Source organism: Malus sylvestris, chromosome 2, assembly GCF_916048215.2.
Source record: "Malus sylvestris chromosome 2, drMalSylv7.2, whole genome shotgun sequence".
Taxonomy (NCBI): Eukaryota; Viridiplantae; Streptophyta; class Magnoliopsida; order Rosales; family Rosaceae; genus Malus; species Malus sylvestris.
Genome location: NC_062261.1, coordinates 31,130,248 through 31,202,336, shown reverse-complemented (window position 1 = coordinate 31,202,336; position 72,089 = coordinate 31,130,248). Strand labels below are relative to the sequence as shown.

At 38.0% G+C, this 72,089-nt stretch overlaps 1 protein-coding gene and 2 pseudogenes across 1 annotated transcript in view; 2 read left to right on the top strand and 1 right to left on the bottom strand.

The window, feature by feature from the left end:
• The window catches only part of LOC126599861 (nuclear pore complex protein NUP1-like), an 8,712-nt gene extending 4,982 nt beyond the window's left edge, over positions 1 to 3,730 (bottom strand). The window contains exons 1-5 of the mRNA XM_050266317.1: positions 3,357 to 3,730; positions 2,232 to 2,278; positions 1,396 to 1,520; positions 908 to 1,109; positions 441 to 743 (exon numbers count right to left, since the gene is read on the bottom strand). Of these exons, the coding sequence (XP_050122274.1) occupies positions 441 to 743; positions 908 to 1,109; positions 1,396 to 1,520; positions 2,232 to 2,278; positions 3,357 to 3,627 (948 nt within the window). The 5' untranslated portion in view covers positions 3,628 to 3,730. The remainder of the gene's footprint in view (positions 1 to 440; positions 744 to 907; positions 1,110 to 1,395; positions 1,521 to 2,231; positions 2,279 to 3,356) is intronic.
• Positions 3,731 to 42,880: 39,150 nt separating this feature from the next.
• LOC126610141 (carnosic acid synthase-like) lies at positions 42,881 to 70,510 on the top strand (annotated as a pseudogene).
• Positions 43,403 to 54,179, top strand: LOC126603001 (flavonoid 3',5'-hydroxylase CYP75B138-like; annotated as a pseudogene).
• Positions 70,511 to 72,089: the final 1,579 nt, after the last annotated feature.

Here is a 72,089-nt window from a genome sequence, read left to right as displayed (position 1 = left end):
GGATAGCCGCCTTCTGGTCTTGCATAAGCACAAAGAGAGATTCCCTGAACTATGAGGAAAAGGAAGCTGGCAGAGAGGGTGAGAGATTCTTTTTTTTTTGTTTTTTTTTTTTTGGGTATACAAAGATCATTCTATTTCTCTCCATCCAAATGACCCAAATTGCTGCATGGAACATACAACCCACATGACCTTGGCTTCTTATCCTTCCAAAGCAAAGCATGACATTCAACAAGAGAGAATTTTTGGGATTACACAAGTGAATCCAAGTAAACATTCAAAAGGCCTTTGAACAATTGGGGTCTTTGGGAGGCAGGAAACTTTAGCAAATGGCTATAGGTACCTTGAACAATTTAATCTTACCCCACATTGGAACAAACCAAAGGCCTAATCACTCAACTAAACCGATATTATTGAAAACTATATTCTCAGATCAAACAAACCTTGAAAGTAGTTATCGTGTGAACTCGAGAGTATGGCGTTCGAGCCATGCTGTATATAGCAGACCTGCCTCGAGATCTAGGGGTCACAAAACCATTTGGTGGAGCTCCCTCACTGCCAGAATTCCTTGGCACAAGTGACATCATTGACGATTTTGAAGGAAATGGTACACTGCTCAAAATAGGTGAATCTTCATGGTGTGTTTGACTACGCAAACCTAACATTGATGGAGATACTTTTGAAGGCCTACTGCCCATGTAAGCTTTTGCGAGCTCTGCAGGAGAAGCAACATCTTCATCAAGGACCTGAAGACATTTTAACCACTAAATGTGAAAAAAGAGTTAAAAGTAAATATGACATCCAAACTACCGTTTCACAAATAGTTAAAATTAAAGAGTAGCAAGCACAAGACCACGGCCTTCACAACCTAATGAGTCAAAGTATATGAATGGAAAGTAAGTTATCATACACTTGGACTAACAACAGGGTTTGAAGCAAGGCGGCTATCAATCCCATTTTTGTCCAGCAATGGAGTTTTAGGAAATTCTTCCTTTCCGTCATGAGAAACTGCCGATTTTGAAGGTATTCCTTCAGACCTTTTCTCAAGATTCTCAATTGGCATGTCAACAGTTCTTGAATGCAACAGCGCTGTCAATCGATCAATTTCAGATCTGTAGAGGTAATTAACATTCAACACCAAGATAAGCACATGTTCCAAGAAAAGAAAAAAGTTCTAAGCCCCAGAAGTGCCATGGATGAAATCATAAATGCACAAGTCTTACACCAAACCCATTCATCAATTACATTCAAATCACACACACACACACACACACACACACTCCCCCTCTCTCTCTCTAAAACATCATTCCCATTCATCAATAGTACTTGAATGTAATACCACTAAGTATATAACAACTTGACTCGACCAAAATTGAATTATGTATAATATCAACTTGCCTGGTAAAGGTTTTCTGCTCTAAAATTTGCTGAAGATCAGTAAGCTTGCCTCCGTCATCAGTAGTACTTGGATGACTTGGATCGGAACATTGATCAATTGTGCCCTTTAGCACTCCAGAAAGATCCTTTACAGCATACATTTACATACAAGATATTGTCAAAATATGATATCAAAATCATAAAAATAAAATGATTAAAAATCTATGAAATGAATTTAACTGAAAATTGTTCTACTTGAAAATATATAATAACATCCCATCATAACTCAATCAAATTAATATTTACACGTCGGTGGTAAAATTACAAGGAATACTGAGCAACAAAAAATGTGGATGTATGAAACATGGACTACTACTCTTATACCAAAGAGTAAAAATGTGAATAAATGGTTTATTAAGGATACCAAGTTTTTAAGGGCCATTAGTTGTTCCTTAATAATGTCCTCTAACCTAACTTTGGCAGTGTATAAAGCCAAGAAGTGCACTTGCAGGAAACTTGAGATGTCCCCTTAACCCTAAAAATTATTCTAAGACGCACTCAACATAGAGGAAAATCAGGGTGCCAAATATTTCCCATTACCTAAATTTCGAGTCTAAACAATGGGAGGGAAAAAAAAGTTCACTATGCTCGTAAGTTATAATACTCAAACACAGGGACAAAGAAAGATCCAAGTATCATATACTGCTTAAAAATCATAGCTCCAAAAAGAAATGATGCAATCTCATCTAAAAACACGACGTTTAATAAAACAATTAGAATATAGCTTACTCCCAATCACTAAGGGCAATGCCCTATCAGTGAAAAAAAATACAATTATCCAACACACTTAAACTTACCATTGTAACTTCTTCTTTCTCCTTCATATTTGCTTCATGATTTACCCCTGATAAAGTAATAGAAGACTAAATTCGTGAGTAGCTAGTAAAGAAACCAATAAAACAGTCAGAGTCTTGAGCTCAGATGAGAAAGCAGATATGAAAGTTTTTTATTTTTTCAAAAAGGGCCAAGAAGAAATTTCTCAATGGCTAATCATAATTTTTTTTTTCTTTTATTAAAAATGAGGGCATCTATAACAAGTACCAAGGCATACAAGATAACATGGACATAAACGCAACAACTGTGAGAGTAAATTAGTTTGACAATTCCCTTGCATTCAAGAAACAAAGGAGCAACCAACCAACTGAAATGTAAAGTCCATTGACCACTGAAAAGGGTGCATCCTTCAAAGAAAAAGATACGAATTATTTTTTTTTTTTAATTTTGAAAAATTAATAAGGATGATACAGTACACAAATAAAGTGAAACAGTAATTAAGAAAAAGATCATCAGGGGATTTCAGAAAAGATATCAGAGACTGTATCAATGCAAAAGATGACCTACTATCAATCAAGCTCACTCTTACAAGTACTTCTTAATCCTACCAATTCACAAGCGAAAAAACAAAAACCAAAACCAGCAGTGAATACAAGGTGGAGCAAGGATTCTCTGTCTACCTCCTACCAAAAATAAAGGATCTAAATGTCTTCCTAATAGTGTAACTGTGCATGTATTATTTGGAATTCAGAAGACCAACTTGAATTTTGGATTCCTTCGATTGCAATTTCAAACATCTTTCATTAAACATAAATGAATTTCCAGTTTTTTCTTAAGGCACCACAATTATTGTAATAAAAACAATGAATTCGAAATCTTTATAAACCTAGCTCCAAATCAATAAAAAATTTCAAGGAAATTAACCTCATTTCATTCCGCAGAACAAAAACTGACCCCAAACTCAACCCCCACAAGCTGACCCATATGACAAATTGCTAAAAACAATGAAATAAAATAAGGAAAAACATAACAAAAGGCGTCCCAAGTAACGAAACGTCGAAACCCCAACTCCCCATTAAATGATTAAACCCAAACAAAATGCCCTGGAATAGTAAACAAAGGTAGTCACGAAAGCAGCAAAGACGAACCTGTAGAAGGCGACTGAGGCGGAGGAAGGCGTTTGCGAAAGACGGAGGAGAAGAGGCGGTGGGCGCTGGTAGAGATGAGACGCTGAGCCGGATCGACGAGTTTCAAGAGCCAGCCATCGTTGGCGGCGCTAGGGTTTCGTAAAGTTGTTGGTGGCCGATCATAGGGTGTCGCTTGGGTGGTCCGTCGAAACGGCGTCTTCCGGAACTTTCCACCCGCACCCAATCCTTCGTATGCCTGCTTCTGCTTCTCTTCCCGCGCGGGCGACGCCATGAGAGAGAGGAGAGAGAAAGAGCACTGGGGTTCAAAATTTTGTGGGGGGCTAGAGAGAGAAAGGGATGGGATAGCAAATTAGGGTTTTTAATTGCACCGCCCAAGAGTATGGAAATGAAAGGGGTCAATTTGATATTTAGCAAAATATGTTGGGGACAGGGAGAGAAGTGACAGAAATATGGGAGTGAGAATTTTTTTTTTATATTGGAATTTTTTTTTTTACCAGATGGAACGGTTTTTTTTTTTTTTTTTTTTTTTTTTTTTTTTTTTTTTTTTTTGAACAAGGAACGATAAATTATTTGACTGTATTATTCGAGAAGTAAATTCATATTAAATACCAAATTGAGTATAAGTTTTAGGAAGCTCTAATGAAAATGACTTAACCAAATTTTTCTTAACAAAAAAAAAAAAACCTAATAACTTTATTTAATGAAAAAGACTTAAAATTAATGAGAACCAACAACAACTAGGTTTTATCCTACTAAGCATCATTGCACTAGATTTTGCACCAAATCCTCTGTTAGCTTCAAGTACTTCATCTATTTAGTTATTAAAATTTAATGAAATGACTTGAAATTTGATGAAAATGACAAAATTTTAATATAATAAGAATAAAAAATGAAATGGGCTTACGCACACATACCCACCTTTCTCTCCCACACTCATTCACTATGTCCCTATATATGTCTATATCTGCACCTATTACCATCTTCTCTCTCTTCACCCATCAACCTCATACTTCTCTCATCTTTCACCCATCACCATCATCTCTCACTTTCACCCATCACCATCATCTCTCACTTTCACCCATCATCATCTTTCTCACATATCTCCCCCTTAGATCAACTCCAATGGTGGGCTAAAAATCAAATTACCCCTCAAACCCAATCCAACCCAAGGGGAAAATTTGGGCTAAATGTTAAACCAATGCTAGATTTCCCCCAAAATTTAGCCCAGAAATCGAAGTGGGCTCCACCGAACCTAGTGAAAAGGGGCATTTGTGCGCCAAACACAGCCCACCCACTCACCCAACTCGTGCGACGCGCGACGCCTCAAACAGCGAGGGCCCCACCCATGTGGGCATGTCGGCCACGTTCTGCAATGCCTCCAACAGCTACTTCCATCCAACGGTGACAATCTACAAGCCGTTGGTTAATCCAATGGCCTAGATTCAATTTTTTTATATTTATATATTATTGAATCCAACGGCTGAGATCGAATATAATCAAATCTAACGGTAAAAAAAAAAGATCCAACTGCCCAAATTTAAATCCAACGACTAAAATAATTAAAAAAATTTATTTAACTCAAAATTCACCCAGGGTTGAAAGATTGGTGAAAGTTGAAGGCTTGTTTTATGGAAAATTTAGTGATTTTTTAATATTTATTGGAATTTAAACTTTTTTAGATTAAAATGTTCTTAAAATTAATTTACAATAGTCTACATATATATTTTTTTTAATTTAATTTAACAAAAAAATTAGTCTAAGTTCATTCTTTAATAATCCTGGGCTAAAATTTTAGGCCGAAACGGTTGGAGCAGAAAAACTATTTCTGGGCTAAAAGCTAAATTTTCCGGGCTAAAATATTTGGCTTTTAGCCCAACCATTGGAGATGGTCTTATGTCACTCCTTCCTCCCTCTTTTTTCTTTTTTATACTTTGTTATGTATAAAATTTAAAAATTAGTCATATTTTTCAAGGCATAATAACATAAAATTTTATCACATGCCAAAATTCAAAAAAATTATTATCTTAAGACAATCTCCAACCCTTAGCCTAAAACCTAAAATTTTTAGCCCATAAAATTTAGGTTTTAACCCAAAAACAGCTTTTCTGCTCCAACCCTTCTGGCCTAAAATTTTAGCCCCAGATTATTAAAGAATGAATTTAGACTAATTTTTTTCTTAAAGTAACTTTTTTAAAATAAAAAAATTATGTAGACTATCCTAATTTAATTTTATGAACAGTTTAACCTAAAAATATTTAGATTCTGACAAATACTGAAAAATCACTAACCGAGACCATGAAACTCGTTAAACACTATGAAAAAAATATGAAACAAATGAAAGATTTTTTTTTAATTATTTTAACCATTAGATTTAAATTTGGACGGTTAATTTTTTTTTTTTACCATTGAATTTCATCAAATTAGATCTTAACTGTTGGATTCAATGAATTTATAAATATAAAACTAAATAAAATATATATATATATATGGTGGGCCAGCCCCACTAATCCTAGGCTAAATTTGGCTTCCATTTGAGTTTTAGGTTTTAGGCCATATTTTAGCCTTGGGTTGGGTTGAGTTTTGGGGGGCGGAGGGGGGGGGAATAGAAGTGGAAATTTGAGTTTTAGCCCAGGGTTAGTGAAGGCCTAATACAAAACAAAACACTTAAAAAGATTTTATTAATAAGAAATATTGTTTCATAAACATTATATTTTCTATAAACAATGGTCACTATTTTATAGAAACAGTGTCATTATTTCTAAAAACAATGGTCATTATTTCTAGATGGTGACACTATTTCTAAAGACGACCACACTATTCTTAGAAAATGGTCACCATTTCTAGATAGTGACAATATTTTTAGAAGTAACACTATTTCTAGAAACAACGACATTATTTCTAGAAATTGTCACTATTTCTAAAACCAATGGTCACAATTTCTAGATAGTGATACTATTTCTAAAAGTGGTGGCACTATTTTAGAAAATTAACTTACGAAATTGTATTATTTTAAAAATGTTAACAAACAGTTAAGTGTTCTTCATGGCTAAAATGTCCCATTATTTTTTGGTGAAGTTTGTGACCCCAATGGGGGCTGCCGGATTTATATGTAGATAATTATATTATTTTAAATGTGTAAATGACATATTTAATTATATTGCAGTCATTGTTTTAGAGAACATAGAGTAGAGTTTAAAATATGGACCTCAAGGTTTATTGATGGAGGTGTTGCTTTTTGTACTAAGTTAGAGTTTTTTTGTAAGAAGAACAAAAAGAGCCAAAGAGAGGGGAAAGAGAGAGGAATGTGGGGTTTTCTTGTAAAAAGGACTAATAATTTGGAAATTTTTTTTTTAAAAAAAATGTACAGGGAAGAAAGACATGTGGGTCCGTAACCTTTTTGTTAGATTAAGACAATTGTTTGTACCATACTTGACTAATCCCGAAACTACGGAGCACCGGTTGATGCGAAAATTAACTTAACACACAAATTAAATCCTCTTTTGACAATTATAGTATATATGTAAGTAGGGATCGTTCTTAAACCGGAGATTATGAGAGATTGCTAAAACACTTTAAACTGACTCAAATAGATAAAACTAAGCTTTAAAACACTTAACTAGACTTAAAAGACTCAAAACAAGTTCACAAGACTCAAAATAAGCTCAAAACACTCAAAACTGCCTAAAACACACAAACTGGGCAGTTTCTGACTCTAAACACAAATTTGGACGAATTTTAGTTTTTCCTTGACTTAAAACACTTAAAAACACAATCTAAAACAGATCCTAACTAGTTAGACACTCTAAAGTAAATGGGGATTTGGTTTTGGATGAAAATAAAGTAAACAAAACAAGAACTAAAACTTGGCAGATTTGCATGAATTTGGTGGAATTAGATGGATGATGGGCTAGCTAGGAGGTATTTCTCCACACATGACACACTTGCATACAAAACAAGTTCCAGTTGCTTTTTCAATGAACCATGAACCTCAACACCCCAAGTTAATTAGGTACGCTTAAATTAACTCTCAGATTTTCCTTAAGTCATTGAATTGAATTGAATTAGCGCATTGCATTCAAATTATTCCTCAAAAGTTCCCTACATGAAAGCGCATAATAGAGAAACAATCAAAGATCATTAAGTTCTATGAAAATCATAAGTGTTGACAAGGCATTCGTAACTATGAAAGCGCATGATACTTATGCCAGGAATTTACTTAACATGATTGTGACTAACAACCTTCACTACTTATGAATATAAGTTCATAACGATTAGGTGAAACTCCCTTATATCCTAGCATCAGATTTATACATGCAAATTAAGTGTGCACTCTCAACTCACATACATAAACAAGTTTTAATTCAAACAGATAAGTAAATTGAATTCACAATTCATAAAATCACAACTAGATGTAATCAAATCATATTGCAAATATAGCCATGGTTTCGAAATTCCCTCTAGCTAAGAGGGGTTTAGTTCCTCATACTCACAAAACAAAGATTATTGAATTTAAACATTGAAAACAAAAGAAAGATTACACCTAAACGTTCCAACAACTCCAACTCGAATGGCAAGCACGTCCAAGGGCTCTCCTCCTTCTTCCTTGCTGCGGCACAAGGTGTGGTTGGTGGATTTGGGGGTGATGGATGGTGTATTCTTGTTTAGGATGATGAATGATGGCTGATGAGGGTGAAAGGTTGCGGCTGAATGTGTATGGAATTGTATGAATCGCAAGAATGGTGAAGGAAGGGTGCAGCAAGATGTGTTTCTGATGGTAAGGGAATGGTGTATTCGGCCAACTCTTAAAACACATATATATAGGTATGCAAAACCCTTAGAATTAGGTCTAGGGTTTAAAAGGTGTGGCACAATGTGTAAATCCACCAAGAAAAAGGTTTTTGGCCCACTTAGTTTCTGCAAAGGATTTGTATAACCCAAATCCACAAGGAAAATGCCTAATAAATCAGAATCCAAAAGGGAAAAGGGATAGAGGAGTGCGACAGGTATTGGAAGGAAATGAGAGTGGATTGCAAGGCAAGGCAAGGCAAGGCCTTCTAGAAGGGAATAGACGCCACTTTTGTAGGGTTTCTAGAACAATGTGTTTTGTGGCTGATTTGGGACTTCTAGAAGGGAATGCTTCTAGAAATAGCTTCTAGAAATAGATATTTAGGTCCCCTTGCAGCTAGATTTAAGGCATGATAAGATTAGGATAGGATAGGATAAGATAAGATTGGTTTGGATAAGATAAGGTTGGATAAGGTTTTGGATAATGTTTCTTCTTTTGAGCTGATTCCTTATCTTCTTTGTTTTGAATTTAATTTCTTTATCTCCTTATCAGATTCCTAGCCATCTTTGGTCTTCAAATTCGTCCATCTATGTTGCTCCAAGCATGCGACATCCATTTTATGCCCAAAACTGCTCCAAAATGCACTTTCTTGCTACTTTAACCTTTTGGACCTATAAACACACGAAAATAGCTTGAAATACTACATTAACTAAGAAATAACAACACAAATGCACAAGAACAAGCTAACTAAGTCGCATAAATATGCTCCTATCATCGGTCAACGTTATACCGTCAAGGACCCAGAAGAGTTTCCCTCCAACCAAGAGGCTATTCACAGCACGACACATGTCGACATCAGAAGCCAATCACAACACGACACGTGTCAATGTCAGAACAAAGCTAGAAACTCTCTTCTATAAAAGGAGATCATTCTCCCACAATATTTCCTAATGTTATTTGTACTAAATCATTCACTAGTACTCACTAAAGGAGAGCTTGAACCTATGTACTCGAAACCCTTCACAATTAATGAGAACTCTTCTACCCCGTAAATGTAGCCAATCTAGGTGAACCACATACATCTTGTGTTTGCTTCCCTGTCTCTATCTATTTACGTATCCACACTAGTGATCGGAGCAATCTAGCGAAGGTTACAAACTTAACATTTTCTGTTGTACTAACGTCCTTACTGATTTTGTGCATCAACATTCGGCGCCGTCTGTGGGAACGACACTTATTCCCAATCTTTTCAGCTTTGTTAAGCTGGTTTCCACCATTCGTACACTCTCTTTTGACCAGGCATCCCTTTCCAACATGAGGAGCAAATAGAGCCACAACACACAGAATGACACCCCTCTTGCACCTAGTGCGAAACAACGAAAGAAGGAAGGAAAGAGGGTTGCTCTTCAAGCTAAAGTCGATAAGCTAGAAACTTAGAACAACAAGATAGCAATGAAGAATGAGGTCCTCTAGGAGCAATATGAGAAGCTCTTTAAGACACTTCACGAAATTAGGCGTACTTAAACACGCAAGCTCGTTACCCCAGTGGACATCAACCATCGTCTGGGTGCCCCCCAACACGGAGGGTCACATTCCTTCGACATGGGTATCCCTGAAAATGAGCGAGCTAATCATCAAAACATTGATCAACATGAGACTTTTCTCAACCCAGCTGCTTCGACCCGAAGCAGGAGAAGTGGAGGAAGACACCTCATTGCAAAAGGGTTGGAAGGATCGAAAGTCGTTTATTGTGACTGCTGAGACTTCCTAAAGCAACGTCAAAAGAATCCCCTCCACATATGCTAAAAGATCAATGACCCAAAGGTTTCTGAAAGACTCGGTCCCCTCCCAAGACCCAGGCCAGCTGCCAATCTAGGGAAAGAATGACAGGTCCCAGAGGAACATGAAGGTATAGGGGACTCGGAGGTATTCCGACAGACTCGCCCTAGAAGTCAGTACGGCGAGTCCAAGGAAAAACCACACGCTCTTACTCAAACTTTCCTACTTTAAAGAGGCGATGGAAACTTACAAAAGAAAATTCTAGTGGTACATGAGTCCACTCCCTACAGCTCATTGAGGAAGTAAACAAGTTGAAGGCCGAACGTCAGGCCGAAATACCTAACTGGAACCAACCCAGCCCTGACCTTCTCATAAGGAGAATCCTCGACACCCCCCTTTAACCGAAGACAAAACAAAAGCTTGGTTTACAACTCTATATTGGAAGGTAGGACCCGATTGAACACCTTAACCTCTTTAAGTCCACCATGGTATATCGGATGCACACCGACGAAGAGCGATGTCTTCTCTTCCCCTCCACCCTCTCTAGTGAAGCTCTAAACTGGTATTGCCGTCTTCCACCTGAGACAGTAGACTCATTTGAGGAACTGAGAAAACTATTTGTCTTTTAACACATCTTCCAGACCGATCGCTTGCATTCTGTAGATGACTTGTACACTATTCGCCAGAAGTCGGACGAGTCATTACGAGAGTATGCCTACGTGATTGTTTCTTCAAGTACATGATCAATGCCAATACTTGGAAGACTTACTCTGAGGTGATGGCACAGGCTTACAACCACGTATCCGCCGAAGCAAGGATATATCAAGGGAACCCCCCATAACCACCCTTTATCAGCAAGTAGGGAATGGAAGCCATATCCAACCAAATGAGAAGACCTCGACCTTCCAAACGGCAGCGATGCCTCCCCCTTCCTTACTTAATACTTCGCCAAGTTAATAGACATATCAATCTCAGGGCAAAAGGAAAGATTTTCATCCTCACCAGCTCATTTTAGTAAAAAGAGTAAGGGACACTATCGTGATAACCAAGCGTATCGCCACGATAATGCTCGCCGCCAGGCAGTCAACACAGTGGGCCAAGCATATGTCAGGACAGGCCCTACCCCGAGGTATGAGACATACATACCTTTGAACACCACATGCGTGGCCATTTACCCCAGCATAGCACACCTGATATCGAAGTTAATGCCGAGGCTGTCGGGTTACAAGCCCACGAAGGACATGGGCACATTTTGCTACTACCACGAGTATAACAGCCATGACGGTGAGAAGTGTATCACCCTTCGTGATCATATTAAAGCTTTGGCGCGTGAAGGAAAAATTGATCAATTCCTTCTTCACATTTCAAGAGATAACCGTAACCAACGTCAAGTGAATGTGATATATTCCATAAGCGGCGGCATACCCATATCTGAATCTTCCAACAGAGCCATGAAAACCAGCGAACGGGCTTTAAGGCCTGGTCACTAAGTGTTTCACATGGAAAACATCAGGGAGGGCAAGTATCAAAAGCCTAACTGGGATCCAATATGTTTCTACCCCGAGGAAGAAAGAGGTATCATCTACCCTCACAACGACCCACTGATCGTGGAAGCTCACATAGCCAACTTTGAAGTACGACGAATCATGGAGGGGCTTTAGTCAATATCATGTTTACTGAAGCTTTCAGGGCACTTAATGTAGTTGAACACTTGCTCGATCGCTCGGTTTCTCCTCTGATAAGCTTCTCCGGTGATATCGTGCAACCTTTAGGGAGCATACACTTACCTTTCACCATTGGTACAAGCCCTTACATAGCTACCATTACCACTAACTTCCTGGTGGTTGATTGCCCAACGGCATACAATGTCATTTTTGGATGCACAAGCATCAATGATCTCAAGGCTATGGTATCCACACAAATTTTGTTGATGAAATTTCCAACCCCATATGGTAATTGTTACATCAGAGGAGATCAACTTAGTGCATGGTCATGTTACAACACTTCGGTCAAGCAACAACATATGCCTGTGCCCAAAGAAACCCTTTCTATACATGACCAAGTCATAAAGACCAGCCTGGACGAAGCCAACTTGGATTTTCACGGTGGCAACCGTCAACCCGACGATCCTCGAGATGACTCTTTCACCCAGCAAACATAACCCACTGAAGAGTTGGAGAAGGTTTCTATCTTAAAAGATTATCCAGCTCGCATAATGAAGATTGGCATCACTTTGTCACCACCCATTCGGTTGTCATTGATCTCTTTTTTGCAAGAGAACACTGAGGTCTTCGCCTGGTCATACGAGGACATGCCAGACATCTCTCTCGATATCATCTCTCATCACTTGAGTATTGACCCCAAGACCAAGCCGGTAAGATAAAAGCAAAGATCTTATGACGCTGAATGATACGAAGCAATGAAGGCAGAAGTTGAAAAACTCAAAGGCATAGGCTTCGTTCGCAAAGTCAATTACCCAACATGGGTAGCAAATGTGGTCCTTGTTAAGAAAAATCCGACCAAAGAAAGTCTCCTGCTCCAAAAGTTCTTATGGAGAACGTGTGTCGACTACACCGACCTAAACAAAGGATGCCAGAATGATAGCTTTCCTTTTCCTCTCATTCACAGACTTATAGACTCTATAGCAGGGTGTGAACTCCTGAGCTTCATGGATGCTTACTCAAGATACAACCAAATCCTCATGAACCCTCCGGACCAAGAACACACAACCTTCACTACTGACAGATGACTATATTACTATAAAGTTATGCCTTTCGGCCTAAAGAATGCAGGGGCGACTTATCAGAGACTAGTCAATTCAATGTTCGCTGAACATATTGGGAAGATCATGGAAGTTTACATTGATGATATGCTAGTCAAGAGCAAACATGCTGACCAACACATCACCAACCTATCTGAAACTTCCACCATTTTGAAGAGGTATCGAATGAGGTTAAACCCCAACAAATGTGCCTTTGGCGTAGGCTCTGGCAAATTCTTGGGCTTTATGATTAGCCAACGAGGCATTGAAGCTAATGCCGAGAAGATCCAAACAATCCTCGACATGAAGGAACCGGTAACTTCAAAAAACATCCAGGCTCACTTGAGGAATGTCGCCTATAAGCAACGCATCTCCAACTACTATGACTCAAGGGTCAAACCTCGTTCTTTCAAAGTAGGGGACTGGGTATTGAAGAAAATATTACTCTGCGACAGAGTCCCGAGTGAAGGAACACTTAGTCCAAACTGGGACATACCGTTTGAAGTTGTTGGCATCAGTCGCCTTGGCTCCTACAAGCTTAGAAGCTCCGATGGCAAGACCCTTGGCCATCCATAGAACGCTAATCACTTGAAGTACTATTACAAGTAAACTCACATTGTACAAGTGTTAAGCTTTAGCCGTTCGGCATCCTATGTAACTGATGCGTAAATTAACTTAATACACAAATTAAACCCTCTTGTTGACAATTGTAGTATGGATAAGTAGGGATCGTTCTTAAACCGGGGATTATGAGGGATTGCTAAAACACTTCTAAATTGACTTAAATAACTAAAAACAAGTTACAAACACTTAACAAGACTCAAAGAATGCAAAACTAAATTTTAAAACACTAAAACAAACCAAAAGACTCAAAACTGCCTAAAAACACAAACTGGGCAGTTTTGAGCTCTAAACACAATTTGGACGAAATTTGGGTTTCTAAAGGCTCAAAACACTTAAAAACACAATCTAAGACAAGTTCTAACTAATATGACTTAACAAAGTAAAGGGGGTTTGGTTTTGGACGAAAATAAGTAAATTAAAACAGGAACAATTTAAACAGATTCTTAGGCAAATTTAGGTGAATTGATGAGATATGGGGTAACTAGAGGGTTCTTCTCCACACATGACACACTTGTATTCAAATTGATTTCCAATTGCTTGTCTCAATAAGTCATGAAACTCAATACTCCAGGTTAACTGTGACAACACTTTTTTAACCTTTAAGTTCTCCTTAAGTTAATGAATTGGATGGGAAAGCACATACAACAATTCAAAGCATTCTCTAAAAGTCCCCTACGTGAAAAGCACAATAAAGGTACAATCAAAGATCATTAAGTTTCATGAAAACTATAAGCATTGACAAGGCAATTGTAACTATGAAAAGCATGAAACTTTTGCCAAGAATTCACTTAACACGATCGTTTATAAGCGACCTCCACTACTTGCAAATATAAGTTTGTAACTATTAGGTGAAACTCCCTTATATTTTAGCTTCAAATTCTTGCATGAAAACTAAGTGTGCACTCTTAATAAACATACAAGAATAAGTTATCAATCAAACGGTTAAGCAAATTGAATTCACAACTTATGAAATAACAACTGAAGGTAATCAATTCATAATGCAAATATAATCATGGTATTGAATAGCCCCCTAGCCAAGAAGGGCTTAGTTCCTCATAAACGCAAAAGAAAGATACATAAATTTAGACATTGAAAACAAAGAATGAAAACACCTAGAAACGCTCCAACAATCCAACGTCTTGAATGGCAAGCACGTCCAAGGGTCTCATTCTTTCTTCTTTGCTGCGACACAAGGGTGTTTGCTGATGATTTGTGGTGAATTATGGTGGTGGATGGATGTAGGTAGGTTATGGTGAAGGGTGGAATGCTTAGAATGGTCAGCAAGGGCCTTTATTTATAGGGGAAGGAAGGGCTACGAATTTGAAGTGGTTTTAGGGAAGGATTTATGTAGGAAAAGGAATGTGATTTTGGGTCAGAAAATAGGCAAGAAATGTGCAGGAATTAAAGAGAAAAGGAAAGGGAAATTCAGCAGAATTTGTAGGACAGATTTAGGAATGTGTTTTGAGGCACAAAATAGGTAAGAATAGATGTAGGGTGCGGCATAGGGTTTTAGGGAAAAGGAAATACGTTTTAGGACATAAAATAGGAAGGAGAATCTCTCCCTTGTGCAGCAAGGGATGAAACAAAACAGGAATGTGGTTTAGGTGTAAAAAATAGGAAAGAAAGGTTGTGTCTTGTGCAACAAAGAACTAGAAATTAAAGGGATGGTGCGGCAATATCTAGGGTAAGTTCTAGGACTTCTAGAAACATGTAATTAGGCAACCTAACATGTTTTGAAACCCTTTTGTGGCTGGAACATAGGTGAGGAAGGATTAGGAAACTTCCAAGCCAAGAATAGAAACTTTCAAGAATGGAAACCTCCAAGAATAGAAACTTTGGTTTCCAATTATGAACTCTTTGTTCTTCATTTTCATTTCTTCATTTCATTATTCATTCCTAGCCTCCTTTGATCTTCAATTTCGTCCATCCATCTTGCTCCAAGCATAACCTATCCATTCCATGCCCGAAACTGCTCCAAAAGGCTCCAAAATGCACATGTTTGCATACTTTGTCCTTAAACCTGAAATTGCACGAAAATAGCTTAAAATACTAAAATTACTAAGTACTAGCAACGTAAATGCAAGGAAACAAGCTAATTAAGTCGCATAAATATGCTCCTATCAGTAACGAAGACCATTTGGCATGAATTCAATAAAGAGGTGATTTAGACAACTCGGTCCTAATCCTCTTACATTCCTAGCAATGAAACACTCGGGTTCAAAGCTTTAACATGAATGCTTCCAACATGAAACAAAGTCTAAGTATATGTTAACAAGACTATATATATAAACGAACAGCTTCACAGTATATTCGTTCAATCATACATTCCAACACATTTATACATAACCCAACTGTGCTTCGAAAGGGTTCAACATACTTTGTGTCATTCGACACTTGCTACAATGTGCCTCGGCACCTTGCCCTTATTCTCACCAACTAGGTGATGAAAGAACTTACCTTTATACCACCAACCGGGTGATGAAATGTACAACCCGTACTCTAATATTATTTGGCAACTTGCCACTCTTATCACCAACTAGATGAAGAAGGAACTGATCTTCGTGTCACCAACCAGGTGATGAAATGTGATGAAGGAACTCACCTTCGTACCACCAACCAGGTGATGAAAACAACTCACCATTCCACCAACTAGAAGACGAGTGGTACAACTTGTACATGTGAACTCCTAGAATTCACAAATAATCAAAAACCCTCAAGCTTTACAACTCAACTAGGGGAGCACTTATGCTCAACAAGAGTTATAGTTACCAACAAAGTCTTATTGCAAGCCAACAACAACTTCAGTGCATGGTATACGAAGATCAAGCTATTCAGTCCTCTTGCATTTGCTTCAGACATTTCTCCTCTGTAACAATGCAAATACTACAACTCATAGAAAGTTTCACACACTCTTCATCAAGACTGTTCGAAGCAAATTCAATTTATATGGTTCATCCAAACATTCGACTACTACAAGGTGTGGCTTGTGTATGTTGTCTCTCCTACATTTTCAAATTTCCAGTTTTCCCAAAAAAAAAAAAATTGAAAAAGGGAAATTGGGAAATTCAACAAAGCTCTATCAATGGAGGACAACTACAAACTCTCAAAAGCTTCACACACTCTTGATTAAGATAATGTGAAGCAAAACCAATTTATGGTGGAAATCAAAAGCTTCATCAATGGAGGACAACCACAAATCTCAAAAGCTTCACACTCTTATTCAAGACAGTGTGAAGCAAAACCAATTTTTGATGTCAATAAGAGTTTCATCAATGAAGGGTAACCACAATTCTCAAAAGCTTCACACACTCTTGATCAAGACCGTGTGAAGCAAAACCAATTTATGGTGCTAACAAGAGCTTCATCAATGGAGGGTAATCACAATTCTCAAAAGCTTCACACACTCTTGATCAAGACAGTGTAAAGCAAAACCAATTTATAGTGCCAACAAAAGCTCTATCAAAGGAGTTCAACCACAATTCTCAAAAGCTTCACACACTATTGATCAAGACAGTGTGAAGCAAAACCAATTTATAGTGCCAACAAGAGCTTCATCAATGAAGGGTAACCACAATTCTCAAAAGCTTCACACACTTTTGATCAAGATAGTGTGAAGCAAAACCAATTTATGGTGCCAACAAGAGCTTCATCAAAGGAGTTCAACCACAATTCTCAAAAGCTTCACACACTCTTGATCAAGACAATGTGAAGCAAAACCAATTTATGGTGCCAACAAAAGCTTCATCAATGGAGGGCAACTACAATTCTCAAAAGCTTCACACACTCTTGATCAAGACAGTGTGAAGCAAAACCAATTTATGGTGCCAACAAAAGCTTTAACTCCAAAGCTTCAACATAAAAGCTTCACCTACAAAGCTTCAACTACAAATGTCAAAAGCTTCACACACTCTTGATCAAGATAGTGTGAAGCAAAATCAATTCATGGTACCCAACAAAGCTTCAACCTCAAAGCTTTACCTACAAAGCTTCAACATCAACGCTTCACCTACAAAGCTTCAACATCAAAGCTTCACCTATAAAGCTTCACCTATAAAGCTTAATATATATATATATACCAAATGGGTGCGGAAGTAGGGTAACATATGAAGCCGGAAATATCCGATATATGTATTTGGAAATTCAAAAAATTTGAATAATATCAATATAAAATTTTTAGGATTAATAACAAGAGCATATATAAACAAAACTAAATTTAAAATAGATTTAGTATTCATGATGATATAAATTAATGATGCTGATATTTGAGAGAAAATATATTTATTGAAAATCAAATAAGACTTACAAAAGTTTCGTCTATTGACGATTTGGAAAATTAAAGACTGATCTTGGAGCTCGCAGGCATCCTTGATTACTTAAAATTAAAATATATTTATATTACAATATTTTTGCTGAGAAGCTGTAGACTCTGTTCGATGTGAATACGCAGAGTTCTCTTTCGGAGAAGAAGCCCCCTTCAAATGAAACTGGAGATTTCCTTTTGTAGGCGAAGGAGGTAATCTGGAATGATTGAAGGATGGAAGCGAGAATCCCGCTCGGCATGTGCTACTGCTGTAAAGAGGCCGAAAGCAGAAGATGCTGTCGGAGACTGTGACTTTCACGAGGGTGAATACTGTGAATGAAATGATGGATGAATAGTAAAAGTGATTTTACTATTCATGAATAGTGCCTTGTCTGCTACTGCTGTTTTCACTTGCGGCTGGCTTTGTCTTCATATGCAGCTATTACAAAATACTCTACTGAGTCTAGATACAATGTATCTTACTTAGTTTACATTCATACGAATTTAGAAATTCCTATACATGCTATTACAAGTTTAAAATTCGTATGGGTCTTGAGAATCAGGTGGGAAGATATTTCCTTGTGTGGCTACTGCGCACTGTGATGAAGCATCCGAAGAGTTGTCGAAGTCCGAACCATCTTCATTTTCTTCTTGCAGTTCCTTCATGAGAATTTTGGCTAGAGCCTTGAGCTTCGATGATTTCTTTTTCTTCGAACTGCTCGAAGATTTGGATGACTTAGTTTGGCCCTTGAGAGAGGAAGAAGGACTAATGTCCGATAATGAATCGATTTCTTCCTTGGTTGGTTCTGGTAAAGCTGTAGCTGGAGGAGCTGCTACTGCAGGTACTGGACCAGAGCTCATGGGGAAGTCCTTGAGCACGACTTCAATGATCTTCTGGTAGTTGAACTTATCCCACCATTTGATCATTCTCTGTCGGAAGACTTGATTGGATTCAATCTCGTAATTCCAGCGGAGAATCCAGGGGATCTTGTATTTTGCCATGAACAGGGCGAACAAAGGGATTCCTTCATCAAAACGCGTTCTATCGAACTTCTTCTGGAAAGTGCCTGATAAGACTTGCTTGAATTCGTCTGGCATGAGGTCAGAGATAAGGCCATGTTCTGACCACCATCTGGAAAACCATGCAGGAAAATTCAATCTGAAACTTCGGTCAAAGGTTATGAACCATGAATGACTAAAATCTTCGGATTGGTGCAAGAAGATGTTAGTCCAAGCTTGAATGTAATCAAAATAGGTATAATGGTTTGAGTGACTGGGAAAGCTACTGCTTTTAAAAGGTTTGGGCTGGAAAAGAGGTACTTGCCATTCTGATTCTAACAAGAATTTATTGATGGTAAGGGAATGATACAGGATTCTGTTTTGATTGCCAGAGGTTTTATCAAAGATAGGTTTTATGGTGATGGAAGAAGTCTCATTGAGAATAGTAGTATAGTACTTGAGGGTTTTGTGAAATTCACTTGGCTGAAAATGGGAATTGGTTGGAAACATCTTTTTGGCTATTACCTCAGGTGTTTTCAGATGTTTGAAGTTGAATGGGATGCTGAATAAGTATTCTTTGGAAGGTTTAATAATATAAGGAGATGTTTTGGTATAACTTACAGAGGGGGATGGCGATTGCCTGTAGGTAGAGGAGAAAGGATCATACTGGTTTACTAACGCTGTTTGGTAATTTGGTCGGATACTTCCTAGAGTTGATCCTAATGGAGTAAATCTATTGGTAATGGCTAAGGCCGAGGAACCGGGAGTAGGTTCCTGTTTTGGTGGTGGTAATGAGGCAGGAAGCCTCCTTTGTTGGCTACTGCCTTGTGGAGAAGCTGTGTTTTTATTAGACATTCTTCCCCTGCAAAAATTCTCTGGTCAGGAAATCTGGAATGCAGTTATGGCTGCCTTTAATGTATTCAATTTCAAAATCAAAGATTGATAATATGGCTTGCCATCGTGCAAAAATCTGTTTTGATGCAATGTTTTGAACATCTTTTTGTAAAACATGTTTTGCAGATTTGCAATCAACTCTAACGAGAAATTTTTGATTTAATAAATCATCTTGAAATTTACTAATACATAAAACGATAGATAGTATTTCTTTTTTAATAGTACTATAATTAGTTTGAGCAGGATTCCATACACCTGAATGGAAGCGAATAATTTGTTCAGGTGATCCGGAGGAAGTTTGCTGTTTGAGGATACCTCCATAACCAACGTCAGAGGCGTCAGTTTCAACAATCTTAAAAGAGTTGGGAGTTGGAATGCCAAGACAGGGCAAAGTCTTAACATAATTTTTTATCAGTTTGACAATAGAAGTATGAATGGTAGACCAAGCAGGAGGATTCTCCTTAAGGCGATCAAACAAAGGTTTACATTGCTGACGCAAATGTGGATAAAATTCAGAAACATAATTCAAAGAACCTAAGAATCTTTGAAGCTGGGGTTTTTCAGTAATTTGATCTGGAAATTTATCTGCAAATTGGATGACACGGTCAATTGGTTGGATGGTAGATCTATAGATATTATAACCTAAGAATCTAATCTTAAGTTGAAATAATTTAATCTTAGGGGCTGACACAACCAATCCATTTGATCTAATGATTCTAGCAAACAAATGTAAATGTTTCCAGTGTTCATCTATTGATCTGGAGTAAATAAGAACATCATCAATGTAAACAATCGTAAAATGACTATACTGATTAAAAATCTCATTCATAATATTCTGGAATTCAGATGGTGCATTTTTCAAACCAAAAGGCATAACATTCCATTCATAATGGCCGAAAGGCGTTACAAAAGCAGTTTTATATTTGTCAGATTCATGAATTTGGATTTGCCAAAAACCTGATTTCATATCAAACTTTGAGAAAATAGTTGCTTTACTAAGCCTTTTTATTAAATCTCTTTTGTTGGGAATTGGATATCTAATCCATTCCAAAACTTCATTTAAAGGTTTGTAGTTAATAACTAATCGGGGAGATCCCCTTTCAAGTTCTGCACTTTTCTGAACATAAAATGCAGGACACGACCAATGTGACTTGCTATTACGGATAATTCCTTTATTAAGAAGATCTTGTATTTCTGCCTTACAGAAATCCATTACTTCTTGACTCATTTGAATAGGTCTGGCCTTAGTAGGGATTTTTGACTCATTAAATTCCTTGATATAAGGTAATTTAACGATATGTTGTTTGCGGTGCCAAAAGGCATTGGGAATATCAGAACATACTTCTTTAACAAGTTGTTCTTCAAATTTAAGGATTTTTTGAGATATAATCTCTTGTTTGAGTTGTTCTTCAGTTCTTTTGTGATGAATATCATCTTTCAAGAATTGAAGATGTTTAGTCTTATTAGAGATTATGTTTAAGGATCGCGAAGTGCTATCCTTCTGGAGATGCCTAAGTTTTTTGAGGTCTGTTTCCAGGCAGAACTCAAAAATGACTTTCTGTCCTAAGACATTTGAGGTAATCCGATTATGATGTGTCTTAAAAGGATAGAGGAGTGCTATAAAGGGTAGTCCTAGTATGACAGGGTCAGATAAGTTCTTAATTAGCATAAAAGGTGTTTTGAAACAAACTTCATTTTGGCAAACATGCGCCTTAGGAAGTTCATACTTGATTTCCATTGGAGATTCATTAGCAGCACTAAGGATTTCCTTGGATTTGTGGAAATACCGAGTGGGGATCAGTCCTTCTTGAATACAATTCAAGTCTGCGCCTGAATCAATTAAAGCAATGGTTTCGAAGCGAAAGTCTTCAATTACTATTGTTACTTTAGAATACCATTTTTGGATTCTAATTTTGTGGAGAAGATTCAAAACTAAGCGTTCTGAATGTGTATCAGATTCTGACTCATGGTGACTACTGGAAGAAGAGGAACTGAATAGTTCTTCTTTTGGAGGAGTATTGGCTCTAGTGAGTTGCGTACGAATCTCGTAATTATCAGTTTTTAGAAGTTTAATTTCTTCTTTTATCTGATTGATTTCTTTTTGGAGGTCACTGACCGTAATTTCTTTCTTAGGCTTACTAAACTTTGCTAGAGTAGAACTAAGAGAGATTTGTGGTTTTTGAATTTGAGGTTGGCTAGTGCCTACTTCTTCTTGAGAAACTAAGTTCTTAAGCTTTTTGAGGTAGAACCTTTTGAGTTCAGCGTCCTCAACATTGCTTATTAGTTCTAAGAGTAATTCTTCTTGTTTTTCTTGTTTAGTTAGTACTGATATATTTTTACAACAAGCATCAGGACATCCGAGTTTGATGTTTGGGGTAGAGTGCTTACTAGAGGCAGATTGGTATGAGGATGAAGAGGTGGATCCTTGATCATCTTCAGATGAATGACTATTGTCGGTATTTTGGAGTTCTAGGGCTTGGATAAGTTGAAGCTTTTCTTCCTCAGAAATCTTCAACTGACTTATGGTCTTCTTAACTTTACATTTATTGGCATAGTGGCCTTCTTTGCCACATTTGTAGCATTTTCCCTTATGACTATTGTCTTTAGAATGGAATTTTCCAGAGGATTTTCTCTTTCCTTTCCATCTTTTCTGCTTGGGGTTTTCATAAAATGGGTTTGGTTTGGCATACTTGCCTTTATGATACTTGGAGTAGTTGGTCCGTGGCTTAGAGATCTTAGATCTATTGAAGGTAGTTGATCTCTTTTTAAGATTGGAAGGAGCTATGGGTGGTAAACCATATTGCTCACAGAAGGTTCCTAATTCGTATTTGGCGATAGCCTTTTCAGATTGTGCTTGTCTAGATATCTTCATATCTATGCACATTTTTAGGCCTTCTTTTTGGATAGTACTTATGATATGTCCATAGGTAAGATCAGTATATGGTATAATACCATCTTCGTTAATTAAGGTATTCCTTATTTTGTGTGCAAAAAGGTTTGGTAATCCATTTATAAATTTTTCTTTCCAAAATGGTTGATTACTATCATCTCTAAGCATAACTCTTGACATAAATACATCTTTATACCATCTAAAATCTCTTAGGGTTGGACACCTTAAGTTGCTTAGTTGGTCATGGATTCTAGATGTGATGTTGGAAGGGATTCCTATGAAATGTTGTATGATTGTATAAAGTAAAGTATTGACTGCATCTGGGACACCACGTCCTAGATGTTCATCGAAGATAGGTATTCCTTCTTCATCTTGTTTTACTGCATTTCTTATTAGATTTCTGGAGTCTTCAGTGAGATGTTTTTCCCACCAGGAATGAAGCATTCCTGTGAATCTAGAGACAAGGATGTCGACAATTTGAGTCTGACTAAGGTCATGATTAGTGATATAGTTATTTGCTACCATGGAGATGTGTTGGAGTTTGTTTAATAATTCTTGTTCCGATAAACCATCTATATTCCATTCATAGAGTTTATCAGATGAGACAGTGAATTGGGATTGGAAATTCCTTTCTTCGAATTGAAGATCAGGAGGTGTTGGCCTGGGATACCAGTTTTTAGTTAAGGATGTAGGATTAGTCCTCTTAACGTTAAGACGTTTTAATTCAAGACTCTGAAAGGCTTGCTCCATTTGAATGATGGAATCAATACTTTCATCTTCTGAATCTGGAATTGAGGAAGATGTTTCAGAATCATGTGGGTTATTAATCACACGAACTGATTTGTCCTTTTCTAGCTTATGAAGCATTTGTTCTATCTTAATAGATGTTGGGGTTTTTAAAGAGGGTGACTCTCTAAAACTAGTTAAAGGTATTTCTTTGCTAAGCGGTTTAATTGACAAATTGTCAACCTTAGTTTCGATTTTATCCAACTGTTTTCCTATGATATGTAGGCTTTGGTTGGTAAAATTGTTTTGTTCAATAACAGGTTTGACACCTGCATCTTCCTTCGGAAGTTTGAACGGTGAGGCTGGGACCTGCGTATTCGCAGTACTAATAAGTATAGTTTCTTGTGGAGGGTGACTGGAGGAGACAACTGTCTTGTCTTCTTTAACCCAATTTTCTTTGGTTATTACCTTTACCTGGTTTTCAGACTCATAATGTTTTTCTACGAAGTCGAAGAAAAATATTTCAAGTCTGTTGGTTTGCATGAAGTCTTTCCATGCCTTATGGATTTCTAATTTCTCTTCAGTAGTATATTTACTTCTGAAGATGTTTCGTCGAGGGACATTTTCTAAGGCTTCGATGTCTCTACAGAGTTTCTTACGATCATACTTAAAAGGTTCTTGTCTGGTTAAAACCAATAGTTGGTGGTGTACTGGTTCTGCATCAAAATCAGAAGCAGTTGGGGATGTTTGTTCTTCCTTAGGAGGAATGGATGGGGTATGATAGGTAGGCTGGACTACTTGAGCGTTTGTCTCAAGTGATTGGAGTTTGAAATTTAAAAGGTCATTTATTAATTCTTGTTGGGTGACAGATGAGCCTGTATCTACTGATTTTAATTTCCTATTAGCCAGGGAATTGATTAATTCTTGGTCTCGACCTTGCCTATCGGTTGGCATAGATCTAGAGAAAGAATTCCTATTGGAAGTAAAGGATTTAAGTGATCGATTAGAATCACAGGATTTTCTAGCAGGACGATCAAAATTAATTTTAACCGTACCGTCAAAGTATTGTTCTACATTGTCTAAATTAACTAGACTATTTTGGATGACTACTGGCCGACTCTCGTTTATCAGACACCAATCTGAAGGGAGATTGATTTCTGACCCCCTAATGGTTCGAGGTATTTTAATATTGGCATTCTCTTGATCAGTCTGAATCAAGAGAGTATGATCATTCGGACTTTTGGTTAAAGCCTGAAAGTTCATATTTGTGCCAGTGACCTTATAATAGATTCTATAAATTAAGGCCAAAGGCTGTGTTCCTTCTAGGACTTTATATCCTGAAGTTTTGATATTTAGTGTAAGTGCTTTTAACATATGTGGGTCGGACAGACTTATGGTAAGATCTGGAAAGCAGTCAAAGTGGATAGGTCCATTACAGAGGCTGGATTCAACCATACCAAGTATACTATCACTGAAGTCAGTGAATCTAGCATCTCGGAGACATAAGAGGATAGAGGTATTAAGACCTCTACGTGTTAATGGTTTGGCTGCAATTTGCACTAAACCTATATGAATATAATTATGACCATCTTTCCTATGAGAATTAATTTGTTCAGGGGTAAACAATTGGCAAGTCTCATGATCTTTACTAAGAGCATAAGCTTGTTCAACCGTTTTGACATGGTGTTCTGTTTTAAAAGAGGCGAATGCCCATTTCTTTTTATAAATATTTTTTGAAGATATTTTTGGAATATTCCATTCAGCAAAATCTAGACTACTGTCTGTTTGAAATTCAAATTTTTGTTCTTCATTGACAATATCAGGTATTGTTCCTAAATTTGATCTAGAGCTAGTGCTGACCATAGAATTAGATCTAAACAACCTACTCATACTTAAAAATTCAAACAATCAAAATACAGAAACCTTAACAGAAAATCTTACTAGTGCTTCTAAACACCAAGCTCTCTGGGTCATGCGCGCCGCTCAGGCCCTATCCTCCGGGACTTACTGTTTGGGTGACGCCTTACTGCTCAGACCTTATGGAGATCAGGAGACACTAAAAGGTTAAACTGAAAAGATTAACTATAAAGAGACTGAATAAATCTAAAAGTATAAACAGAGTATTCAGATACTAATGGTATAACCAACCACACTTGGCTCTGATACCAAATGGGTGCGGATATATATATATATATATATATATATATATATATATATATATATATATATATATTCGAAAATTCGAAAATTTGGAAATTCCAAAAAAAAAAAAAAAGGGCCTAGGTCTCATCTTCTTTAGGCCTAACAACTTTCATAATAAATATATATAAATAAGGAGTTTTGGGCTACCACTTAGAAAGGAAAATGGTGAAGTTTTGTTACTTTGGAAACTTGGCTACTAGCAAGACACCTCATTCGTCAACTCCCTCGACCGGAGACTTGGGGGACTCCTACCATATGCTATTACACCTTGATACTCGGAAGTCTCACGACCACTCAGTGACTTGGATTTTTCAAGTCTCCAACTGAAAATTTTTTCTCACTCGGGAAATTAAGGGAGCACTACCTCAACCTACATGCTTCACTCACAAAGCTTCAACATACAAACTTCAACAAAAGAAAAAATTCAAAGAACTTAGTGAAGAAGGCTTTGGTGTATTTAACACAATACGTTGAAATGAAACAAAACTTATTTATTGATATCTCCGATAAGTTACAAATATGTACATATACATGAATCAAAATAAACAAACAAGAGGGAGCCTTCACAAAGGTTGCTCAGAAGAAGTCTTAGCAGTTGGCAGAGCCCCAGAAAGAGAAGGCATTGGAGGGTGATCATTCGGAACCTTAGTACTAGGCAGAACCCCAGAAGGAGGAGGCACCAGAGGTTAATCATTTGGAGCTTCATTACGCGGTACAGCCCCAAAAGACGAAGGCAATAAATGCCTTTGGAACAAACCCACAATCCTTTGATGATCAAGTAAAATCTGACCATCAGATTCATGCAGCTGGTCAAGCTTCCTCTTCATGTTTGTAACATAGTTATGTGCGAGCCTGTGCAACTGTTTATTCTCATGATTGAGCCATCTGATCTCCTGTTTGAGACTTATCACTTCAGCCGCCAATGATTCAACTTGGCGGGTTCGAGCAAAAGGCGTTGGGCCATATTAAACACAGAACCTGCACACTAAACACTAAGAGCCAAAGAATCCTTAACAGCCAACTCATCAGACCGTTTGGAAAGTAGTCTGTTATCTCTAGGAGTGAGAAGGTTCATGGCCACCATCGCAGCAGTCATATTATTCTTCATCACAGAGTCCCTAATGATAAAAGGACCAGTAGGGGATAAAAAGGATGGGAGCCATATGTTGTCTTGAGGAGACATGGTTGCCTCTTCACCAAAGTTCAAGTCAAAATGACAGTCGGATTGGCTAGACATTTTCAAAAATAATGAAGCAAAAATGAGTCCAATAAACCTCTGAAGTACAAAATAAGGAGAAAATTCCTACAAGCAATAACTCTATGAACGTACTTCTTGCACACAATTGGTGCCCCTTTAAAAGAAAGGGCAACAGGGCCGCTTGTTCAAAAATCGAAGAGACACCACTCTACGAATTTCGAGAAGCTGATTTTCCTGAGTAAAATATGTTGACAATCTTCACACGCAACATCAACTCCTCAGGTACCACTATTAACTTTACCAAAGATCTCTGACAAAGTTTAGACATATAAATTTTGAAGGCCCAGCTACCGTACCATTACCCACAAGGGTAAAGGAATAGTACCACTGCTTGATAACTGGAAAGTCCTTATGTATGTCAACCTTCGTGTTCCGTGGCAAGGCAGACTGCCAAAATTGCCCAACCTTTACTCACATCGAGAAAACACTCCCAACAGGATTACTTGCTCAAAAATCGAAGAAGCACCGCTCCCTGAATCTCGAGAGCCAAACTCCCACCAGGATTACTTTCTAAAAAATCGAAGAGGCACTGCTATTCAAATCTCGAAAGCCAGACTCCACCAGGATTGTATTCTCAAAAATCAAAGAAGCACCGCTCTCCGAATCTCGAGAGCCAGACTTCCACCAGGATTACTTTCTCAAAAATCGAAGAGGCGCCGCTATCCAAATCTCGTGAGCCAGACTCCCACCAGGATGGCTTTCTCAAACATCGAAAAGGCACCGCTCTCTAAATCTAGAGAGTCATATCCTCAATAGGATTACTTGTTCAAAACTCGAAGAGGCAACGTTCTCCGAATCTCGAGAGCCAGATCCCCAACAGGATTGCTTGTTCGAAAACCGAAGAGGCACCGCTCTCCAAACTTCGAGAGCCAGATTTCCTTTGATAAAAATTTTCTGTAATCTTCACACGCAACATCATCTTTCCAGATACCACATACCACTTTTTCAAAGTGCTCTGACAAAGTTAAAACACGTGAAACTTGCAGCTCCCATTACATTACTATGACCAAGAAGGGTAAAGGAATAACATTACTACTTGTTGTTGGGGAAACTCCTATATATGTCGACCCCCATCCTCCACGGACAGGTAGACTTGCAAAAATGTTTAACCCTTCCTCATATCTGAGAGGGCACTCCCAACGAAGCCTTTCGAAATACTCAGCTTTCTTCCCCCCAATAATACCTCTGCAAACTAGCCACACCAGAGCAAGAGTATCTCATATCATCAGGGTCAAAAGCAAGAGTATCCCATATCATGTTTTTTCCCTGTCTTTTCCTTTGCTCTTGTTCTTACCTGCAAGATAAAGAGAAAGAGAGCAATCAGTCAGCACTTGGAATCAAGCTTCCAGTCAGGAACTAACTGCCTGGAACCCCTTGCTTGATTACTTACCTGGCATTGCTCTCGAGTACTTATCTTCAACATCTTGTGCTTCCAAAAAAGATACCATATCTGCCTGAGGAACATATAGGGCAAGTGAGAAGGATACAATGAAGCATGTGGAGACAAGCGCAACAGAACACATGCCGATTCATTTATTACTTTGTCAACAGCAAAAGTATCACATATCATCAATGTCAAACGCACTCTTGATTTGATAGACTTGTTTTGACCCTTAAATTCTTAAGTCGGCCTTATACTCTGGAGGAAACTAGAAAACCCTCCAGCCCAATTCAAGAATAAGCTTGTGGAAAGTTACTTCTTCAAAAGCAATAGTATCTCATATCATCTCTTCTCATCTTTCTTCTCTTTATCCTTCTTGCTGCCTGCAAGATAGGGAGAATGAGAACAATCAGTCGGAACTCGAAATCAAACTTCTGATCTAGGACTGATTGCTTGAAACTCACTACTACTACTAGCATATGGGCACACACAAAATGTGTGAGAATTTTTTTTATTTTTGTTTAGGGATATGTTAGGATTATATGTAGGTGCGGCTATGAACAAAAAACAACAAAATTTGGTTGTGTGAAATTACATTTCTGCCCCATATTTCTTATTCATATTCTGTTTCAATTAGAGGGTTAAACTAGTAATTTCATAGGATTTTGGTTGACAATGAGTGTTTTATTAATTAGTATAGATTATTATTATTATTATTATTATTATTATTATTATTACAAAAATGGAGTGATACACCACGTCTCTATACAAGTGGTGAGATTCTTGTGTTAAAAAAATAAAATTTTCCACCACTTACTTGATAACACATGGTGTAGAAAGTTAAGATTGTAGGTGGAGGAGAAGAGGAAGCCGTAGATGGGCGGACATTAGAAGAAAATTAAGTAATTGGTGTAAAAAGTTAGAAATTGAAGAGATACAAAGAGAATTTGATGAGTATCGAAGAAAATTAGAAGAAGAAAATGTGTTTGGAAGGTGAGAATATGTCAAGAAAATTCAAAAAGAGGAGGGAGAAGAACGTAGTACCTTTAAGTTTCGTAAACAATGTAGTACCGTTAAGTTTTATAAACAGTGTAGTACCGTTAAGTTTCATAAACAGTATAGTAAGTTTCATAGACGGTGTCATAAGTTTTTATAAGCAGTGTAATAAGTTTCATAAACAATGTCGTAAGTTTCATAAACAGTGTAGTACTGTTAAGTTTCATAAACTGTGTAGAAAGTTTCATACAATTTGTGTGAGGATGTGTGGAGCCGCGCGTTAGATTTTTTTAAATTTTTTTTTTAATATTCAAATTATATCTTTTTCATTAAAATTTAAGTTTTTTTTGTCATTTTTATTAAAAATTTAAGGATTTTTCATTAAAATTTAATTTTTTAATTGAATAAAATTATAATATATAGTTTTGAATTAAAATAAATTTAGCTCAAATCCTTTCCATGAAAGTTCCCAAAACTTAGCTTTCTATTTCCAAAGAGAGCCGTTTAGCGCTCTCCTCCTTTTCATCTCTCTCGCAACCCTGCCTCTCATTTCGTTCTCAAAATCTTAGAGTCGCATTCATCAAAATCTTCTCCATTTCTCTCTATATGTGCCTTCATCAAAAAATTTCCACATGCCTCCACCTCTGCAAACCCAAGCACAATTCCACATTTTCAAAATCAGAAGCAAACCTAGCGAGTTGTGAACACGTCCTTCCCTCATTCTCTGCAACAACATGGGTTCCTCTGCTACACACCACAGTCGCACCAATTTGCACACCCAAGTCCGCGACTTCTTCTATAAGGTAAAAATCCCAATACTACGTTCCAATATGCTCATGTATGTGTTTCGTCTTATATTGCATGTAACTTATGTTGCGATTTCTCTTTCTCTTTTGATAAAAATTTGAATATGTTGTTGAAGTGTGTTTTTTCCTAGCCTCTAGAGTCTGCTACCAAGGGTGACCCCTAGGGTAAATCTCTAAGGTACAACTCAATGTAATATCTAGGGTAAGGGTAAGGCTAAATGTATTATTGTAAATCAACTTTCCCTTTATTTAAGGGAGGAGACTAATTAAGGTAATGTCTTTGTGTAAGGTTTAGATTAGGTAGGCAACATGCCTTCTTCTTACTTGTCGGCTGCTTGCAACAACCATCCTTCTCATCTCTTTTCCCTCTCTCTTCTCATATATACTTGAACTCACTCTTGTACATATCAATATATGAAATTTACGTTAAAACTTTAAACCAAAAAATCTACATGGTATTAGAGCAGGTTCCTTTGTGACTTGTCTCTGCCATTCTTGCTGCTGCATTTTTCATCCAAAAATCTGAACCATGGCTAAAGAAAGTTCAGTGAACCGTGATGAGGAAACTTAGCGTAGTCTCTCCCCAAATTTCTCAGACATCGAGGTTAACACCAATCAACGTCTATGTTCAGTTCTCTTAAACGAATTTAATTATCTCCTTTGGTCTCAAGCTGTTTCTCTAGCTTTTGGAGGCAAAGAGAAATTAGGGTTTGCAAATGGAAGTGTTGAAGCTCCAGACAACTCGTCCTTTACATATAGTGCATAGCTTTTCAAGGATCAACTTGTCATGTCTTTGCTGCTCAACACCATGGAGAAACATGTTGCTGAGATTTTAAGCTACTACAATTCTTCATGTGAGCTTTGGAAAGCGTTGCATGATATGTATGGAAATCAAAATAACTATGCATGTGTCTTTCAACTTAAGAAGAACATTGTCAGTGCTCAACAAGAAGGGAAAACATTTGTTCAACACCTTGGAAGCCCCAGGGCCATGTGGAATACGTTGGATGTATACCATCCACATACCACAAATCCTACCATTCTCCTAAAACAAGCCAAGGAAGATAGAATCTACCAGCTGTTAGAGAGTTTGTACTATGAGTACGAGGATCTAAGGAGTCACATCTTGAAGAGTTAAGAACTGCCTACTTTCAACAATGTATATGCAACTATCCAACAAGAAGAAGCAAGGAAGAAAGTGGTGAATGCTAAGCACAACTCGAGATTGACTGAGACTCGTGCATATGCCTCAAATTACAAGACCTCAGAGGCTAAGGTGTACAAGGGTAGAAATACACACCTGAAATGTAAATATTGCAATGACGTTGCCTATGTGGAAGATAAGTGTTGGGAACTTCATCCTGAACTCAAGCTTAAGTTCAGCAAAGATAGAAAAATGATACCAAGGTCCTCACGGCAATTTCAACCTCATTACAAGGCCCAACTTGCTATGTTCATCCTTCTATTATCTCACAAGGATCCATGGAGTTCACTGCCAATCTGTTGTCACTTATCAATGAGTTTGTAGCTTATCTTCAAAGTAAGGGACACATAGGAGGTTCACAAGCTCAAGGCAATGAAGAGCACAATCATGCAGCCATGTTGGGACAGTTTGCCGGCTTTCTTGCTGGAAATGAGAAAGTTCCACAGGATGAAGCACCAGGTATACTTAAAGCATTCACTACTGCCTTGTTAATTAGTACTGAAAATGATTGTTGGATAATTAATTCAGGAGCCACATATCATATGACAAACAAAGTCACAAATTTGCATCATTTTAAATGTTTTTCAAGTCCCTCACATGTGTCTGTTGCAAATGGAAAAAATGTCTTAGTTTTGGGAAAAAGAGAAATAAACTTACTATCACACAAAACACCTTCCATTGCCTTATATGTACCAACATTTCCTTTCTAATTTCTATCAATTGGAAAGATCACAAACACCTTAAACTGCCGTGCCATTTTCTCACCAGATAATGTGATGTTTCAGGATGTTCTCACCATGAAGATGATTGGTGAATGGGTCTTCATAAATGGACTTTACTACCTGTACAAGAACGCTTGTTTTACTCAAGCCCTTCAAGCTCAATCGAAGTCCATAGATGAAAACCAACTTTGGCATAAGAGATTAGCTCATCCCTCTGAAGTTTTCTTGTCTAAATTGTTTCCAAATTTTTGTAAATCTCATTTTACTTGTGATACTTGTCAATTTTCTAAGTTTACTAGACTACCTTTTGGTAACTCAATGTCTAAGACAAGTAAACTTCTTGAAATGATGCACACCGATGTATGGGGACCAGCAACTGAATCAATAGAAGGGTTTAAGTACTTTGTCCTATTTGTTGATGACTTCTCTTGAATGAGTTTTGTGTATCTTATGAAATCAAAGAGTGAAGTCCAAACTATTTTCAAAGATTTTCATATGCATGTTAAAACACAATTTCAATTAGACATTAAGGTGTTGAGATCAGATAATGGCACTGAATTTCTATCCAACAACATGCTTCAATACATAAGTTCTCAGGGCATAATACATCAAACCAGTTGTGTAGGGACTGCCTAACAAAATGGAGTAGCTGAGAGAAAAAATAGAGATATTTTGGAGAAGACTCGTGCCATCATGCTTCACATGCATGTTCCAAAGAAATTTTGGTCATTTGTTATCCTCACTGCCATTTACCTCATCAACCGACTCCCAAGTCGTGTGCTGAAGGAAATTTTGTGAAAAACATGTTCATTTGAGCAACATCTATGGCATGCAATTAACATTTAAAGGCGGAATCATGCTTATATGCACTCGAAAACAAAACATTATCCATGAAATTCAAAGCCTAGTAGAAGGGTGAACCAAGACTCAACTCAAAACAAAGTGAGTTGAGAAACTTTATACCTTTGAAGCACCTCTTTGCTTAGCAAAGGTTAATCACCCATGTGAGGGCCTTCTTTCCTTTGTCACCTTACTCCTTGGCTCCATGGATGTGGATGGAGGAACTTTGCTTCTTAGCTCCATGCCTTCTTGGATATGGATGGAAGAATTGGTTTCTCCAAAAGTCCCCAAAGTTGGAGACCTCTAAGTTCCGACACCAAGGATGGTTGAGGAAGAAGATGAGTGGCCATGGAAGAGTTAGATGCTAGTAAACTCTCCCATGGTGGCCGGCTATTCTAAAGAGAAAAGAGAGATAGAGTTTTTCTCACTTTTCATCCTTAGAAAAACCTTAATGAGGATGGAACAAAGATACCCCTTCTATGCTTTCAATTTTTGTATGCATTTTGGACCAAAAAGCCCTTCCTCTCTCTATGGCCGGTTTTCCCAAGCCCTTGGGTTGTTTTGGGCTTCTTGAATTTTGTTTATTAAGTTGTCATGCAACTTAAGCTAATGGGCTTGACGATTCGAAGCCCAATTTGGGCTTTAAGGCCTAAAACTAACTCAAGGTTTAAAACGAACTTATTCGTTTGATTAATTAACATATTAATTAATTCTTGTCATAAACAATTAAACCCTTTAATTGTCCTTACTCATCTCCGTCAAATCCTTCAAGCATTACCTTACATGGTGTGCGATCCATTAGGTTCCTTTTAGCGAGGCAGTGAGTGATTAGAACTCTTTCAAATCGATTGTGAATTGAAACTTACTTTCAATTCTCCCTTTAGTGATTATACACGTTTAGGACTTCCACAAACCATGAGTGACACCTAGCAGTATGTCATGGTTACCCAAGCTAATCAGAAGAGGTGGAGAACCTATTCAGTTTAGGATTACAATGCAATACGATCTTTCTCTAATACAATACTCTTGACCACATTGTTTGGATTGATAGTTTATTCATGTCTACTATCCAATGTGATTCATTTACTTATATGATTACCTTGAATGTGATTTAGAACGACTTCCTAAATCTCATTCATACACTGGCTAGATATTCTTAATTATATCATAGAGTATTCTCCCTCAAACGGTTTGAAGGTTAGAAATCTCTTATTGTGCATTCACTTGCCTCCATGGCTAAGTGGCCTAACTCCAACTATGTAGTGGACACCCTCAGATGGAGTGACTTTGACATAGTCAAAGATCAAGGACCTAACCACAAGACAACTATGATGCCTCAGGTCAAAGGACTACTTTGCATTATCCCAACCATGAGTTCTCATGTGACATGAGTATGAGAACTCCTTATTGATCGCGTTCAGTGAACTCATTCTCTATTGAGCACCTACGTACTTGTCTTGGTGTCAATCACACCAATGACTCGAGACCAGTCACTCTCCCAAAGAGAAGACATAGCACGTACTGATCTTAACGGACTGTCAATGCCCAATTGGCAATCCTATGATCAGGAACGTTTAGGATATGTATACGAAAGAGAATGGTCTCATGAATCTAACTTTTTTAGATCGCATTCTCCCAATTACATATTCCTTGGACTTATCGTTTAAGCGTATAACATTTATATGAGACAGCTTCAAACAATAATCTTTGCCATTTAAATTAAACTATATTAGTTTAACATGTGAAATGTCCGTAAAGTATCATCATATGATTGGTTTTAGGGCACATTTCCAACATGTGCTAGGGTTTAAATCTCCTTATGAAGTACTCAAGGGTAGAAAAATTGATTTGACACACCTCAATGTATTTGGATGTGTTTGCTTTGTTCACATTCAAGCCTTGAACTGTGACAAATTCGATGCCAGGGCAACCAAGTGTGTGTTTGTGGGGTATTCTTCCATCCAAAAGGGATAAAAGTGCTACAATTCAGCCACCAAGAAGTGTGTTGTGTCAAGGGATGTGAAGTTTGAAGTAAATTGCCTTTATTTTACTCACAAGGGGAATACTGCAAGTTAGAGGGATGAATTGTTTGAAATGTTTCCACTTCCTTAGAACATTAATAATCTAGTGTTGGAAGAAAGCTCAGCTACTGTGATACTAGATATTGAAGAAATACAAACTGACTCAATCACTGGTAGTCGTATCCTTTCACTAAAGAAATACATTCTGATCATTCACAATCTTCTACAGAGTCTCAATGGCTTAAAAGGAATCCTCCTCGAACCAGAAAACCTCTAACTAGGCTGCATGACTATGTTACTTATGCCTCACAGTATCCTATCAGTGAAAGTATCAGCCTTGGTGAGTTATCAACATCTCATGTTGCATTTCTCTGTGAAATTGATAAACACAGTGAACCTAAAAGCTTTCAAGAGGCTTCTCTCCTCCCACAATAGAATCAAGCCATGACAGATGAGCTTCGTGCTCTAGAAGAAAATAAAACTTGGAGCTTAGTTCAACTACCACCAGGAAAAAAGGCTATTGGAAGTTGTTGGATTTACAAGATTAAATTCAAGGTTGATGGTTCTATCGAGAGACACAAGGTCAGGCTTGTTGCTCGAGTTTCACCCAAACCTTTGAGGTAGATTACAAGGAAACATTTGCACTTGTGGCCAAGATGAATTCAATGAGGGTTCTACTCTCAGTTGCAATCAATTGTGGGTGGACTCTTTATCAAATGGATGTGAAGAATGCTTTCCTTCACGGAGAGTTACAAGAATAATTGTATATGCAGCTTCCACTAGGTTATGATGGTATTAAAGGCAATATGGTTTGTAAGCTGCACAAGGCAATTTATGGATTGAAACAATCCCTAAGAGCTTGGTATGCCAAGCTCAGTTCAGTTCTAAAGAAAGTTGGATTCCTACGAAGTAATGTTGATTCCTCATTGTTTGTAAGAACTGGCACCAGTGGGAAATTGGTGGTGCTCATCTATGTGGACGATCTCATCATCATAGAAGATAATGCTGCTGAAATTGAGGCACTAAAACTCTCACTACACCAAGCCTTTGCTCTCAAAGACTTGGGGAAGCTGAAGTATTTTTTGGGCATCGAAATGGCAACCTCTTCAAGGGGGCTGTTTCTACATCAATGAAAATATGTATTGGATCTTCTTCAGGAAGCAAAATTGCTTGATGGCAAACCTTCCATCACTCTGGTGAACTCTAAATTAAGGCTTAACACAGATGGATAAGCCATACATGATGTGAGTTGCTATCAACAATTGGTGGGCACACTTATATATCTCACCATCACACGTCCAAATATCACATATGTAGTGAGCTTGGCAAGCCAATTTATGCATTCTCCTATGGTTGATCATCTTAACATGGTTAAGAGAGTCTTGCGTTATCTCAAGGGTTCGATAGGGCAAGGAATCATCATGTGTAACAACAATTCCACTGCCATCAGTGGCTACACTGATGCAGATTGGGCAGGGAATGCACTTGATATGAAATCTTCCACGGGCTATTGCACGTTTGTTGGTGGGAATCTTGTCACTTGGAAGAGCAAGAAGCAACATGTCATTGCTCACTCCAGCGCAGAAGCTGAATATCGAGCCATGGCAGCCACTGCATGTGAATTTATATGGCTTAGAGGGTTTTTTTTCAGACTTAGGGTTTACTAGTACTGCTCTCATGTCTCTTATGTGCGATAATCAAGTAGCCATGCACATCGCTGCTAACCTTGTGTTCCATGAAAGAACGAAACACATTGAAGTAGACTGTCATTTTGTGAGAGCTCAAGTGCAAACTCAAGTCATCCGAACCATCTTCACACAAAGCCATGATCAACTGGTAGATCTCTTTACCAAGGCTCTGGCATCTACTCCATTTCATTGTTTTTTGGGCAAGCTTAGCTCGATTAACCTCATCGATCCAGCTTGATTGGGAGTGTTGTTGAAGCGTGTTCTTTCCCAGCCTCTAGAGTTTGCTACCAAGGGTGACCCTTAGGGTAAATCTGTAAGGTAAGGGTAAGGCTAAATGTATTATTGTAAATCAACTTTCCCTTGATTTAAGGGAGGAGACTGATTGGGGTAATGTCTTTGTGTAAGGTTTAGATTAGGTAGGGAACATGCCTTCTTCTTTCTTGTCGGCTGCTTGCAGCAGCCATCTTTCCCATCTCTTTTCCCTCTCTTTTCTCATATATACCCAGACTCATTCTTGTACATATCAATATATGAAATATACATTGAAACTTTAAACCAGAAAATCTACAGAATAGAATCGGTCCGACTTGGTGCTTCTCCTCTGGCAGCCGATATCAAAACTTGAAGTCCTTCCCCACTTACAAGTGTTTCTCATCTCCAGCTTCTCGTCCAAATCTAAGATCATAGAATCGGATGGCCGGTGGTGAAGATGTTCATTGTCTAATTTCAGAATCTAAGACTTACTTAAAATTTAAACATTTTAAGCTTAATTTTGAAATTGCTCAATTTTCAGGGTGAGATTGATCGATCGACGGAGGGCTCCTGCCACATCTAGACCCATCAATGAAGGTAATTGAAATGTGAGTTGTCATTTATTTATTTATTTATTTATTGTATCATTACGTTTGGTTTTTTGATATTTGTATAGGTTGTGGTGAGAACTAGACCTACTAAAGATGGTGCAAATTGGGGAGATGACTGTTAAGAAGGTCTTGTGGCGCAATTTATCTGTTGAACCTTACATTTTCATTTGATTCAGTTTTTGGTTTGAAATCATGACATGTATGATTCTTTGATTGATCTACATTTGTTTGTAGACTAAATTTTGAAAACTAAAGGACATAGAAGTTGATGATTGGTTTATTAGTTAAGTGTTGATAGATGTGCTCATTTCTATTAGTGACACATCATTTAGTTTGCAATTTTAGACTCCAAATTGAGTCTTCCTAACATTACTCTTTTTTCAACTCTGAGTTGGTGAAACTTGAACATATGAGGAGTGAGGAATTGAATTTTTGTTAATCTTCTTAGCTTTGAAAACTAAATTCAGGCGGAATTAATAATGCATTGAAATTATATCATTAATATGGTGTTTCTGCCACACAGTACATACCATGACACTAAAGCATGCATTAAATTTTATAACGTTAATTATCATATATATCATGTAATTAGGGGCATTTTAGGCATTCAAAAATTTTAAAAGGTGTGAAGTCAAACTTAATTAATGATTTTGCTTATGTGAAGTCTAATCAGTGAGTTTTATTTAGAGAAAAAGACTATGTTAGGTTTTAGGTAAACAAAATTCATTTTTAAGGGGTAAAGTTATACTTCCATTAATTTAGTAACTGAACTTTTGAATACTTGTTTCCAAGTTCGATTGCTGTTTGGATTAACATCATGGTCACTTGGAACCAATGATTTTAGGTGGATTCTGGTCGAGAAAGAGATGCGTGTTGGGGGAACACTTTGTCCTGGTTGATGCAACAAAACAGAAGGTTTGGTGTAATTATTCTCAATGGGAGTTCAGTGGAGGCGTATACCGGATAAAGTTTCACAATTAGCTCAAATTAAAAACAAAGATATAGCTCCCTACACAGAAGTTTTGACTGATGTGCGAGATCAAATTTTAAACATAATAAGCACTCCCAAGAAACAGAAAACTCCCATGAACCTAAACGTGGATAAGGCACTTGCGCAAATGGCTCTTTACCACAGTGGTGAAAAGGAGTTAAGCCCTTGCATGACAGTGTGAGTTTGAACCTCATCGGTGGCTAATTTAACATCTAATTTAATAAAATATCGTTTGACAATAAAAGATAAGGCCCTTGTAGTCAACATTTACATATCCGAAGGGAACTCTCTTTCTGAAGTCAGTTGATGTATTAGGTCATGAAGACGATGCTACTTAGGCCATCTCCAACTGGGTTAGCCAAAGGTCATAGGTCAAAACATAGCCCGTTTTGAAAAACATAATAATAATAATAATAATTTTTCGGATATGAGTTTAAAGAATGTAAAGAATTGAAATAAAATGAAGAATGTGAAGAATAATAATAATAATTTTTTGGATATGAGTTTAAAGAATGTAAAGAATATGAAGAATGTGCCAAACGGGCTATGTTTTGGCCTATGGCCTTTTAGCTGACCTGGTTGGGGATGATCTTTCTTGTTTGAGTTAAGCTGATTAAGTCTTTTGTCTTGGAGGTTGGTGTTGAGAATATTGTGCAAGTTATAACAAATACTTCTGCCAGTTATGTTTATAACTAATACGCTGCCAAAGCTCTATTCAAAGAACATTCAACCAAAGCTAAAGCTTTCTCTTGACCAAAGCCGAAGCACTTCCTTGAAGAATCAACAAGCGCTCGTGCCAATTCCTTCAAGACCTTGTTGCAAGCTTATAAACTTATAGCAATGTTCATTTGAAGATCAAGTCGCCAAGACTCTTCAAGCAACGAAATCCTGCATCAAACACTACCTTTGCCGCACCCTTTGAGGTGAAGATCATCCACGCATTATTTTTAAGCTTAAAACTTGAAGCAATCGTTCAACTGTTTGTCCGAGATCAAGTCATCGCAACCCTTGGATCAACAATCATGCATCTACATCAAATTTGAAAACTTAATCAGAGGAAAAGTTGTAAACAGAGATTGTAACCCACAAATTCTAATCAACGCCGCAACAATAAAAAGCCCAAGAAAAACGTAAGAGCTGCTAACCCGATGTACACTGGGGAACCTATAGAGCAAAAGTCACGCGTTCCCGTCTCCTTGCACAAGTATTTCCCAAAGGATTTCTTCCAACAGTGCATTACCGTTGCCTGTCACATGGTTAAAGTAGAGATAGAAGAGCCCTCAAAGGGCAAAGTTATAGCCATCGAGGAAAAGAAAACTCACACGCCGGAAGAAAGTCTGGCGTCATACATTAACATCGAGGAAGCGCTACGATTACCCAAAAAGATGCGAAGAGCACTAATAACGGTCTTGGCGAGTCCCGATGACCACGAAGTGCAAGAAAACAAGGACAAAGGCCTGCAGCTTCGGCCACATGAATATGCCACATGTTGTGCCACCCATGACGCAATCACCTTCACTGACGAAGACTTGCTGCTAAGGTCAAAGCCTCACAACCACCCTCTTTTCATCTCTGGTATGTGAAAGAGCACAAAGTCAACCACATGCTTGTGGATGGTGGTTCAGCAATAAACATCATACCAAAGTCAACAACTACTACAATTGGCATCAAGGTGGGTAAATTGACCCAAAGCCGTCTGCTAATCCAAGGTTTCAACCAAGGAGGACAAAGAGCGATGGGCATGGTCCGCATCGAGATGACCATTAGCGAACTCAAGTCAAGCACAATATTCCATGTGATTGAAGTGAGAACTTCCTATAGTTTGCTCTTGGGAAAGCCTTAGATCCATGAGAATGGAGTGGTGTCATCCACCCTCCACCAATGCTTAAAATACAACCGAGAAGGAGTAAAGGTGATACAAGGAGACACCAAGCCATTCACCAAAGCAAAATCACACTTCACGGACGCCTAGTTCTACATGGATAAAGATACAGTGCTTGAAGCTCTTCCAAAAGAGATCAAGTCCACAAGCAAAGCTGCACCCAAAAAAAAAGAGTGGCAAGGCGTGCCTAGAAAGCAAGAAAGGGAAGCCGTGCCATCTTTAAGCGAAAAAGACGATGAGCCTGCTAAGCCCACAATAATTAAAGGGAATGTGACGCCCTCAACAAGATCAAACACACCCGTCTTCCTATATATAGGGGTCAATTGCTTCCTAATGCTATAAGGGAAATGCATACCCAAATAGAAAAAGAAAAATAAATAAATAAACTAAGGAAGTACATTCCCACCAAAAGAAGGAAGCAAATTCCAAGAAAAATGGCAAGTTTCAGCCAATTTACGTAGGCAAGACGTTTTTGGTGATAATTTAACTTTCCAAAAGTGTTTTGATGCAAGACCAATTAGAGAAGGAAGCTAAGTGGCTGAGGATCATTGTGTCCAAATTTCATAATTTTCCCTAAAGCCAAACGTTCCAATTTTCAAAATCATTCTCACAGAAATCGCTTTCCCATTAGGATTGTGTAGCTGTAGAAAAATGCAAAGTTGAAGGCTTTCCCGATTTTTCCTAATGGCATGCGATATATCCTGAAAAGACAAGAGACAAAGCTACATTTCCCATATTTTTTTTCAGAATTTGCCAGAAGAGAAATCGACCTCAAACTGGGCGTGCAAGTCAAATGACATGTTTCCCAAAAAAAAAAAAAAAAGGAAAGCAGGATACCTCCTTGCCATGGGGAATAAAAAGGGGAATAAAAATACTTCCCCCTTACTGTAGAAACCCAAAACAAGGAAGAAAAAAAAAACTCATTCCTTGCCATGGAATCAAAAGAAGAAAGGAAAAAAATCTCTCCTTCATGCCATGGGAAATCAAAACAAATTCCCCCTTGCCGTGGGAAAATAGGACAAAACAAAGGGAAAGTAAAAATGCACATCCTACTTACCTAATGACAAGCATTAAATCTTTCCAAAACCTTGAAGGAAATCACCAAAGTTTTCCAACACTTTGAAGGAAGTCACCCCCGTTACCAAAATTGAAGAGTATTCCTATCGAAGGAAGGAAAAAAAATTTCCTACAACCACAAGGAGAAATTCAAAATGTGCCAAATGTATTTTGTCAAAGATTATGGAAAATCAAATATGCACAATAAGTATGTGCCAATTTATCCATTTTCAAAATTTCTTTCAAGATCAAGCCTCTATGGCCCTTGAAGAATTTTTTTTAATTTCTTTCAAGATCAAGCCTCTATGGCCCTTGAAGAAACAAATTTCATTTCACTCAAGATCAAGCATCTACGGCCCTTGAAGAAAAAATTCATTTCATTCAAGATCAAGCCCCAATGGCCCTTGAAAAAATGTTTCGTCCAAGAAATACGCCTCAACGGCCCTTCACAAAATTCATCATCTCAATTCAAGAAATACGCCTCAAAGGCCTTTGAAGAAATGTTTCGTTCAAGATCAAGCCTCAACGGCCCTTGAAGAAACAAGTTAATTCAAGATCAAGTCTCAATGACCCTTGAGTTAGAACATTCACATTACAAGACTTCAAAACATGTTTTCTACATGTGACAAGCACATGCCTACAAAGCGCCTTGAAGTGGGGGCATTTGTAGACATGTAAATTTCATTGCATACAAATGGTCCTTGCAAAGCTCCATGTGGCATATGACTCATCACAAATGGACAAGTCATCAATGACATGTGGCACAAGACAAGCAAAGGAAGTATAAAAGTTCCCCAAAATTCGGCAGTAAGGGAGAATCCCCCTTAAATTCGGCTAGGGAATCCAAATTGATCCTAAAACTGGAAAGAAAGCTAAAGCATCTTCATAAAACAAGCAAGAATTGAAGATTGCTCACAAAATAGGCAACAAGGGCTCTTAAATTGGGCCAAGCAAGGGAATTAAGACACAAAACATGCCTAAATTCTCCCATGGATGAATTAGGACATAAATCAAAGCCAAATCCACCCAAAGGCAAGCCTTAAGAAGCCTATAAATACAAGGTCCTCCCACAAGCATAAGGGTCGAAAAATCTCTACACAGAATAAACTCTGCCAAACCTTTGAAGACTAATACACTGCCAAAGCTCTCTTCGAAGAACATTTAACCAAAGCTGAAGCTTTCTCTTGACCAAAGTCGAAGCACTTCCTTGAAGAATCAACAAGCGCTCGTACTGATTCCTTTAAGACTTTGTTGCAAGCTTATAAACTTGTAGCAACGTTCATTTCAAGATCAAGTCGCCAAGACCCTTGAAGCAACGAAATCCCGCATCAAACACTACCCTTGCCGCACCCTTTGAGGTGAAGATCATCCACGTGTTGTTTTCAAGCTCAAAACTTGAAGCAATCGTTCAACCGTTCATCCGAGATCAAGTCATCGCAATCCTTGGATCAACAATCACGCATCTACATCAAATTTTAAGACTTAATAAGGGGAAAAGTTGTAAACAGAGATTGTAACCCACAAATTCATATCAATTCAAATCTACTTTGTACATGTGTTCTTGTCTCATTCGATACGGAATTTTCGTGTTTACACCCACGTGTGAAACTCAATAGCCACATGTGTTTCACGTCACCCCGTTTGTATTGTCCACGTGTTAGGTTTGAAAATTCATCGTACATAAAGAGTCATAAGAGTGAAGATAAAGTCGAAATTCACCATACATAAAGAGTCATGAGAGTGTGAGAATTGAGTCCCACCTCTTGGCGAGGAACCAAAGCTACCACACTGAATGTCAATACACATAAACTTGCAATTACAATCAAACATGTTGAACAACAGTAATAATAAAACAAAACATTTTTGGAGCATGTCCTAGTTATATAATTATGGCTCCCAATCAATTGCCGTTCCCTAACACTGCACCCAGTGCACAGCAGTGGCATCTGATTCCCATTCCAGCTACCTGTACTCCCTCTGGTCTCAATCCCACCAATCAAGTACCGACCAAACTTTGCCGACCTTCATCTCCGCCATTTTCCTCGTCTTTCTGTACCTCTGGCTGGTCAAAAAATCCAACAACCCGAACCCTCCGCTGCCACCCGGCCCACGGGCCCTGCCCTTGCTCGGGAACCTCCTCTCCCTCGACCCAGAACTCCACTCCTACTTCGCCGGCCTGGCTCAATCATACGGCCCCATCTTCAAGCTCCGCCTCGGCAACATCGTCGGCGTTGTAGTCACCTCCCCTTCCTCAGCTCGCGAGATTCTCAAGGACCAAGACATCACCTTCGCCAACCGCGACGTCCCCTCCGCGGGTCGGGTCGCGTCGTACAGGGGATTCAACATCGTGTGAACCCCGTACGGACCGGAGTGGCGGATGCTGAGGAAAGTTTACGTGCTGAAAATGCTCAGCAACACCACTCTTGACTCGGTGTACGCGCTCCAGGAGAAACAGCTCCGACGGACCGTCCGGTACTTCTACGATCGGATCGGATCGCCGATCAACGTGGGGGAGCAAATGTTCCTGAACGTGATGAATGTTATTACGAACATGCTGTGGGGTGGGATCATGCAGGGAGACGAGAAGGCGGGGCTCGGGGCGGAGTTTCGGTAAGTGGTGTCGGAGATGACGGAGCTTTTGGGGAAGCCGAATGTTTCGGACTTTTATCCGGGTTTGGCCAGGTTTGATTTGCAAGGGGTGGTGAAGAAGATGGGATGGTAGGCCCGGAGGTTTGATGGGATATTTGAGAAGATAATAGATCAACGGCTGAGGATTGACAAGGAAGGGGAGGAGGGGAATAAGGATTTTTTGACGTTTTTGTTGAAATTAAAGAAGGAAGGAGGAGATTCCAAGACGCCTTTCACCATGACTCATCTCAAAGCCTTGCTCATGGTAAGTAAATGTTTGACTTACTTTGAATTTGTGGCATAGTTTTACTTTTCACATATTTTTTTTTGGGAAATTTTATTTAAACCCATTTAACCTCTTTTTACACCCCACTTAAATTTTAAATGTTAATTGTCTATTTTACCCTATTGCATAATTACTATTAAGTACAAAATGAAATTAATAATAAAACTCAAATTTATCAATAAACCCAAACACTATAATTAAACCCTACTATCACTCTTTGTTTATCCTACGTTCATAATGGCTAAAACCCTAATAACTCTCATAGAGAAAAACAATTTTTTTTTATTGATAGATAGTGATTTTGAAGTTTTGAATCCTCCAACCAAGATATGACTCACTTTATGAATTTTTTGTTCGGTTGATGCCCAATTTCTTTTGTCGACTGCTCGAGGGGGACATCAGTGTGGTAGTACCGGGCTTGTAAACTACAGTGATCCTGATTTGCCAACAAGATAATCACAATACTTCACAGTTTGATCTCGTGCATCTTTCCAGTTTTGATTTTATCTTTTCGATGTTCAGTTCATAACAACAATATTGTATTGCAGTTATCCTCTGAATGATGCAACCGAAACAGTCAACGAAATTGGATCATCTATCAAAAGAGTTATGGGGGGGCACAAGTGGGATCCTGTATTCAACTTCCCCTTTTCTTCAATAAAGTTAGATGGAATTTTTGAAGTTTCCCTGCATTTACCCTTACAAGAATTTTACATCTCTATTCTTGAAACAGGTATGATATATTTGTAAGTCAGCCTACGCTCAATTGAAAGAAAGCGCCCAATCAGTTGTCACCTCAAAGAATTGGGCTAAAGCGCTTGAAGCTTCCATTGCTGCATTCAGTAAATATGATGGTATATTGTTGAAGAAAGGGGTGTAAAAATAAATCCACATATTGAATTGGGTTTATGAGGATATATTAGGTATTAAATTTGGGTTTAAAGAGATATTAATAGTTTAGTTAAAAATCAAATGGGTGCAAAGAGTAAGTTGGGTGTAGAAATAGGTTATATGGGTTTAAATAAAATTTTCCTTTTTTTTTCTTCACTAAAACTTGTTTAGTAACGGTTTATCGAATTATTATTGGAAAAATTACAAAAAATTGTGATATTGTTCTAAGAAGCGTGTAGACATTAGGTTAAGGCGCATGTATCTCACTATTTATAAGGAGATTCAAGCTCACTGCGGTTTGACAATAGTTCACGAACCGGTTTAGCAATATATACTTTGACTTGCCCCCTCTAGGATATAACAGTCTAACTAATCATCATGTGACTAACACCTAGCTGCACACAAAAAATATATATATATATATATAACTTTTAGTGAAGAAAAGATATAAATTTTGAGACTAAAGCTACACCACAAGGAGACTCTTCTTAGACCAATAAGTAAAAGATGGAAAAGGAGGAATGAAGAATAATAGTTGTAGAGGAAATTATTAGTTGGGTGATAAATAAAAATATGATTGAGAAATGCTACTAATTATAGGTTTATTGTCACCCTTAGTGAATAGGCTAATAAACCTAGAATTAACAACAAAAAGAGTTACAAGAGTTAAAGGTTAAAAGACTCCACTTAATTCCCCACTAATAACAAATGACAAATAAACTTAATTTCCCACTAATATTAAATGCACCAACATTCCCACTCATTTTTAATATTAATTTAGGAGAAAAGAAGGGGAAAAAATACTAGCTAAAGACGAATCATCATGCATCATGAAGGTGACTCTGCATTAAACCTCCATTAGTGAAACAATAATTCCTACTCCAAAATTGATAGTGCTCTCAGACTTGAACTACAATTGCTTGTGGGAAAATAAGAATCACTACTCATACATAATAACCCAGGTATTAATTTGAGTTTTAATAGCTAGCATGTTACGACCTCATGCTAATTCCGGTTTTCATGAGTCTATTTGAGAGCAAGCCTAAATTTTATTGAACAACGGCCTCACTCTCACTCATAGGTAAACTCTGTCAAGGATGTTCATGTAATTATAACATTCCACTCAAAATGAGCTACATATTTTATTAAGAGTTAAATAAACTCAATCCTCCAAAATGCTATAGGATAAATGCATTGACACCATAGAAAAATGCTAGTGGGATAATAAATAAAAATATGATGGAGAAAATGCTACTAATTATAAGTTTATTATCACACATTAGTGAATAGGGTAATAAACTTATAATTAACAATAAAGAGAGTTACAAGAGTTACAATAGATGAAAGGTTAAAAGATTCCAATTAATTCCTTACTAATAACAAATAATGGAAAAGGATCCTAGCTGGATCCTTCTCCTAAGGATTATAGGGATTCCTTTTACAAAATTCTTCAATTTTCCTCAATCATCATGGGGTTGTATTGGAACTTTGGCTTGATCTATTGCCTTCGAGAGTTATGTTGATGATGTTTTCGGTAAGATTTTCCACATCAGAACTATGTTCCTCATAAATTAAGTATAGAAAAACCAAACATTATAAATCATTCAAATTATGAGAAGTTTACTAAAATTATTCGGAAAAGAAATAAAACAATAGTATTGTACCATATAAAAATACATTACCTTCTTTTCCAAATTTTATAAGTTTAATTTAATATTTATCCCCATTTTTCTAAAAAAATGGGAACACTCTTAACCGTTAGATTGACTTTAATGAAATTGTGTGGTTGAGATTAAATCACAGACCATACAATCTCAACCACACAATTTCATTAAAGTTAAATCCAACGGTCAAGAGGGTGTCCCCATTTTTTTAGAAAAATAGGGATCCCTCTTGTTAAAGAATTCCTATATTGTTGTAAGCCTATTTGATTGAACGATCTAGGGTTTAAAGAGAGAGAATGGGCCAGCAATATTGAGGGCGAAGACAAAGTGATTTAATTGTGAGGTGTGTTTGATTCACCCCATTGTGCCTTTATTTATAGTAATAGAATAGGTAAAAACCTTTCCCTATAGGATTACAACATTTAATAGGTGATCTACTCCTAATAGGAATATAAGATACATTCCCATATCTACTAGGATTTACACAATCACATTCCTATTCTAAATATGACTGCAACACTCCCCCTTGAGTGTGTAAATACTCAACAAACCATCGCATCATATCTTCAGCAGATAAGGTAGAATAGTTGATGAAGTCATCGGCACAACGGGTGGTCACGAGTCTCAAATTTAAGTGAAGTGTGCATTTGTAGTAAGACTCACAAAACCTTGTTATGGTAAAACCCAAGGCATGGGAAAAACCCATAGACTAAGGAGAAATGTGAGAAGTATGCATAATGTCTAAAACAAACTTCAAACTGGACGAAAGTAGTGAACTCAACGAAGTATGATCATCCCAGGATGGGTGCCTCATTAAAACCTCGTTAGGTAACAAAAACCTAGTGGGAAAAATGCTCCTAATCGTAGGAAAAAGAGTACATTAGGATCATGTGAGTATGCTTCTAGATACTCCCCCTGAGTTAGACATAACTTCTAAATAAGAGAACTACAAGCGATTCAACTCAGATAATTTACGCATACCGATTCCTTAGACGAGCTTCTGAAAAAAATAGACTTGGGCAATGCCTTGGTGAAAAGATCGGCCAAGTTTTCCTGGGAACGAATTTGCTTAACTTCAATGTTCTAATGCTACTGTTGCTGGTGTAAGTAAAAGAACTTCGGCGCTATGTGCTTGGTGTTGTCTCCCTTGATGTATCCCTTTTTCAACTACTCGATACATGCTGCATTGTCTTCAAAGATCGTTGTAGGAAGGTCAACGACTGATGTAAGACCACTAGTGCTTCAAATATGACCCATAACTTCTCTCAGCCAAAAACACTCACGCAATGCTTCATGCAGGGCAAGAATCTCAGCATGGTTCGACGAAGTCGTAACTAGTGTTTGCTTGGTAGACCTCCAAGATATAGTGGTGTCTCCAACGGTAAAGACATAATCTATTTGAGAACGTGCTCTATGTGTTTCAGACAGATATCCAGCATCTGCGTAACCAACAAGGTGAGAATCAATCTGAGGACCATAGGGGGCGGCAACACTCGGATATTTGTGAGTATAGAACAAGCCCAAATCCATTGTATCCTTGAGGTAGCGGAAAATGTCTTTAACACCATTCCAGTGCCTACGTGTGGGCACATTGCTGTATCTTGCCAAAAGATTCACAGCGAAGGAAATGTCAGGTCTAGTGCACTGAGCCAAGTACAATAAAGCCTCAATTGCACTTAGGTAAGGAACTTCGGGTTCCAAAATCTCTTCCTCATCCTCCTTTGGACGGAAGGGATCTCGTTTAGCATTTAGAGTCCAAACGACCATGGGTGTACTCAAAGGCTTGGCTTTATCCTTATTAAAACGACGCAACATCTTTTGGGTGTAGTTCGATTGATGTACTAGGATTCAATCCGAACAATGCTTGATCTTCAGGCCGAGACAGTGTCGAATTTTCCCAAGATCTTTCATCTCAAATTTCATTTTCAAGTGTGCAGCACTTTCCTCAAGCTTTGCGGGAGTCCCAATGAGGTTCATGTCATCGACATAAACTGCAACGATTGCAAATCTAAAATATGACTCCTTTATGAACATGCATGGGCATAATTCGTTGTTCACATAACCCTGACTTGTCAAATATTCACTCAGACGGTTATACCATATCTGCCCAGATTGTTTCAATCCGTAGAGTGACCTCATCAACCTAATTGAAAGAGTATTCCGCGGTCTAGAACTATTTGAACCAGTCAATGGAAATCCTTCTGGAACTTTCATGTAAATTTCAGTATCTAGATCCCCATAAAGATACGCGATTACCACAACCATAAGCTGCATATTCAGTTTTTCGAAAACTACCAAACTGATTAGGTAGCAAAACGTTATAACGTACATTACAGGGGAATTCGTCGCCTCGTAATCAATCCCAGGGCGCTGAGAGAAACTTTGCGCTACGAGGCATGCTTTGTATCGCACTATTTCATTCTTCTCATTACACTGCCTCACCCATTTGTAGCCAACAGGCTTCACGCATAGTGGTGTAGGAATGATAGGTCCAAACACCTTACGTTTTACGAGCGAATCGAGTTTGACTTGGATTGCTTATTTCCAATTTGACCAATCAATTCTACGTCGGCATTCATCGATAGAACGTGGTTCAATGTCATCGCTAAGCATGATGTCAGTAGCTACTGAGTACGCGAATGTATCGCTGATGATCATCTCATTCCTATTCCAAACCTCATCCAATACTGCGTAGTGGATCAAAATCTCACGATTCTCGGGAGGTCGACATGTTTCGTCTGAAGCATCACAGTAATCTAGAATAACCTCATGCGTTGGAACGAATGAGTGAGTGATGGTCGGATTCAAACTAGGGTCACTAGTTGGTGCCATTTTCCTCTTCCGGGGTTGTGAATCCTTTGAACCAAGGGGTTTGCCACGCTTCAAGGTCAGAGCAGATGATTGACTAGCCGCCAATGTACCTTGCCATGTGGAGGGTGCGGCCTCTTCACCTTCAGGGACGGTCTGGCCTTCCCAGGCGAGTTGTTAACGTACACGGGGTACATCTATCCTTGCAGGTGTATTTGCAGTGGGTATATGTGATCTTGTCACCTTTGCTAGATCATTAAAAGTATCCAGCATGCTTTGAGCAATGCTATGAAGATCTATAATTCGTCACACCTCAGTTTCAGACTGGGCAGTGCAAGGATCTAAATGAGACATAGTGGGAGTATACCACGACAATTCGTGGCATTCTACGGGAACATTAGCATGTTTATCTTCCCCTAACGACATGAAGACTGTCTCATCAAAGTGACAATCTACAAAATGTGCTATAAAAAGATCTCCTATCAAGGGTTCTAAGTAGCGAACAATTGATGGCGAATCATAACCGACATAGATTCCTATTTTTCTCTGAGGACCCATTTTGGTACGTAGCGACATCGTTATTTGCACATAAATGGCGCACCAAAACACCTGTAAATGCGAAACGTCAGGCTCGTATCCAGTAACCAACTATAACGTTGAATGTGGTTGAGTAGCAGTGGGCCTCAGGCGGATCAACATAGCTACGTGCAATATTCCATAGCCCCAAGCAGATACCTGTAGTTTGGTTCTCTTAACCAAAGTCCGAGCTATCAATTGAAGGCACTCTATGAAAGCTTATGCTAAGTCGTTTTGGGTGTGAACATGATGTACATGATGTTCCACACCAATCCCTACTGACATGTAATAATCATCAAAAGTCTATGACGTAAACTCTCCAGCGTTATCCAGTTGAATCGACTTAATCGGATAATCAGGGTGGTGAACCCTTAGTTTAATGATTTGAGCTAGCAGTTTAGTAAACGTGGCGTTGCGTGTGGACAACAAGCAAACATGTGACCATCTTGTCGATGCATCAACCAACACCATAAAGTATCTAAATGGTTTGCATGTTGGTTGGATAGGTCCACAAATGTCCCCTTGAATCCTCTAAAGAAACTTAGGGGGTCGTGAATAATCTTTGTATATGAGGGTTGAGTATTCAACTTCCCTAAAGAACACGATTTGCATGGTGGGAGTCCAACATAGGGATATAATTTATGCCCGTGTGAAGATTTGAGGATACAGGGCATCATGTCACGTCCAGGATGTCCCAAACGGTCATGCCAAAGCAACAAAGTGTCAAAGATGTGATGTACAACCCACTCGGCAGATGTTCCAACTTCTCGTGAATACGCTTCTGGTCATATTCGTATGAAGTGATACAAAGAAATTCAGAACCATTATCTTTAGTGGTTTCAATATGATATTGATTATCTCGAATATCTCTAAAACTCAGCAACTTTCTTCCAGAACGTGGTGAATAGAGTGTCTCCTTAATGGTTAAGATTGTACCATTAGACAACATGATACGTGCCTTTCCGTATCCTTCAATTAGGTTGGATGAGCCTGAGAGAGTTGTCAAATGAGCTTTCTTGGGTATTAAGTTCGTAAAATAGTGTCATTCACGCAAGATGGTGTGTGGTTGCACTATCTGCCAGACAACTAACTTCCCCACTAGACATACCTAGAAATAAATTAATTGAATTGGTCACATGTATAAATATAAGTCCATTCATTCAATTAAGCAATTCGAGAAAATAATATCCATTCCAATAACAATTCATAATTCAAAACAAACCAAAACCAAACAAATTATTCCAAATACTTAGAAAAATTGTTTAAAATTAAACCATAAACCTAGAAAAATAGGGGGTAGGGCCGGCCACTCTTAGTGGGTTCGGCCACTAGGGGTAAACACCCTAAAAACATGTCTAATTTATACATCCATAGAACCTGACGCCTCCTAAAAATCCGATATCTCCATTGATGTAGTTGCATCATCTGGATGATCCACATGTGCAAAGTTAAACTCACGACGGGAATGATACTTGGCAATAGCCTTAGGGGAAGCTCGGCATATGCGTGACCAATGCTCCTTTGATCCACAACGATAGCACATGTCCAGTTCAGTAAAAGCGGGCTGAACGGGAGCTTTGCCCTTGTTCTTGAAATTTGGGGCCGGCAAGTGGTGGACTATGTTGACCTTGGGCCTATGGTAGGGCTTGCCGCCTATTGCCACGATTACGACGATTCTTTCATTGTTTATGGCTACTAGAATTAATCGTATGCGCTTTAGGCGCAGCGTTCGAGCCAGTGGGTCGCAATTGATGATTCTTCATCAAAAGTTGGTTCTGCTTGTCAATGAGAAGTAAAACAGAGATCAAATACGAAAACTTGGTGAATTTCTGTGCCCTATATTGTTACTGTAGAACATTATTGATGGCATGGAAGGTGGAATAGGTCTTCTCCAGGAGATTTGATTCAGTTAGTTCCACTTTGCAGAATTTCAACAGTGAACGGGTAAACGGTTATACCAATAACCATTTGTTTATTTAAACGGTTACCTATAACCGTAATCGAGAGTTTTAAATGGGCAGGTAACTGCGATTACCTATATTCGCGGGTATTTTCCCCATTCCTACCATGAGAGTCTCCATGGTTTTATTGTTTGTACATGATTGGCCTGAAATGGTTTTGTTGTTTCGTCTATATTCATGTTTGTACTTACAATGTTGTTGTCCCTTCCAAACTCATCTTTCATCTCATCCATTTATTTTTACCTACATCATGCTTTCTTCTTTTCAAAAAGGTTTGAACATGACAAGTTTGTGGATAAACTCGAGTACCGTATACCGAGTTTATGAAGAAAAAGGGAATTCTAAAACCATCCAATAGTTTTTTTTTATGTAAACAAATGATATTATTTACATTAAGGAAAGTGGATGGGTTTAGCCTCACAATGGGCTAGCAATAATGTTGTTTAAATTCGCCTTTGGCGATAATCGAATCCAATATCTCTCACTTACAAGTGAAAATGAAGACTACTAGACCATAATACTAAGTAGTTTTTTTATTTTTTTAAACAAATTATATTATCTACACTAAATGAGAGGGGATGAGCTTACTCACATTGGGCTAGCAATAATGTGGTTCAAATTCGCCTTTGGTGAGAATCAAACCTAAAATAGTAGAAAAGCCATAATTTTTGTTAAGGAAGGTCAGTTTTCTTCGTTAGTTCAGGAAAACTTTAGGAGATGGAGAATGTGATCACAAGACTTCGTCTGTAGGATCAAAAGTTCATCATGATTATGTTACTTGATACATACACCGTTAATTTGTTTGATATGTTTAGATGACTAAACAATCACTAATTCAAATGATTTTTTGACGGGATGATCTTCAAATGAAATTAAGAGGTTGAACGGCTTCGATTGTGAAATTTTTGTTTTGAAGATACATTATTTGCAAGTGCATAGATGAACTCATCTCTAAAGGGGAATGCAAGTATCATCATTTGAATTATATTTTACATTTTAATTTATGGTTCTGAGTTTGGAATGATATAAACATACCATATGATGTCCATGATCCATATATCTTGACAAATCAGGTTTCATTTAGTTGGAGGAATATAGATAATGTACTGAAGAAATTTATTTGTGAGAAGGGTCGGGTTTTATATGATGCCAAATAAGTCTAAAGACAATAAATGATTACAAACTTGGCAAACGGTGAGGAGGGTCAGCTGACCATTCTAGGCTTTAATTGGCTCCGCCTATGACCTAAGACCTCTCACTTACAAATAAAAAGGAATACCCTTATAGCGTAGTATTAAGTGGCAAAACCGTCGAATAGTTTGATCACCAAATTCGTAAGTTTTCATTCAATGTTTTTGTGTGCATGAGGTTATGTCTTTCCTTGAAACATGATGCATTGAGACAACCTTAATCTCAAATTCAATCTCACTTATTGACATGGTTGATTGTTTTACAAGGTACATTAAGTTTTAGCCTTACATTGGCGGCTAATCGCTTAGATTTTAGGTTTCAAGTTTCACTTTTAGCTAATGGAAACTCTTGTACAAAGTACCTAACCTCCTACCTGTATGAAAGTTACTTTCCACATGAGGATTTGTTTTCCCTGGTTTCCAGAGAGCCAATTTGTACAGTAACACAACTTTCTATGGACATGATATGGTGGTAGGTGGGACTGACACTTCCTCCAACACAACTGAGTTTGCAATGGCTGAAATCATGAGCAAACCAGAGATGATGGAAAAAGCCCAGTAAGAGTTAGAAGACGTAGTTGGCAAACACAACATTGTAGAAGAATCCCACATCGACAAATTGCCATACTTACAAGCTGTGACGAAAGAAACTCTGTGCTTGCACCCAGCCCTGCCTCTGTTAGTCCCTCATTGCCCAAGTGAAACATGCATTGTGGGAGAGTACACCATTCCAAAAAGATCTCGGCTTTTCATCAATGTTTGGGCCATACACAGAGACCCTTCGATTTGGGAAAACCCATTGGAGTTCAATCCAGAGCGGTTCTTGGATAGCAAATGGGACTATAGTGGGAAAGACTTCAACTATTTTCCATTTGGGTCAGGCAGAAGAATATGTGCTGGAATTGCAATGGCTGAGAGGATGGTGATGCATTCACTTGCTACACTTTTGCATTCTTTTGATTGGAAATTGCCAGAGGGAGAGAAGTTGGATCTTTCTGAGAAGTTTGGGATTGTGTTGAAGAAGAAGATACCTTTGATTGCCATCCCAACTCCAAGGTTATCAGATCCAGCACTCTATGAGTAGAACAATGCTGCTATCAAATTCCTTGGAATACTTCACTTGTAATAATTAATACCAACTTAAGCCCAAAAATATTTCTCAAAAATTGCATGTTTTGCGATAATGTTCTATTGTGAGATATCGATATATATATAGATTATGAATTTATACCAAACTTATGTTCCTAGAAATTTCTAGGTATAAGAGCATTTGTTATTGAAAACCTCAAGCTTATGTCCCCTTTCTACGGTTTTCTTTTCTCAAGCATTTCCGGATTTGACTTGTTTTATTCTTCTCTGTTCAAATGATGAAAATTGATATTTCAAATTGATCAAGTCCGAAGGATAGGACTAATTCCCAGTGAAACCCAAAACATTACAATAAAATTATGATATTGAATCGCCTAGACATTAGGTTGAGACATTGGTATCTCACTCTTTTTTCATAGATTCAAGCCCACTGTGGTTTGACAAAAGTTTTTGAATCGGTGCAGCAATATATATCTAACTTGCCCTCTCCAAAATATAACAGTCCAACTGAATTGTCATGTGACTAAAACCTAGTTGCACAAAAAGGAAGAGTCCACAAAAACACCCACACCCTTCAGTGGCCAATAAGTAAAAGATGGAAAAGATGGAGGCATGAAGTACAAAAGATGTAGAGGAAAATGCTAGTGGGATGATAAATAAAATATGATGGGGAAAATGCTACTAATTATTGTTTATTAAGAAAACTAATTAAAAATGTTTGAAAACTTTGAGTTTTAACGATAAGGAAAAAATAAAGGGTAAAGTGAATAGTACCATGATTAACTTTTTAGTGTAAAAATATGGTTTTTTGTTAAAGTGAATAGTACTGAGAGCTTTTTGTTAAAGTTCCCTTGTTTATTATCACCCTTAAGTGAATAAGGTAATAAACCTATAATTAACAATAATAAGATCTAAAAGAGTTACAATAGGTGAAAGGTTAAAAGACCACTTAATTCCATACTAATAACAAATAACGACAAACAAACTTAACTCCCCACTAGCAATCAAATAATTATAATTTATTTAGAATGTTTTTATTAACACCCCATAATTTTATGAATACACCCCAACTTCAAAATTATTCTTTAAAATTCCAATATTAACCCTTTCATTGTTTAAGACCACTTTTTTTATAATAGTTAAGAAATTAAAACCTTCTAACATCCTATCTCAACCGCTCACCCTTCTGCCACCTTCCTCGTCGGTGTCGGCCAATGATAGCCACCCCCTTTCCCGCTGTTCTCTCTCTCTCTAGAATTCTCACTTCCGCTAATATTTTGCAGGACATGAAATACCATAAAATTGAATTTTATAATGTCGATATCGGCCTAATCAGGGATACCAACTTGATGGTCGTGGAAAATTTGAAAAATGCTACTTGCAGAGAAGCAATCCTTCTGTCAACTAGGAATTGACTTTCGATTAGACTATTGGCTAGTTTAATTGTAAGTCAGCATATGTTTTGGTATATTTGAGATCATTTTGTTAATGGAGGTGTCATGGTGGGGGGCTGTCGAGAAGGAGTAGGTTTTAGGATGATGAAGGTGGTGCTGGTTTTGTTTGTTTGTTTTTATTTAATTTAAATTAGGGTAGAAAAGGAAATTCAGACTAAATAAAAGAACATGGGGTGTATTCATAACATTGTGGGGTGCCAATAAAAAAGGCCTTATTTATTTAATATTAAAAAGGATTTTTATCACAAAAGGTCCTTAGAATTGGCCCACCCCATCAAGATGGTCCCTGAAATTGAAAATTCATCAATGTCGTCCCTAAATATGGATGCTGCAAATCAATGTAGTTATTCCATTAGTATTATATCAAATAATATGTTAGTGTGTTGATATGACACATTTATGGACCCATATACCCTATTAAATAGCAACACGTGGATTATATCAAGTTATTATTTTTAAGAATGATCAAAATTCTGAAAACAATAAACTTGAGTAAATAGAAAGAAATAGGCAAGGGCTGGTTCGGTATGGGATACCGAACCGAAACCCTTGTTCTGATTCCCAAATCGAAGTTTTTGGGAATCCCAATTTCAATACCGATCCCAAACCAAATTTTCAGGAATCCCGAAATAGTTTCGGGATTTCGGGACAAATCGGGAATCCCAAAATTATTTCTACGCCTCGGATTAATCTTTGGTTTAATCTCTCCTTAATGCAGATTTGGCTAAGTGAAATAAGATTTACAATTGAATTGCCTACTTTGAGAGTTAGAACTATCATCTGCCTCCACAACAGTCAAAACTCGACCTCTCCATTTATAGGTCACCTGCAACCCATAACCCATCTCTTTATGACCTAACAATCTGTTGATCATGGTTATGAACCACCACCTCCCATAATTTAGCTGCCCTCATATCCTATAACTCCCAAGTTCATTCTCTATCACTAACGGAAGGCTCACTGCAAACACATTAAGAAGCTCATCTATCACCTACGAATTGATAAACCAAACAATTTAAAGCTATTGCGGTAACATCACTGTTCTAAAAAACGGCCTAGGCGGCCGCCTAGGCGCTAGACAGTGGTGAGCCGAGGCGTTTTCTTGCAAATCGGTTGGAAAAATCGGATTGGCTCTAGGCGGCCGCCTAGGCTGGCTAGGCGGGGTAGGCGGGGTAGGCGGGGCTAGGCGGAGCTAGGCAGTTTTTTTTTTTTTATAATGAAATTAAAAAATAAAATAAAAAATCTTATCTAAGTCTAAGTGGTTTAAAATTGTGAACTTGTTGTACATTTGTCATCCTACAATACTCCTCACTATGGTTATATGGCATATATGCTTAATGTGTTTTTAAATTTTGGACTTGTTGGATACTCTTTTTGCATTTTATCATTTTTTTTATTATCTTATCCATGGATTTCATACAAGTATAATTTTTTGTAAGTGTCAATATGCACTTATTTACAAAATATACAAGAAAATTACCAAAATCCGCCTAGGCGCCCGCCTAGACCCCGCCTAGGCGCTAAGCACCAGCCAGCCGCCCGACTAGCGCCTAGCGTTTTTTAGAACCTTGGGTAACATATTCATCGCAGTTTGAAGTATGTTATCTGGTTCATCCAGATCTTCCCAATCAAAGTGCTAACAACCATTAAATAACCCAGCCTGCTATAGATCATATGTTTCAAATATAAAGTAATTTTTCATAGCAAACAAAGACAGCAAACATAACCATATAAATTAACAAAGGCAGCAAATATATATTTAAAATTAAATAATATATATAGTTTTTATTTCGGTTTGGTTCGGGATTACCAAACGAATGCAAATGTGAGACCGATTCTCATACCGATTTTTGGGATCAGTTCGGTATTGGGTACCAAACTTTTCAAGATTTTTGGTTCGGTTTCGGGATTTTTTTGGTTCGGTTTGAAATTTTCGGTTTTTTTTTTCCACCCCAAAGCAAAAGTTTTTTTTATTCTGGCTTTTAGGATCTGTCGACTCTCTAGTTCCTTCCACTGCTTTTGATCTTTTGGATCGTAATCGAAGAACCGATTCTCCCTCAAACTTGGTCTCATCTTCTCTCAGTTTTGACCATGGTTAATGGAACAAGAGGTGTGATGCCAGTATGTGAATAAAATTTTAATCTCATTTTGTTATGAATCTTATTGATTTGGTCTTTCTGACTTATCAGACCAGATTATGCATAGATAAGGAAGATTACAAAAAACTGTGGTATCTCTATAGCTATGGGATTACTGGCGATGTCTAAACAAAAAAAAAATATCTTGAAAATCAAAACTGGAAATTGCGAGTGGGGGGTCGTGGAAGAAAGTGGGGTGCTAGGGAAGGGAAGATGGGAGCGTGCGCAGAGGGGAGGGTCGATCGGAGAGTGGGGGAGAAAGGAAGATGTGAAAGAGGGAGAGAGAAGTCGTCACGTTGTGGGGGACTTTGGCAGCTTTGATTGGGTTGGGGTGGCTGGGGAGGGATGGGAATGACAACTTTAAGGGCTGATTTGGTATTGCTATGCTTTGAAAAAAAAGTTGATTCTGCTGTGTTGTGAGAATAAGCGGCTGTGAAATAAAGTATCAGAGTGTTTGGTAAACTTTTTTGTAAAATTGCTTTTGGAAAAAAAAAGCAGTATGATAGTGTTTGATAAACTTTTATGTAAAACAGCTGTGACTGTGTGAAATGACAAAAAAAAGTATAATATTAGATGTGCTATTAATTTAATTTTCTTAACAAATAAAGGTGAATTACTAAATATTCTTTATTTTTAAAAGAAAAATATTTATAAACTTTATCTTAAATATTAATTAGTATGACAAATTAATTCAATTAAAATATTTTAGATTGAATAGCTATTGATTAATTAGTACAATATTATTAATGTACTTGAATTGTGAAATTCCGTTCCTGGATTTCATTATTATAATCTACATATTTGTATTATTGAGATTTTATATTATTTTTGAGAAATTATATTAATTTATTTAGATTTAGATTTTAATTAAATTAGTTACGAAGTTTGAAGTTTGGAAAGTAATTATGAAAATTCGTTGATCATTTGAGATCACAAGTAACGTTTTCGAATAGGTTTCAAAGCCACGAGCGCATAGGCGAAAGCCGTTTGCGAGTCCGAGTTATAACGGTATAGTTACGGACGTTGAAGTTGTGAACTATAAATTATGGGAATGATGTAATTCTCACATGTGGGTTAAAGGTTAAAGGAGTTTAAGAAAGGAGGGAGGGACGAATTAGAAAGGGAGAGCTTTCTGGAAGAAAAAAAAAAGGAACGGGGGGACGGAAAGAAAAAGGAGGAAAAACAAAAAAACAAAAAAACAAAAAAAAAGGATAAGGGGGAACCGACCCTCTTCCCACCCTGATGGTGAAGTACTCCTGTAGCACCCCTCTTGGTCTTGGGTTCGAGGGTTGGTGTCTTGGTCTTGGGTGCGAAGGTTGTTGTGGTTCTGCTGCTCTGCTGTTGCCTTTGAATGTGATTAACAAAAAACGAAAAACGAAGAGAGAGAGAGAGGTACAGGGCGATGGTGGTATACGAAGCATCAGAGTGACCATGTCCTTGGGCTATGCAGAGAAGCTTTCCTACATAGAAGATGTGGGCCAAGTCGGAATGACAGAACATTTCGACATGCATCAAGTTTTGTAAGAAAAAGTGAGAATCTTTTCAGTTTTGTTTTGAATTGCTACTTCTTCTTCTTAAAGTTGACGTCTTTGTTGATCTTCTGGAGTTCTGATGATCAATAGTTAGGTTTGTTGCTTACGTTTGCTGCAATTATGGCATTTTGCTGGGGAAGATTGATTTGTTCCTAAAATTTACATGTTGATTAAGATCTGATATCTGGGTTGAGGCATTTATTTGCATTGTGATTAAATTTTACATGGTGTTTTGATCAATGAGTTGAGCTTTGTAACCCATTTCTTGGTTGCGGCATTACTTCCATACCTGTGTTTTGGTGATCCCAAACATCTATTGTCTTAAAGAGGTATACCTTATCAGCTTAACGGTAACACGTTCGGTTGTAATGTAGTTGAAGTATGCCGGCGGAGTGAACAAAGATAAAATCTGAGTATCCATTAGTTCCCATAATTGGGACATTGCGATAATCTTTATTGATACCTTATAGATTTATTTAAGGGAACTTTAACGAAAAGCACCCGGTACTGTTTACTTTAACGAAAAACCACATTTTTACACTAAAAAGTCAATCTGGTACTATTCACTTTACCCTTTATTTTGTCCTTATCATTAAAACTCAAAGTTTTCAAGCCCTTTTCATTAGTTTTCATTTTATTTAAACATTTTTTTAGGTACTATGATATGCTTGCTAACTGCAATTTCCATTGCACATTTTTGTGCTTTGTGTGCTTAGCTTCATGAATCATGATATTTCATTCGTGTGTTCTAATATATGCTTATTATGCTAACATCATGTGTATGTATCTATTTTCTTTTTTTGGCAACGGCAAATTAATTGTTAACCGCCACCTAATTCTAGCAATTGGCGGAGATCCAATCGATGGATTGCGATGAGATTTTAGTATGTTGTTTTTTGAGCATAATGTGGACCTTATGAAGTTGCGGATCCGAAATTTGATGTGCGGATCTTTCGGGTCGAATTTTGTAGGGTTGTGAACCCTATCATTGAACGAGAGTTGACTTTTGGCCAACATGTCTCAAAACGTTCTAAATACTATAATTAGTACTACGGGGGACTAATTGAAGTCTAGTGGGCTTACATTGGTTAGAGAGTGACTTGAGTATATGTGATATGGTTATTAATTTATTTTCTTTTATTAATATCGTATGTGAATATGTCTTGGTCTTATAAATGAGATTTCTATTGAAATGTGAATTTTATATATTTAGCCATAGCCTTATGTTTATTAAACATGATTTGGCTTGTGTACTGATGATGATTGCGATATGTGATTTGACTTGCATATTTGAAAGGTGGTTGATGTGCATAGATGGTATGATATGATAAAATATGAGTGACTTCAATATATGTGATATTGGTAATTACCCATGTTTTCATAATTATGATCCTATGTGGATATGAATTGGTTTTATGAATATGTTTCTATTGAATTATTATTTCCAATACTTAGACATCTATTTATGTTTATGAAATGGGGTGTGGTGTGTATATTTGAAATATGGTTTGATTTGTATGATTGGCATGTTGTGAGGAAATGTGAGGACTAGTAATGGACCGTTAACCATTGTGATGGGGATTTGTTGCTTCGATATTGTTTCATTTCCCGCTCGTTGATTAATTCTAAATTTAGTATTGGTGCCTAATTTCCCTTTTGTTGAGCTTTTGTAAATTAAGTAACATGTGCTTGTCTCATTTCTTTGAGCCGTCGTACATTATGGTTGTTGGCCTTCTGTGATTTCGTTGAGTGATGGTCCGGAATTGTATCCTTTCGGATTCCGTTGAGTGATGGTCCGGAATCCCTTCTACTCCGTAATTCCGTTGAGTGATGGTCCAGAATCGTATTCTTTTGGATTCCGTTGAGTGATTGTCCATAATCGTATACTTTCGGATTTCGTTGAGTGATGGTCTGGAATCCCTTTTACCCCACGATTCCGTTGAGTGATGGTCCGGAATCGTATCCTTTTGGATTCCGTTGAGTGATTGTCCGTAATTGTATCCTGGTTTGGGTTCCATTAAATGATGGTCCAGAATCCCTTCTACTTCGCGATTCCATTGAGTGATGGTCTGGAATCGTATCCTGATTTGGATTCCGTTGCGTGATGGTTCGAAGTCCTCTTTGGTGCTTTGATTATGTTGGATGGTCCAAAATCCCCTTTCCCGAAATGTAGTCTTCAGCCAAACTGTGTCGCTGTAGCTCTGCATTTCGGTCTATGATATGTGATATTGATTGATGTGATTGTGAATGATCTTGGTTATGATTGGTGCCATTATGATTAGACTTGTTGACCAATGTGGCTAGATAATAACATTGTGCTTTGTTGACCGTTCTTTGAGATGTTGCATACTATGATTTGCGGTGATATGTGAAACATGATGATTTATGTGATGGATGAAGTGGAAATGTTAATCGTCATGTGGGATTGTTATGTTGGTTATCATTGTATTTGTTATGATTAGACTTGTAGATAAATATGGCTAGAAAATATGTTGTGTTTCGTCGTTGTTCTTTGATTTATCGCATAATATGCATTGTGGTATATTGTTGGGACAAAATGTTTTATGTGATGGATATTCAATTGTAGTGAAACAATGAACTACGAATGGCTTAATCCCTATTGAAGGTACGTAGGCAGTCTAACGAGGAGGTTAGATGCAGCCATAAAATATACAAAAATTTCTATGAGATTTGGATCTTGAATTATGCTACGTACATATCTCGGAGGCGGGGTAGGTTGAGATATGGGTATTTGGTGACGTCATATGTTGATCCTGGACGTATGTCGGGATTGGGGCGTGACATGAATAGCTAACAAAAGCCCCTCTTCTCTCTTTCCAAATTCATGAAAGACCCACACTCAGTCACCCTTTTTCCCATTTTCCTTATTTATCTACTGAGTCCCTCTATCTTCCCTCAATAAACTCTGCAACTCTCTCTCTCTCTAAAACTCGACACATTCACTCCCTTTCAAACTCCAATTAACCTCATCACCATCAATCTTTGAACTCAGCTAATTAGAACCTCAAATTCACAAATCCTGCATCAGAGTGACCTAAGGATCATGATGATACCTCTGCATATTTGCTTTGGTACTGGATGTGGGCAAAAATGTACGTTCAACCTCCCTAGACTCTCTGGAATGTTTCGTCGGGAAATCCAACGGTCTCGCTGTCGATTGAACTTGGACTTGCCTACAAGTTGTCACAGGTATCAATTTCCTCTGAAAAACCCACATCATTTCTCTGTCTCTGTCTCTGTCTCTCTCAATTTTCCCAGTTCCGTTTCCTGTCTTTGTCTCTTTTTCAATTTTCCCGAGAAAATTCAACACCAACAACCAAATCATGGAAGAAAACCACACTGCAGCTTTCGAATCAATCGCCAACGGCGACCAGCATGACGCTGCATCCATCGCAGAAAACGACTACAACAATACCCATCACACCCACGCCAACAACGACCACGGCTGGTAGAAAGTCATCGCGAAGCGCTCGATGAAGAAGAAGGAATCGAACGTCGAAGTAATCAACAATCAGAACAAGGTCGTCCCCGGCATCACGAGCGCTAACGAAAACGGCGTTTTAAGGCTCAGGTCCGACAATGTTGCTCTAGCGAGATCGAAGCTCAGGTCCAACAACGAGGATGGGGATAATAGCGATGATGAAACTGCGGCACAGAAGGGTAGGATTGCCAGAAACTTTCATTAAAGGGTTACTGTTCACTAGCGTTTTGAAGTTTGCGCAGAAGCTGAAAAGCCGTTTTTCAAAGCTGCCTTTTGCTGCTTCTATTTTTTAGCTTTTTTTCACCCAAAACTATGAAAAAAACTGAAGTTGGAAGTTTACCAAACACCAAAAACCCTCCCAAATTTTTTTCATACCAACTTTTTTTTTAATCACCTTAATCCCAAACTGCACCTAAGTGGTTGGGGTGGCTGTGGCTTGCTATTCCCTTTTTTTTTTTTTTAAGCTTTGGAAAACAAAAACAAACAAAAAAATCATTTTTATTTAAAAAATAAAACATAATCCACATGGTGCATTTTAATTGGATATATGAATTCCTACATATGTCACATCAGCACACTAACAAATTATTTAATAGAATTCTAACATAATGACTACATTGATCTGCGACACCCATATTCATGGACGATATTGATTGATTTTCAATTTCAAGGACCATGTTGATGAGATAGATCAATTTCAGAGACCATTTGTGATAAAAACCTATTAAAAATGCATCAACAAGCCATTTACTAGACCTGGTATTTTGGACTCGACCCGTTAACCCGACAACCCGACCCATTAATATTAGTATTTGGGTGGATGCTTAACGGGTCGGGTCGCTAACGGGTGAACCTGTTAAATAACGGGTCACTTTGGGTCAACCCGTTAGACCCTTTAACACCCGTTAGTTGAGGATGTTTTAGTAATTTCAGTAAAGTCTTAACAACAAAAAATAAACTCTATGTAAAAATAATAATAATAATTGTTAACGGGTGTGTTGATGCACAAAACCGGAGGTCTTGGAACAACGTAAATCCGACCGTGAATCTGCAAGTAATGTAGATTACACAAGATGTATCGTGGTTCACCCCAATGTTTGGGCTACGTCCACACTGTAGTTGATTCTGTTTCTCTGTAATTGTATGGATACAAGTGTTTGGGGGAAGTCCCCCGGAGGAGAAAGAAGAGAAGGGAGAGGAGAGCCTCGGTGGTGTGAGGTCTCTCCTGAATGTAATGATAGCTTCTCTTAGCCTTCTTAGGCTTGGCTCTTTTGCCTCCTCTGGAATGAGGGGAGGAGTCCCCTTTTATAGAATAAGGGGCTCCTCCTCTTTTACAAAGTATGGGCTTTAGTGTGAGGCCCAAATACAAGGCCCAAATATACGAGGCCCAATATATGGTACCAACAGGAGTCCCCCAAGTCTTCAGTCAAGAGAGTCTTTTGGCTGGAGACTTCAAATCCAATCCATGTATGAGCCGAAGTGGCTAGATGTCTTGAACCAGTACTCAACCCAAGACAATGCTCAACATAAAGCAATATTCAGCTAGAGGTATCACACGTTACGAGACTGCTCGGCTGGAGGCGATGCTCGTTGCGAGGCTGCTCGGCTAGAGGCTATGCTCGCGGCGAGGCGTTTGCTCGGCTGGAAGCGATGCTCGTTGCGAGGCGGCTCGGCTAGAGGCTATGCTCGCTGCGAGGCGGCTCGGCTCGTGGTATTCCTCATTGCAAGTATTTACTTTATGTCAACATGCACTTAGTATGAGTTGATTCTCGACATGACTCGGGTCTGCTTGTCGGGTTCACATATTGGGTCTATGTGTCGGATCCGCGGATCGGGTCCGCAAGTCGGGTCTTTGAATCGGGGCCATACGTAGGGGCATCGAGTTGGGACTATCTGTAGGGTCATCGAGTTGGGTCCAGGCACATAGGTATCCCAATAAGTGAATGTCCGAGCAAGTGGATGTCCGGTCAGACAAGAGATCACCACAAGCACGTGGCTCATCAGTCTATAAGTTGGTAGACCTCGTTAATCAGCAACAATGTTGATCAGTGGACCTAGTTGCTCAATAATTCCTGACAATAAATGATAGTATAAGTACGACCGTATAATGAATAAATCAAATTGACAAAGTTTGTTAAGGCAAAATATTGTACTATGTTCTTCTATAAATAAATAATTTATTCAGTCGTGTGGTAAATGATTTGTATCATATATCAGCAATATATTAGGTATTGCCTAAATGTGTGTGTATATATATATAATCATGAATAAATGATTTATTTAGTTGTTTGATAAATCACATGTTGTATAAATCAATAACGTGGTATTAATCATGTAATATCAGAAATAATAATCATATTATTTAATCATGGTTCATCATGATATAAAAATAATATAATCATTATTTTATAATAATTATAATTATCATGACGTAAAAATAATAAAATATTTAAAGGAAAAGAATCTTATCCCTTTTTTGTTTTCGGTGGAGATAGTGGGTGGAGACAGTGGGTCATTCATGGTTTCCTTTCTGAAAAGGAAAATATTTGGCAATGATTCCTTTTGCCAGTAGTGCCTCCATCTCTCATCATTTCTCACTGCCTCTGTGAATGGGATTTTTCCTGAAACTTTTTTTTTTTCTGTTTAGGTAGCACAGATCCAGGGAAAGGCCCAGTGGCACCGTGGTTCTTGTCTGAGGCTCGGAAACTGATCTGAGGCCAGGGAAAGGTCCAGTGACTTGTGCTGTAGATGAGGAACTCGCAACTTGGTCATCCAACGACAGGGTTGGGGTTGGCATTGAATCATGCCCCGTCTCTTGGCCTAGATCCCTCGAAGCATCTTTCATGGGCACCTCATCGGCTACGGTCTGGATCCTTATCAGTCTCTGCTCCGTCGGAGACCACCACCTCGTCATTGAGATGTGGGGCTTGCGCGGCAGCAAGAAATAGACAGATGAACTCACAGTACGCCCGTGCCTACCTGGAGCCTCTCGGATCCGGATGCCTAGCCGTCAGCAGCATCACCGGCGTTGAGCTCGGTACAGCAGCCGATGAGGTTGAGGCCGGGCTCGGCCATCAGGTGGTCGAAAAACGTAAGTTGAAGTCGCTGGGAACGGAAGATACATCATGGGCTCCAATTGCGACGAGTCGCGGAGTCAGATGGTGGTCCAACATTCCGCTGGAAGCGACAGGTAGGACTGGCAGCGGAGCTCCGCTGTTTTGTTGAGCTGATATGAGTAGTAGTTCAAAGCTTTCGTGATCTGGGTTAGGTAAATGAAGCCCAATTCTACAGCGAGGGGAGCTCGTCGATCGTCTAAGCCTTCACAGGTGGTGTGCTGTCGTCAGGATACACCTCGTTTTCCCTTCTTCTGCGTTGGGATCTTCGACAGCCCTTTGTCTTGGAGGAGAAAGAGAGAAAATGAGGTGTTTTCGCATGAGCTTTTTGTAATTTTGATGTTACTTTTACAAGAACAGAGAGGGAGGTGTAAGAGCAGGTGTTGGAATTTGGATGTTTTCTGTTTCTGGGTTTTTGCAGATTCAAGGTGGAAATGAAAAATTGAAAAAGAACCGACATAACTTTTCGTGTCGTTTCCCACAGACGGCGCCAAATGTTGATGCACAAAACCGGAGGTCTTGGAACAACGTAAATCCGACCGTGAATCTGCAAGTAATGTAGATTACACAAGATGTATCGTGGTTCACCCCAATGTTTGGGCTACGTCCACACTGTAGTTGATTCTGTTTCTCTGTAATTGTATGGATACAAGTGTTTGGGGGAAGTCCCCCGGAGGAGAAAGAAGAGAAGGGAGAGGAGAGCCTCGGTGGTGTGAGGTCTCTCCTGAATGTAATGATAGCTTCTCTTAGCCTTCTTAGGCTTGGCTCTTTTGCCTCCTCTAGAATGAGGGGAGGAGTCCCCTTTTATAGAATAAGGGGCTCCTCCTCTTTTACAAAGTATGGGCTTTAGTGTGAGGCCCAAATACAAGGCCCAAATATACGAGGCCCAATATATGGTACCAACAGGGTGAAATGGGTGAAACGGGTGACCCGTTAGCTTAATGAGTTGGGTTTGGATGACCTGTTAGCTTAATAGGTTGGGTTCGGGTGACCCGTTAACTTAACGGGTCGGATTGAACCCGACCCAAACCCAATAAACCCGACCTGTTTATAGGTTTACCATTTAGTACTACAGTCTAGTGATATATTCCTCCTGACTTGTAAGTGAGAGGTTTTAAGTTTGATTCTCGTCAAAAGCGAAATTGAACTACATTAGTATGACAAGCTCATTGTAAATCTTAGTTTACTCCCTCATCCCCTTACTGTAGATACTATCATTTGTTGAAAAAACAAAAAAACAAAAAACAAAAAATGCACCAACAATTATTAATTAAAAATTGAAAGGTAAAGTTTGAAAACTCAAAAAATAAAACTTTTAGTTTTTGGTTTGTAGCCATGAAACAAATATGCAAACAAAGTGAAAACCAAAGCAAAGCCGATTCGGTTATCATTTTATAATTGGAAGTTTATGCCTACCCAATTAACTGCATATGATCCACTGTCATTTTCTAAATGGACGTTTGTGGCTACCCAATTAAGTGCATGTGGTCCATGAGAGTCTCCATGGTTTTGTTGTCTGCACTATTTTCATATTTGGATTTGCAGTGTTGTTGTCGCTTCTAAACTCATCTTTCATCACATCCATTTATTTTTTTTCCTACATCATGATTTCTTCTTTTCAAAAAGGTTTGTACATGACAAGTTTGTGGATAAATTCGAGTTTCGTATATCCGAGTTTAAAAATAAAAAGGGAATTTTAAAACAGTCTAATAGTGTTTTTTTTTTTAACAAACGATATTATCTACACTAAAGGGGAAAGGGGTGCACTTAGTTTCACAATGGGCTAGCAATAATGTGGTTCAAATTCGCATTTGACGAGAATCGAACCTCAAACCTGTCACTTACAAGTGAAAAGAAATACCACTAGACTGTAGTACTAAGTGACAAGACTGTCCAATAGTTTAACCACCAAATTCGTAAGTTTTCATTCAATGTTTCTGTGTGCATGAGGTTATGTCTTCCCTTGAAACATTATGCATTGAAACAACATAAATCTCAAATTTAATCTCACTTATTGACATGGTTGATTGTTTTACAGTCTGCGTTAAGTTTTTAGCCTTACATTGACAGCTAATTGCTTAGATTTTAGGTTTCAAGTTTTAAGTTTTTAGCCCTACATGTGTGGAAGTTACTTTCCACACAAGCATTTGTTTTCCCTTGTTTCCTGAGAACCAATTAGCAACTGAGTTTGCACTGGTTGAAATCTTGAACAAACCAGAGATGATGGAAAAAAGCCCAGCAAGAGTTAGAAGATGTAGTTGGAAAACACAACATTGTAGAAGAATCCCACATCGACAAATTGCCATACTTACAAGCTGTGATGAAAGAAACTTTGTGCTTGCACCCAGCCCTGCCTCTGTTAGTCTTTCATTGCCCAAGTGAAACATGCATTGTGAGAGGCTACACCATTCCAAAAGGATCTCGGATTTTCATCAATGTTTGGGCCATACACAGAGACCTTCGATTTGGGAAAACCCGTTGGAGTTCAATCCGGATAGGTTCTTGGACATGAAATGGGACTACAGTGGAAAAAACTTCAACAAATTTCCATTTGGGTCAGGCAGAAGAATATGTGTTGGGATTGTAATGGCTGAGAGCATGGTGATGCATTCACTTGCTACATTTTTGCATTCTTTCGACTGGAAATTGCCAAAGGGAAAGAAGTTGGATCTTTCTAAGAAGTTTGGGATTGTGTTGAAGAAGAAGCTAGTTGAATATCAGAGTGCGCAACGAACAAGACAAACAAGAATAATAAGAATATTATTAATAGATAAGAACGCTAAAATGGCTTCAAAACCCTAAGAGGCTACATTGTGACTGACTTATTCTCAAACTAAATTACAAGCTCTATTTATAGAGCAATAAACCTAAGAAACTCTAATGCGTATATACCAAAAATACCCTGCTACAAAATCAAATCAAATCTCTAATTAATTTCCTAAATAAACCTAATAAATTCCAACACCCCCCGTCAAACTCATGGCGGAACACGATATGAGTTTGCCAAAGTAGATGTGGATGCAAGACTCCAAATCCCAATCCCAATGCCAATGCCAATACCAATGCCAATGTCAATGCCAATGCTAATGCCAGATTCCATGCCAGTGCAAATTCCAACTTCCGAACAAACAAACAAACAAAAAAAAATCCAACTTTCGCAACGTCACTTGAGTAGTCCTAATCGAAGCACTTGAGCAATCATTGCGGTGAGCAACAACACACTCATTTAAGGTCCACTCATGTGGGCCTCCAAAAACAATTAGCATGAGCCCAATAATGCCCAACAACGGCAACTTAATCCTTTTTCTTTCTTTTTTTGTTTTTTTTTTCTCTTTTCTATTTGTGTTTTTCTTTATTCTCTCCTTTTGTATGTGGTCTAAACTGCAAAACACGCGAGTGCAGAAATATCGGTTTTCATCAGAAAACGGTGCGAGTGCAGGAACAAGGTGTAGATGCAAACGGGTCGGATTGCGGCAACGTGGGGTAACAGCGGCTACAAATATGGGTTTCAAACTAAACCAAGGACAATATCAGAACAAAAAACAGTCAAGGCAACAAATAAACTGATACGAAGAAGAGGAACGTGACAAGACAAACAAACTAGCTACCAAGAACATATTCAACCGCAAAGGAGGGACCAAACCTGCTCTGATACCAAGTTGAATATCAGAGTGCGCAACTAACAAGACTAACAAGAATAATAAGAATATTATTAATAGACAAGAACGCTAAAACGGCTACAAAACCCTAAGAGGCTACATTGTGACTGACTTATTCTCAAACTAAATTACAAGCTCTATTTATAGAGCAATAAACCTAAGAAACCCTAATGTGTAAATACCAAAAATACCCTACTACAAAATCAAATCAAATCTCTAATTAATTTCCTAAATAAACCTAATAAATTCCAACAAAGCTTCCTTTGGTTGCCATCCCAACTCCAAGGTTATCAGATCCATCACTCTATAAGTAGAACAATGCTGCTATCAAATTCCTTAAAATACTTCACTTGTAATAATTAATACCAACTTAAGCCCAAAAATATTTCTCGAAAACCGCATGTTTACATCAGTATATCAATTATGAATTTATACCAAACTTTTGTTCCTAGAAATTTCTAGGTATAAGAGCATTTGTTTTGAAAACCTCAAGCTTATGTTCCTCTTTCTACGATTTTCTTTTCTCAAGCATTTCCGGATTTGATTTGTTTTATTTATCTTCTCTGTTAAAATGATGAAAAATGATATTTCAAATTGCTCAACCCCGAAGGGTAGGATTAATCCCCAATGAAACTCGGGAAAGCTAAGTTACACATGGAATGAATATCAAGAATCTTCTTAAATAGAATAAGTCAATGCCTCTATTAAGACGATTTTGAATAAATTGTTTCAGTAAAAGGGTTTAACATTAGGATTTGGAGGTAACTTGAATGTTGTTCAATGAATCTATTTGTTGGTTTATATAAAAATAGATGTAGCAAGATTAGGGTAAAAATATTGTTAGTCGATGGCCGGCATTATTTTATTTTTTTTATTTTTGAATAAACGATATTATCTTCACAATGGGCTAGAAATAGTGTGATTCAAATTTATCTTTGGCGAGAATCGAATCTAAAACCTCTCACTAACAAGTGAAGAAGAATATCACTATACCGTTGTACTAAGTGGCAAAACATGCTTAATTTATTTCTACTCAAACGATACCATTGAAATTAGTATCTTTGATGTTATCAATAACTAGAAAAAAGAAATGGGAGCTTTAAGTTTAAGGGAGTGTATTGCATATGACTCTTAGGCCTCATTTGGCAACTAGGACTGTACAGACTATTTCAGTTGGATAGGACAAATAGTCTAGTTCTCACTAAATTAGTTGGGCGTTTGGTGTTATATCGGAATAATTTGTCCATCAGATAATACGTCGGACTATAATTTTTTTTTAAAAATCACATAATAATTGTTGTTAAAATGAAAAAAGGGAGAAAAACATAAGGAAAAAAAAAGTAATTAAACATCATTAAGACAAAATTGAAAAAAAAAATTAGAAAAAAAGGAAGGTGAAAAACCCAGGTCTCTTCCCAGCGTGTCTTCCTTTCTTCACCATCCTACCCACGCTTCAAATTCCACCCTCCCATACGAACCCACTTCCTCATTTCTTCAATCACCCAAAACCCACATTGATTCACCAACCAAAACAATTACTGATTAAATTGAAGACCAAATTGATGAAGAAAAGAAATCAATTCGTGGCATGGTCCAAGTTATCTGGAGCCGTCGGAGCTGGGTCCAACGCTGTCGGCGGCGGAAGATGATTGAGCTGCTAAGCTTATTGTTGTTGACGATCGATCGGGTTTCTTGATCTTAACTACCTTTTTGTCCACATTGTCGTGCTTCGACGTCGACGGCTGAAATGTGACGGAACAGGAACCAGTGGACGAAGGGGGAAATTGCTCGGCGACCAATTGCAGAGGAGTGGCGGTCGACGTTGAAAACTCGTCGAGGAACTGCTCGTGAAGATGGAGCGGATTTGCTGATGTGAAAAATAAGTTAACACACAAATTAAACCCTCTTTTTGACAATTGTAGTATAGATGTAAGTAGGGTATCGTTCTAGGCCGGGGATTAGGAGGGATTGCTAATCTATTCTAAATTAATTTAAAAATATTAAACAAGACTCAAGGACACAAAACTAGGCTAAAAACTCTAATAACTCGAAACACACTTAGAATGACTCAAAATAATGAAAACAATCAAATTAGACACTAGGAACTGAAATTGACGGAAATTGAATTAAAAGACTAACAACAATGAAAACTAACTAAATAATATAATTTAATAATGGGGGGGTTTGGTTTTGACGAGAAGTAAATTAAACTTAAATAAATTACAGAATTGACAAAAGCATGAAATTAAGGTGAAAGGATAGGTGACGGACTAGCTAGAGGGTTCTTCTCCACACATGACACATATGCAACCTAAATTGATTTTCAGTTGTTCTTTCAATAAATTGTGAATGACAATGTTCCAAGTTAATTAGGTCCGCTTAAATTAACTCTTTAGATTTCCCTAGATTCATTGGATTGAATGGAATACGCATTACAACCAAATTATTCCTCATCAAAGTCCCTAACTATGGAATACGCATGATAGAGACATTCAACAAAGATCATTAAGTTCAACGGAAATCATAAACATTGACTAGACATTCATAACTATGGAATACGCATGTTAATCCAG